Source organism: Sycon ciliatum, chromosome 7, assembly GCF_964019385.1.
Source record: "Sycon ciliatum chromosome 7, ocSycCili1.1, whole genome shotgun sequence".
NCBI classification, from domain to species: Eukaryota; Metazoa; Porifera; class Calcarea; order Leucosolenida; family Sycettidae; genus Sycon; species Sycon ciliatum.
Genome location: NC_088649.1, coordinates 15417858 through 15489519, shown reverse-complemented (window position 1 = coordinate 15489519; position 71662 = coordinate 15417858). Strand labels below are relative to the sequence as shown.

Sequence of the window (71662 nt, the reverse complement as noted above, 5' to 3'; positions counted from 1 at the left end):
TACCTTCTGTGCACTTAGGTCCATCTAGTCTGGGTTTACATTCACATTCTTTGTTCTTTTTCACCCAGGGATTCGTGCACACAACTGCATCGCATATCACACACCGAGGGGAAAGAAAACAGGAGAGTAAATCAGCGAGACACAAAAATGGACAGACAAAAAGACTGAGAGACAAATAGATGTTTTACTCAGTAGGCAGCCATTGTCCTATAAACAGTCAGAAGTCCAGTAGGGAGTCGAACTCATCATAAAAATAAAAATAAATGGGGTTCTACTTTCTTCACACATAGTTGAAACACAGACAAAGGCTGCATACTCAGGGTCACTCGACACAGCTCCAAAAAATCGCGGCGCAAAAGTGCTTTTTATTGGGGAATTTTCTGGAAACAATTGTTGATGTTGGGTCTTTATAAGGCACAGTAATGGCGTAAAATTCAAGACTTTGGCCAGAGCATTGCATATGTGCCATTTTAATAATTGTCAAAACGGCCGCACATGCTCGTGTCGGAGCTCTAGAGACACTGTCCAAAGTGAATCATGGCGAAGACCTAATGTTTTCATTACAACATTAGCCTGCCAAGGCGGTGGAATGCAAAATTCCATAGTACGTTAGTATTCCATAGTACGTTTCCATGGTAACCATGGGCTATTTCCATGGAATTTCATAGTATACCTTCTGCGATCACGTCTAAAATCTGTGGACTCATTCATTAGCCCCATAGCAACAGTTTAGGGTCAGGTTTTAGGTCAGTGTCATAACAAAGACTGTGCAGCATGTTTCTGTATGATGGTCCTACCGGTAGGTCCTACGGGTAGGACCGAGGTCTATGCAAGCTATCAATTAAATTACACAAATGTTGGCTCAGCTTGTCTTTTCAATTGTTTTATTATATAATTATCCGTTGGTTTGTTGAAACGGAAACGGCTCACACAGTCACTGGATGCCACGTCAACATGGAGGTATGCTTTGGGAATCCCATAAGAGCTGTAAAAAATATTCATTCATACTTACCCGATTGGCACTTGTTACCGGTAAATTCTTTCGGGCAGATGCATTTACCCGTGTCGTCACAATGACCTTGATTCAAACAGTCGCATGCTGCATCAGCCATCGCATACGCACAAACAAGACGTGAGAAAGAGGAAATGATGGTATGTTATAGGCTATTCATACTACGTTACAATACGCGTGACGTTTTGGAGCACGACGTACAGGCATACGTCGTTTTCATGCAGGTGCATTCACACAGGCACTCAGACGCTGCTCATACAGCTGCGTGTTCAGCTTCTCTTGGACACAAACTGCTGGGAACGACAGAACAAAACTCGGTACAGGAGTCTGGATACGTCGTCTACGATTTCGTACCAGAGGTACGATTTTCCCGCTACGTTCCATGTTGTCATGACGAAAACGTCACGTACGCCACGTTCTGACCGTAGTGTAAATGGCCCATTAGGGGCCGGCCGTAAGTATCGATATTTACAACTCAAACCCACCCTATACCCCTCCTCTCAGAACGTGCATATACAGCACCCTGTCACGCGTGTGTCAATGCTCCTACTTCTCTGGACATGTTTCAATGTATCCTGAAAGGAAATTGGTCAACCCGTCCCAGCTCATAACAGAAATAATTTGTATTCAAAAGAATAACCCTTGATATCTACGAATGACCCCATACTCAATGAGCAGTGGAAATAGTGAAATTTGACCACCCATAATGACCGAGCAGCTGACACAGAGAAAATGCAAGCAAGCGGTCACGTGTTCATGCGTACTCGTACACGAGTCATATGGTCACCATGCATGCAGGGCCAGTGCATGCTACAGCTTTCACACCAAGGTTCAAATCAAAGGTTCAAAGGTGCAACTCGAGTGACAGGAACGCTGTCAACGGCGTAGCCTGCAGGCACGGCGACCAGGTGACTGGTGTACGCATGAGCACGTGACCGCTTACTCACCCTTGATGGATTGGGAATTTTTTTAGACTGGGAATAGACACCCTTATCAAATAACAGTAATGCTATTTTTACGGTACTCGCACCTTCATCACCCAAATAGCGCTGAAGCGGCAGCGTTAAAACGTTATGGAGGCTGATTTATCGCTGTGACAAACGGTATGCTTTTTGGCCAAATGTTGCATAGTCTGTACCCATTTCACCTTGTATCGCGTATATTGACATACATGGTTGTACTGCGCGAAATAAAAGCTATTCTCGTGGCAACAGCGTACTAAAAATAGCGTGCATCTTGCTAAAGGTCTAACCCAGATCCCGGTATTTTCCCCCTTGCGGTAATACCACTACAACATAACGTTTTTTGCTAAGGGCCTGGTCAGAAACGAAAAAATCCTGTGATTATGATCCGAATCTCCATAGTAACTTGCCGCCAGAGCGGCAATACCATGCTTTGCTGCTCCAAACAGGAGTTTGACGCTGATACGCCATTGACGCTGATATTCACTGATTTTTTCATCTCGATATCAAGGGAGCTAATTTGGCCACGGACAACAACAAAACTCATATGCATGGTTGCAAGGTGTTGGCGATCCCCAAGGTGAAGGAATTTGACGTCGATCGCGATTCCAAATTCTGGACGCTTTTCTTTTTTAGTCAGGCAACCAGTCTGACCAGGCCCTAAGGGTGTGTGTCTAATAAGGGCCGAACGCTGCACTGCAGCCTTTTCGGACCAAAACCAGTCTACTCAGCACCCAAAAGACTACAACATATGGGCCAATTGCGGTCATCCGCGCTTTTAGAATCCCCATCTAGTACGGCGCACTCACCCAGTTTTGTTGGAAGTGCGTGAATTCGATTGGGAATAAAGGAGGAAGGGAGCGTCTCAGCTTCCTCGGACCAAGACCATTCGACCCAGAGCACCCCGAAGACTACAACTGGTGAAAATTTGATTCAGGATTCAGGGTATACTTTCCTTCAAAAACGGTCATTACAGGGTGGGGGGGGGGGGCTATTATTCCAGAGAAGACTTCTGATCGTGTGAGCATAGTAGCATTCAAGTTGTGAGAATTCTCAATGAAATACACGGAGTTGTATGTGAAACTGCAGGCTACACACACGTCAGGCATTACATACTCTAGCTATAAATAGTGGTCACATTACACTTATGGTATCCCAACTCCTTAATTACCAGATTTTGTATGCTCCGATCTATTTCCTTAGCCTATCCTCGATTAACTGCTCCCTCTACATAAAGTTTTCATTTCATTCTTCTTGCAGGAGATCCCCTCGACAAGCCCAAAGCCTTTAGGAAATCCAAATATAATAAAATTCAAATACATCTGGCAGATCTCTGCTGTTTTCCCGCTATCTTGTTAGTGTTCTTCACCTTCTCTAAAATGGGTGTACTCAGATTATCAAACACGCGCACGCTTGCACACACACACACACACACACACACACGAATTTTAAGGCCTGCTGTCTTACCCTTTTCACATCGTTCGCCGTAGGATGTGGTGCGGTTACACACACAACTCATGTTTGCTGCAACAACACCTTTGTTCTCACAGAATTCTGTGCAGAAAAAGAATACGAGCAGCTCAATTGCGTTACTCTTCTGCAGTTTATGAAAGTAGAATGCCAATTATCTAAATGATTGCTTATACAAAAAAGTGTTGTTCAAGACATTTGTGTTATGTTCCCTGACGGAAAAGCATTCTCTCTCGTTGAATCCTTATACATGCTCCCAAAAACGATCAGTCAAAGGAGGTTTCTTCGTTAGGTATTCCCACCAACAACAACAATCAAAATTTGAGCATGCACAATGCATGGTATGATATGGGGGGCAGGGGAGAGGGCAAGGACTTTTGCTACAAGGACATGTTTGAAAAGGACATGTTGAAGCAAGACACAGGGATAAGGGACAGGGAATGGCTATACTGCTTGCGCATAGCCAGTCATTTATTATCGCCTCACTTACTGACACAGAGGATCCGGGCTTGCTCATCGCTTGGGGCGTTGTGAATCGTATGACTTCCGCTGCTAAACGTTACGGTTCTGTAATGGTGTTCGCCATCCGCCGAGATTGGTTCGACGTGGAAGGGCTTGGTGCCGTGATGAGGGTTATGCTCTATAGGCAATCGTTGTAGCCAGCGCTCTCTGAATACATGGCCATGTGCTTGCAGCCAGTCCACGGTTATAAAGTTTAGTCCGTACTGCTGACAAGCTTCACGCGCAAAAGGCTGGGTAACGGCACGTCTCGATGCCGGTGTTGCTGCGACGTATGCTGAGGAGAAAGCATGAATCCATTTAGCTGCAGGACAACAGACAGGTATAGAGGCATTTGGAGAAACATTAAAAAAGCACAGCAGGAAGCAAGCCTGAAGAATGGGCTTCCTGGAAATTGCTGGCACGTTCCATGAATTTCGACATATTGGATAGGTCAGGCCCCCGAAACAGTGCATACCGTATTAATTAGAAAAGCAATCCTGTCAGCTTTTCTCTTATTGTGGTCACAATGCAAGACCAAACGGCACCGATATTTGACACGTTGTCTACGTAAGTTTTTACGTAAGGTGCTCGGTACGTACCTGGACCCGGGAGCACTACTCCATGGCTTGTACCATCGCGTGGCCGGTGGCGTGCATGGCAGACATTCTTTTGCAATCCGTTTTCTCAGTTGTACGCACTACGCCATTTCCCGCCTCAGATCTGCGCCAAATATGATGTAATCACGGAATTCCGCCGTGACAGACACCCATAGTAGAAAAGGCCCCAAGCTGCACACTCTGGGGGGTTTATGTACTCTAGATATCATTCATACTCACCAAAAGATGTGTAACATTTTATTGTTATGGTGTGCCTTGTTTATCTCTCAGTACCTCCAACCATAGCCTTGCCCCTATATCCTCAGGAGCATCAGTGTTCGAATCAACAATTTATTCGTTTACAATTCTATAGTACATATCGTAAAGTCGCGGATAAAAGCCGGGCTTATAAGCGCATAAGCCGCTTTCTGCATGAGGCTTTAATGCAAACCAGGCTTGAATGCAAACCAAGCTTATATGCACCACACTTGCATAGAAGCCAGGCTTCTACGCGCGACACGCGTAGATCTACCACTGACTACAGGTATGGTGGTATGGTTGTTGTTGTTGTTGTTGTTTCTTTATTTTACTTCACCATATGAACAGGCAAGACTGCCTTCTCACCGGGGCTATTGGCCCACGGCTCTCACAATATGATGAAAATGTTTAAAATTTGTATGAAGAAGAAAGGAACGGAAAAGAAGATGAAATGAAAGGAAAGAAAACAGTAGGTATTAATTTTATGAAGGGGGGGGGTATGAAATGGGTATTATCATAGTTGATGAGAGAAGTATGATATCCAATATTATTGTTCTATAGACTATTTAGTACGGGCATTTCATGAGAGTCATGCATGGGCAAGGCAGAATTTGGACTAGGATAGAGGACAAGAACATTATTGATGAGCATTTGTTCAGGCAGAGTCTGTGAAGAAGACATAGTAGGCACAACATCGGAGAGCTAGTTGAGGAGGGAGATAAGATCATGACCAGACAGCAATGCTTGAAACGTGTGGCGTACGTCGCAAGCGCGAATATCAGCAGGGAGAGAGTTCCATGTGGTACTGCCAACGAAGGCGATTGAGCTACGGCCTGAGGGACCAGGTAGGAACGGCACTCTGAGCAGCTGGCTGACCTGACCACGCGTGACACAACTTCTGTCCACATCCGTGGCAATGAGGGAGTAGTAGGATTGGAACAGTGAGCTGGCTCTGCCATGAAGGCAGCGGAAGACGAAGAGAAGCAGACGTTGCACGTACAGCTGGTGGAGCTGAGGCATTGATAGTCTGGCAAATAGGGGAGCAGTGGGGGTCCTTCTGGGGAGTTGGAAGATGGCTCGTATGCCAGACTTAGCAATGCGTAGCAGTCGATGCAGCAGCAGTTTGGATAGAGCGGGAAAGAAACAGTTTGAGGCATAGCAGAGCACAGACTGGATCATACTCATGTACCAGGCCCGGCGGGCATTGAGTGAAAGGCACCGTCCATGGCGCCAGAGCTGCCCGATTGTAGTAGCAGTCTTGCTGGCAATAAAGTCCACTTGGGGCTTCCAGGACAGTTGGTCATCAAGCATGACACCGAGATACTTCGTGACTGGAGTAACATCAAGCACTGTGGTACCACACTTCACTTCAGATGGTCCGTCCAGACAACCACGGGGTCTCACAAACATAACTTGGGTTTTACTGGCATTTAATAGCAGACCAATGTTGTCCAAGTACTCAGCGAGTCGTGTTACAGCGTTAGAGAGAACAGAGCACACTAAATCAGGCTGATAGTCGGAGTAGTCCAGAGCCACATCATCAGCGAATTCCTGGTGGCATACACTACCTGGTAGAACTGACGACATATCACTGGTGTACAGTACAAAAAGAAGAGGGCCCAGAACGCTGCCTTGAGGCACTCCTCGGGAGCATCCAACATATTGCGAAACTGAGTGTTCCACCCGTACACACTGCTGCCGCTCCGAGAGATAACTGAGGAACCATTCCAGTGGTGTGTCACAAACGTCAAGGTCAAACAGCACATATGGTTTTACTATGCACTGTACATAGCGCATGCACTTTTGACCTACCCGATCCGCGCTTGCATAGAAGCCAGGCTTCTACACGCGACAGGCTTATATGCATTTGACCCGTTTGATTTTCAGGCTTCTATCCGCGATGTGCTTGTATGCAAACCCGGTTTTTAACCGCGACTTTACGGTACCTTTTATTCCTCCTTTGTCTCAAAAGAGACAGAAGCGGAAGGGTTAGCATTTGCTGCCTTGTTCTATTATTATTATTATTATTATTATTCCTCCTTTGCTGTGCTGCTTAAAGCGGGATTCACAGAAGCTTTTTTGCGATGCGACGCGACCTGCGACGGACGCGTGCGATGCGAACTTGCGAAATACCATTCACAGAAGAAGTCAGTGATGCGACAACATCTTGCTGATTTGGCTACGTCACCGTGATATTCGCGCGGTTTGATACAATTTGTACAAATTTATAGGCAACTCTTGAACCTTTGTACAACTTTGCTGTAGAAAAGGTCACAATTGTACGCCAAATCTCTTGTCGCATCGCATCGCATCGCAAAAGTTGAGCCAAGCTCAACTTCTGCGATGGCCCAGATGCGGCAGTTGCGTGGAGTGCGACATGGCTGCGATTTGGGGTTTCGCGCCTGTTGCATCGCGTGTCGCATCGCAAAAAAGCTTCTGTGAATCCCGCTTAAGGGTTGGTTCACATACGCAAAATCGGTGCCGCAAGAGATCGCAAGAAATCGGCGGTGAGCCAGCTCCCGACCCGTTGCGCATACGGTGCGAGTACCAAATCTACTACAAAGTAGTACAGAATGCGCCCAAATACTACGACAGATTTGCCAATTGAAGCCTGAATTCTTTGTTCTTCCGTAGTTCAATGCCGTTCGGTGATGGCCACTCGGTGCTACCTTTTACCGGAGATCATGAAACTACTTCTACACGAATGGACCTCATCTTTAGCTTCAATTTAGGAAAATTTAGGATGAGTCTTGGTTTGAAATGTTGACAAAGTCTGGCTCCCGGCACCGGCGATCACCGGCGTGAATGGTTCACAGACCACTGTTGGCCAAATTTGTATGGGGCAGATCGCAAGAGCTGGGCAATGTCCAACTTTGCCGGCGGTCCCCCGGAATCTGAATTTTGCAGGTAAATTACTGATGAGAAAGCTGCAGAAAAGCTACTTTGGGATCTGTTTGAACACATTGCTCTTGCCAGTCAAGGCGAGTGAAGGTCTCTCCAAGATTCTTCACTCCTAATCAGTTGGTGGAAAAGGAAAGTAAAAAAAGCAAAGGATAGTGCAAAAAGTACTCCTTTCTGCATATCCTTTACAAGGAGGATGAAAAACATGCAGAAAATGCCGCAGATTTTTGATGTTACTGCAGAAAGTGGCGCAGAATTACCCTCTTTTCCCCGCGGATTTTATTTGCCGCGGAATTCAGAATTCTTGTCCGAGTTTTTCCAATGGGACAGGATAGTCCATGCGATGGCATTTCACTCTGTACATAAAATGGAATGGGCATTGTTCCTTCACTGGTTACCCAGTTTTTGTCCCCGGTACGACCTACAACAGTAAGTCGCCCATTAGAGCGGGGAGCCCGGGTTGTGAGGCACACATGCTGTTGTTTATTTCTCTGCGTTCATGTCTCCTACCCTGTTAATGTCCCTACCCTGTGCTTTCACTGCTTGCCCTGCTGCCCTGAGCATTCCCCCATGTGGCTAAAAAGGCAACAGCCTACCTTCGCAAATGACGTCATTAAGGGTTGTTCCAGCCCGGTCAAATACCGCTTCATCATGGTTGTTTTTGTCCTGCTTGAAAAGGACATGCTCCCCTCTGTACACGTGCGACGTCCATACGATGATAGTGCTGCCGTAAGTGCTCGCCATCATCTTTTGGAGCAATGCTTCCATGCAGCCGCGCACGCCCTTGGTCCTGTTGGTGAAGGCGCTATAATCGATCACGTCGTATCCTCGACGCTGGCATAAACGGCGGGCTTGCCTCAGATTGGCCTTTTCCGTGAGGCTGGGCTCGTTAGCGTGCGGATGAACCGGCAAGCCAGCGAGAGCCATCCAGGAGTACATTGCCTTATCTGTGCCTGGGCAGATGGTCTTGAGAGCTGAACACAACACAGTGCATATTCAGAACACAATCAGGTACTGTGCAACTCACCAGGCACATGCTCCGATAAGACATACACTCGAGCTCAGATACAAAATTTGAGAGAACACTTTAAGGGGCCATCCGGCATTATCGATAATTTTCACAAAACGAAAAAGTATAATTATATGATAGAAAACTGCTATTCAAACTGACCACGATTACCCAACCATCAGTCCCCTGCAGCGTTTCAGGAAATGTTCCATAATATATGGACTATCCAAGGGCTCCCCACACCGGAGCTCGCGCTATTCCGCCGACTTTACTTGACACTTGACTGACTCACGACTGCCATCCAGAGCACACGAGAAGTCCATCGAACCTTCGACTCGGCAAACCTGCAAGAAAGCACCACTCCCTGCTCAATACACAGTGTTTCGGGGAATTCACCCCTCATCAGTTGAGCTTGAGTAGGCTGAGGAAGATTGTGCCTGAAGAGCACCACTTATATAGTGCTCTCCAGGCACAAACATCACCAGGGATACAAACTTACAGAGACGCTCCGCGGAATAGCGCGAGCTCCGGTGTGGGGAGCAAACCATTCTTACAAATCATCGCCGAAGTCGCTACCACTACTTCGTATCCAAGGGCTGTACTTAAAATAACTTTGCGTCACCAAAATGAAGAAAAGTGGACCCATGAGCCAATGCAGAATGGTTTTGCCAATATGGATGATCGCACAAACATGAAACTCGAATCGCAGCAAATGTAGGCCTTATTCCACCATTATTTGAAGCCAATAGGGAGGCATATCCAGGGTACTATTACTGGAATACTCCACGGCAAATACATAAATGCATATTCCAATGCAGTCCATTCATACACGATAGTCCCGCTGGAAAGTCAAATTTTAGGCCGGATTGAGACTATCCACAGTTTGAATCTGGGTCCGGGATCTGCTTCTCCATACATTTTGCCATGGCCTACCTGGCGCAATTTTGAACACCTTGCCTCGATCTCTTATTCTCTGTCCTTAGACGTTTTGGCATCAGATGTGGCAAGGGATCAGGCCCCGATCGCACTATGTCAGAAATAGTGCGTCAGCGTCTGAATCGTGAATTTTTTCCATGGCAACTGACGAAAACGCGGGAAATTTCAGAGTCAGACGTAGCAGCGCCTGGGGCAAGTAAATCGGCTGGGTTGCCACTGCCGCTGCAAGCACTTGCATGAAGAACACAGTCCCATGAATAATAGTGTGCCGTACTACACTCTATCATTGTAATTTGGCTCGTCACAGAGTGGTTTTGTAAAGTGCGTCAGGCCCCGAAGGCAAAAGCAAAAATGCAGTGTTCACCGGATTCAAACTTATCATAGTGCCACCAAGGCCAGGTCAGGAGTAGAGGTCAGACCTGATCAAGATATTGGGTACAAGCTGTACATTGTGACAACTTACGAACACAGGGGCTGGTAGCGTTGCCACTTTGATGTTTGCCTTTAGGGCATTCTGCGTTACATGTGTCGATTGCCAGCACCACGAGCAGCAAAGAAAAGAGCAGCTTTGCCCTTGGCGGTATTCTCCCCAGCTGTGAAACACCACACAGAGAGACAACTTATTATTGGAAAAGATTCTAGCGAAGAGTTTTCTATTCGGCGTATCATCTTAATGTCTGCAAATTCACACACACACACACACACACACACACACACACACAACACACACAACACACACAACACACACAACACACACAACACACACAACACACACAACACACACAACACACACAACACCAAGACAATGTTCAATGTCCAGTGCCACGCTGGTCTGACAGAGAGGTGTTTTTTTGATCTAGCTCGCAAGTGTCGAGTTTCTGAGAGAAAACAGCAGTAGTAGGTGTAGTTACAATGTAGGTCACCACTGGTGCGCGGTGGCCTCAGTACTTATCTTTCCTAACGTCATGCCTTACCTGGAGCGACAGTTGCAAATGGCCGGAAAGAACTCTACTCTCCTACCTCTACCACGAGCAGGCAGAAATCCAAAGCCTCTAGGCTCAGCAAAAACTAAGTTACTTGATACCGTCAGCCAGCTCCTTGTGCACCGCATTTTCCACGTACTTAGTCGGACAATTCTTGTCATAATAATAGGATAGGAAAAGCAAGCGGCCAGCTAAGCTTCGACGAATCCTCTACCCGTACTGTCACTCTGGTCACACAAGAACTTGGCGTCGTGACGCTATACAGGTAGACTCCCTCTAATTCGAACCTCAAATTGCCAGGCCCTAAATTCGAATTATCCGGAACTTCTAATTAGCCAAATGCAGTCCCATGCACTGATATGTACGTCAAAATGCTCGAAATTGTGTCCTGATTATTTTTGCACATTTTATTTGCATCAACGAAACATAGGTGATCATGAACAACGAGATCATGACAGTTCATTTCACCAAAACACTGGATCGACACGAAGTCATTGGATATTATTTTCATCTTCTACGAAGTTCTGTGAAGCAGTTTTCAATCGCTGCAGTTGTCCTGAAACGATTTCAACGCAAAAGAACAGCGCTGCCTTCTCTGCGTCATGAAAGCCCGTCGGAGAGCAGCACGTCGTTCTGAAGAACGGAAGTGGAGCATAGGCATAGGCAATTTTTACGACTTCCAGTTGTTGTTCAGTCCCAAACTTCTTTGCTACAAGCCATTGAGATCCGCGAAGGGAGCCAACCACCTGGAAGAAGTCGTCTTCAATCAAATCTTTGCACTTTGCCTTGCACGGGCTTGGATCAAATTTCGAGAGAAGGTGGGTTTCTTGAACGCTATTGTCGATCCTGGAGCGGACCAGGGATCAATTTTTGAGTTACTCTTGGCTAGAGAAGGAGAAAAAATGAACTTCGAATTACGAGTAGAGCAACTCCATCTCACTTCGAAATAAGCGCTCGAAGGACATAGTCACTGTACTGTGAACTGCTCTTCTGTACGAAGGCAGAGTTCGAATTATCCATCGGGCGCACTTTTCGTACTTCGAATTATGCGTTCGAATTTGACTTGAAGTGACTTGCAGAAGATCGGTACGACGAAAAAGTTCGAATTACACGGAATGTTCGAATTACACCGTATTCGAATTAGAGGGAGTCTACCTGTACTATAATATAGCCAGTGCCAGTGGCCGGAGTGGCCGAGAGAGTTGCACTTTTTGCAAGAACAAAAATAAACTACATTCAATGATTGACTTGTCTTTTAATGTAAAAACGGTGGAGACGATGTGCAATAAAACGATGAAAATATGAAGAAATGGTGTAGGGAAAAAATATGGATTCAAACAAGTTTTCGTACAACACTCATCAGGAATCGTCCATTTTTGTTTCAGTGTCCTTTAGTACAACGACGATTCCTGATGAGTGTTGTAAGAAAACTTGTTTGAATCCATAATAAAATATATTACTTTTCCCTACACCATTTCTTCATATTTTCATCGTTTTATTGTCTTTTAATAATAATAATTTAATAATATTATTATTGTCTTTTGATAATAATAATTATTAATCTTTACTTATAAAGAAGAGGCACCTGTGACGTGTGTTTGTCTGCGTGTCACGCTCAGGCCTTGCTGCGGAGCAGCGCTGCCCTGAGCACGCGAAGCGTGCGAACATGTACAGTGTAGCTAGCGGCCGCAGAAGCACGGAGCACGCGAAGGGTGCGAATCGTGTAGCTAGCGGAAGCAGCCACAGAAGCACTGAGCACGCGAAGCGTTAAGCGTGCGAATCGTGTAGCCACCACCACGTGCTGAGTACGTGTGCTGTTCATGTACTTGCTTCACCCGCATGCCACGTTCGGCCTGGCCGCGGGTGCTGCTAGTAGTCCATAAACACTCTTGATAATATTAATAACTATTCTAGTAGATCTAACTAATACTTGTCGTGTAGATCTACTACTACTACTAGCACTAGTCTATGGCTAGTGTTAGATGTAGATCTACATGTAACGAACTCTGCTAGCTGCGCCTCGCTTTCCTGCGCTTGTAGTAGCCTACAAGTCATCGAACGCCCAAATTGACTGCATCCTGGACTCATTTGTTTGTTTGCTTATTCTATTTTTACTTCACCAAGTAAACAGGCATTTCTGCCCTCTCACCAGGTCCGGAGACCTAGTCCCAACAAAAATGATGAAGAGCATCCAGAACAGTAAATAATAATTGGTGCTCTGCTGTGGAACGCTCTCCTCTGACTTGTGAGGTCCGCACAATCACTCGGCTACCTGAGTTTAAGCATACATGTGTGCCATACGCCTGTAGGAAGACACCAAACTACTAAAAGATGGCATTTGAAATAGCCTTTATATGGGTAGCGACTTCGGCTATACAATGTCATTGAGGACTTGTGTGTAGCTCCCTACGTGGGAGATCACATGTTTCCTACCGTCTGGTCTTGACACTCAAGGTCATGCCCTGCATTACCAGGATTCTCGCCCTCTCCTATTTTGCATGCTTCGTACTAAAAACCTTACACACACCATCTTCAATTCAAGTAGTCTCTTCGCTGCAAATTACAATAATTCTCAATCAAATTTTCGGCCAGTAGCTGTACTAATGAGGTATGTATGGCCGAAACAGCTTGCTGTCTACAGCATTGGGTATATTTTGAAGTAGATACAGTAGATATGAAATCCAATCACAACTAAAAGGTCTTTGCGAACTTGACTCCTTGCGTCCTGGTAGACAAATCTCTTCTGTGTTTACTAGCACATTGTTGCTAAATTCATGCCTAGAACATATTATTTCCTGAACTGTTTGAACGTCTCCACCTGTCTCTGGCTTTGAATACCAGGAGACGCAAAGCACTCAAAATGAGCCATCAAGGGTGCACACGATTTTAATCTCTCTTTTTCCACAAAGCCAGCATGCTAAGAAGCTGCTTATTGCCATCTCTCACTTCTACAATTCTGCTTGATATCTTAATCTAGGAGCCGTGACATCATTCATGACCCACAGGAGGAAGGCAGCGATGCCTGTACCTAAGGTAGAAAGTAAAATGAAGATAACAAACCTAACATAACCTGTCTCTCTGTCTCTCGCTCTATTACATTCTCTCATTCTCTCGTTCTCTCTCTCCCGCAGGAAATGTACACGTATAGCCCAATGTATGCCCTACACTATTCCAACTTAAACGTTATCAACAATAATGTTATTCATTCACATGCTTTTCCAAAACCTATCCCATTCATACCCGACTCAGGCACTTACCATCGGGAATACCATCCTGTTAGACGATGGGTGCATGGGCACGCATGCACTGCCGACGCGACTAGAAGACGTCCTCCGCAATAGGTCTCTGCTGGCCACGAGCAGAATAGAGGACGATGAGATCTACTGTTTCTTCGTGTGTCCACTGCTTGAAACCTGCTCCGAGCCTTCCCAAGAAGAGAAGTGGGTGTGAAGAAGTGGATGCTGTCTCCTGTCAACTTGCCAATACCGGTGCTTCCACTACTTATCGCTTGGAGCTTATCACTCCTCAGTGACTCATTCGATCACGATGTCAACTACTCCCCCCCCCCCCCACCTGTACGCGTACCGTATATCCCGCCAGATGCAGAGCACCCTACCTCAGCTCAGCCACGCCTCGAGGCTTGGGTCCAGGTGGGGAGAGGCGGATGGCCTGGGCGAGTACTATGAGTCGTACCAAGAGTTTATGCACTCTTGGTCGTACTTTCGTATTTTTTTTCATGATGAGAAACCTGACAGTGTGAGGTAAGAACACGAAACGCAAGAAAAAGGCCCAACCCTGCCCTGCCAGTCATTCGGTAGGTACTACCAAGAGTACATAAATAGGTACTCTTGGTACTACATTGTACATGTACATGAACTCGGCTCTCTGTACATGAAGAACATGAAAAAAAAAAAACCCACCGTACGAACACTGTGGGTGCGTCTCGTACATCGATCAATGCAACGGTCAATAGCTGATATACCAAGTAACGTGCAACCAAGATCAAGAGTACATTATAGCAATAAAAACTGCTTTATGGCAGTTTTCTAAAAAAAGTTATTGTGTTCTAGTCCATGGACCCCGTCTAAAAAGTAAGAAATTAACGAAATGTGATAGCCGAAAATTAAAATTTCACACAAAACCTCACAATAATCACAACAGTTGAAATGCTGCTTTCAACACTAAACTTGTACAGCACCAACAATTGGCAACATGCATGTCATGTATGCATAGGAAAGAGGATCACGAGGGGAAAAGGTCTTCTACATGTAGCTTTTCATTCTGTGTGTGATTATTGTGAGGTTTTGTGTGAAATTTTAATTTTCGGCTATCACATTTCGTTAATTTCTTACTTTTTAGACGGGGTCCATGGACTAGAACACAATAACTTTTTTTAGAAAACTGCCATAAAGCAGTTTTTATTGCTATAATTTCTTTTGTTTTTTCTGTCACCAATCAATGGAATGCCCTATATTATTATTATTATTATTTATTCATATTTTCAATATGTAAATGATGGCCTTCACATCATATCAATACTATGTTATACGCATTGATGTGCAAGCCTTTTCTTGCAGAAAATGGCACTAGCATAATGCATGTTCTTCTGCGGGGAAACATGTGAGCAGTGGCGGTGATACTTTTTTTATACGGAGGTCATTCTGTGCATGTTGCTGTTGCAGAATTTCATGACTCTGTCATAAAATTGTTTTGCCTTTCAGATATTTCAGATTTCTCCACCCTCAATCAGATTTATTTGAGAAATGTAGCCATGCGCCAGGTGCGTGTCGCAGATGTTTTTGTTGATTCTGTGTTTATAATGGTTTATAGTCATGGGTTATCGTGATAAGGTCATCCAGCATCATATTGAAACTGAAATCGTAACCATGTTGATGTCGATACAACTTTTGGAAGTAGTTCAATGACTTCAAACTGTTAATCCACGATTGTCTAAAACAACACAGCAAAGGAGGAACAATAAACATGTATTAAAATGTAAACGAATACATTGCTGAGTCCAAAACCTCGTTCCAACAACTACACTGATCCTGAGGAGAAAAGGGGGCAAGGCTATGGTTGGAGGTACTGAGAGATAAACAAGGCACTCCACAATAATAAAATCTTACACATCTTTTGGTGAGTATGAATGATATCCAGTCGAACCTCTTTAGGACGAACACCAAGGGACCGATGGTATTTATTCTGTGAGCTTAACCTATTTTATAACCAGAGAATACAATTATATCTCCAATAGACATACGAATAGATTTCTTCTACAGCGAAAGATTCTAAGCCACACCGACTCATTGACTCGTCTCGTATGAAACAATTGAGTCACTAGAGAGATTCTGCCAAACGAAAATGCGTACAAACTTTCGCTCTACATCATGAAATGCGAAACTTGCAGGGAACGCAAAATGAACTGTCGTAGGAAATTTCGTGAGATCGGGTCATGGCGTAAGTGCACTTGGCCCGCGCAAACTACGAAAATGTGCAGAACGCAAAGTTCGTGCTAAAATTCGCACACACTTTCGCAAGGACTGTCGCGAAACTTCGGTCGAATTTTCGTTTTGCAGAACCTCTCTACTGATAGTCCGCAGTCCAGGGTGCAGAATTGTGACTTTTCGTTCGCCACGAAAGGGCACCAAGGTTTGACATGACCAAATGAAAGAGCAAGAGCAGGGCTTTCCAGGCATGTGTCTCTTGATTAGCTGTGTTGGGGCTTAGTTGACCAAATCGCGACAATTGTTTTTCTATGCGTTGCCATGGCAACCGGATTATGAATTTGAATTTTGAGGCTATTGCAAGCATCATAGCGATGTTTGTGAACTTTATTCGAGCCACGGAGGCTGAGGAGAGCCAGCATGCGAAATTTTACTGAATTTGGATGAAGTATAGGCATGTGGAGAGGAGAAATAGTACTGCACAGTATGACGCAACATGCGACACAGTTGTCATGTCATGTACTACCTTGCAGTGTGCACCTACAACCACACTATCGCATAACGGATGCGTTCAAGGCAATAATACTAATAATTATATGTTCTAGAATTACATGTGGCAACAAAATACACAAAGGAAACCTGATGAGACGAGTTAATTAATTACATGTATAGAGACTGATATGAGAAAACCCGTGCCAAGCACACTGGAGTCGGCCTTAGAAGGAGTGCATTTACTTCAAGTGCAAGTCAACGTAATGGTTTACAACAATGCAGTGGCTGAAAATGCAGTGTGTGTGTGTGTCAGCACCTAAACATTAGGAAATGCGGCATCAAATTTGTTTCGAACTAGGGAAATAGTTCCGCAAAATATTAGACAATGCTGATAGTTAACCTCTGTGTATATTGCGACCCAAAGACCAGGTATGGTCAAACAAAGGGAATGAACTATTTTTAACTGTACTTACGCAGCGGACACGACAACACCAGGGGCATACGAAGGGGTGTTTGGGGGCACCCCCCCCCCCCCCCCAAAACCGAATTCGATCTTGGTTTGCAGCTCGTTCAAGAAAGACCATAACGCGCGGACCATAACTCTACACATCGCACACTGTAGCCATCCCCGTTCGGACTTACGTGGTTTTTTTTAAAATCTGAAACCAATCTACGCGTTCTTACTTGCACTTGACTATTTCGTCGGATGATTGGCCATTTTGGAATGGTTAGTACGGTCCACAGTGCGGCACGTCATCCTTATAATGTACATCATCCGCTTTGAATGTCTTGTTTTATGCCGTTATGTTCTCCACATGTTTCTCCGTAGAGCCGTTGTGTTTATGGTAACAAAATATACCATGTGACGTTCATCCACTGTCCGTAGACGGATCAATTATTATTTGCCGAAGGCAAAGAGCGGAATACACAGACTGAAGAACGAGCAGTTGCGGTTTCGTAACTCTCAGTTTTACGAACTAAATCGATCAGCAGACGAAGATTGATACTGACCCTGCCCTGAGAGTACTGATATTATACCATGAATGTGGCAAGCGCAGCGGACTTAGTATTAGTAGCACTCTCAGGCCAAGGTCAGTATCAATGTTCGTCTGATCGGATTGATTCAGTTCATGAAACTCAGAGTTACGAAGCAGCAACTGCACGTTCCTCTGTCTGTGTAATAACAAAATATATAAATATCGGCCGACATGAAAGGACCACAATGAAGGCATGCTCTTTTGTGAGGGAACGTTGAGGAAACCACCTTGATCACTATCCTGGCTACGCCCCTGAACACAGTCATCAAGTAGTTCACTGCCTACAGCAGAGAAGAAATCATCCTCCGAGGAATTCGATGAGACAGTGAGGTCTGCAATATGCGTCTTTTGTCTGCTTGCTACAATCCTAGCGAGAGTATCTGCATAAGTGCACGAATGATAGCCAGACTTATGGTAGTGTGCCTCTCTAGCGATCAGATTTGCTGAACTGATTGCTGCCATAATCCTTTGATCTTGTCGTGTGGCAGCAGCGTTCCGCAATTATTTCTTTTCTGCTTCCACTGTCACGAGTTGAGATGTCGCCTGCTTGGTTGTACAGCTCGCTTATTTGTTTCAGCGTGCCACAAAACAGGCATATTTTTTCTTCTGGCTCAACAACAGGGGCTCGTAGCGATTGATGAGTCCTGTCCATCGAACTGCGGACTCCTCGGATGCCGTGCAGGCTGTCAGAATATTTGGCACTTGGCATTGCGTGAATACACTTCAGAGTTCTATTCGTTTCGGGTTCCGGTACAGAGGAGATAGCACCATGTACCAGGCCGGCCAGCACTCGGCAGGAGCTCATCACTGCAGTTGGTATTGCCAAAATACGTGAAACCATGGCATAGGCGAGGCACACCCGATCGACCTAGAACCTAAATACTACAGAGTACCGTGCAGGAATACGTTTTTACATCTGAAGCGCACCACGTGGCACTCCAAGTGTGCGAGATTTCAAATTTGAACTTTTGAGTGGGTTTGATGCATGCTCAAACTTACGCTCCGCGAAGCTTGTGCATGGATTTGCCCCGAAGAAATTCGCCTCTATCGAGAGAGCGCCCCAGATCTAGAAGCAGTTCTCGACTGTTTTGGGTACCTCAAGGGGTCTTCTTTCAGGCCCCCACATCAAACCTTGGTGCCCCGTCGTGGCGAACGGAATTTTTTTAGGGCTATATTTTGAGCACTTGGACTGCGGACTATGAACCTTTCTTTAGCAACATGACGGCAACTGAAACAGCAACAGAGAAAGTACGATACATGTACTCCACATTCTTACAGGTACTACAAACAGATTGCAGATCGTAATTCTTGCTTTGGCGGCACGAAACTTTATTTGAGGCAGTGCAATCTCGGCGGTACTCACAAATCAAACAGCCCAGACTTGAGCAAACAAATCCAATCATAAAAGTACGAGATTTTCACGAGACGAGACTGCACCCATTGGCTTGTTTCGTATGAAACAAACAAGTTACTGAACGTCTCCACAATAGAGATTTCCCCTGATATGCGAATATATTTTGCAAACTCGGTCAATTGGTACTTGAACCTTTCCCTCCAGATTGGGAACTGCCAACGATAGTATGCCACTGACCAGTGCCTTACTTGTAACGTACCAATGTACAATGAATATGAGTATTTCGACAACACATCTAACATAAGCCTTACCGTCAAGATGTTGAACTCGCGTTTTTCGCACACTGTAGACAAGGGCAAAGAGATAAAAATGGATCTAAATCCGAATAAAATCAGCACACGTTTCCGTAAATGAAAGGTGAACATAAGCAAATGAATCGAAGGAAACCGGTCAACTTAGAGATCACCTGTCATCGAGTATTCCGTAAAAGGAGGCCTCGCAGCTCGGCAGCAGAAAAGCAAAATTTAGAAAAGAGATCCTGTCAACTTTTCCATTATTTATTGCATTCCGCCCCAAAATCAGCACACTTTCCCTAAATGAAAGAGTCAACACAAGCAAATGAATCAAAGGCAACTGGTCAACTCACCTGTCATTGAGTAATATTCCGCGAAAGGAGGTCTCAGCAGCGCCGAAACGAAATAAGCCAGGCCATGAGACGAAATATCCGAAACAGCTCATAGTCCACAAGCCAAGGTGCCAAAAAGTGACTTTTTGCTCCCGTTCAAGGGGGACAAAGGTTTGCCATGTGCAAATGATAGAGAATGCGTAGAGCTTTCAGGATCTGTCTCACTTGACCCAGAAACATGGGGCTTTGTTGACCAAATCGACGAAATACTTCTTGAAGAGTGTTACCATAGCAACCAAAGTGATAATTCCCAATTTAGGTATCTTGCAGATTAAATACTAACAGTGTTGCTTTGGAATGAAGTAGCCAAGGCCCAGACCTAGCTGTGTACAAGTTTTCATGATGATCGGAGGTGTCTTACTACCTCAATAGCATTACTTGGAATAGAACACAATAGCGTCAATACACGGAATGCAATATAAGTCACATTTGAGAAAATATTTACAAACAAGGAGCCTGCACAAAAAGGAAATGTTCACAAGTAGTCAAGTACTCTAGATTGATAATTTATGATTTCCTAGCATGAAGGCTCTGATTATAATAGTACTGGCATCATGGATCGGATGGAGACTAAGTAAGTAAATTATCGTATCCGTTCCCGAAGGGAACTCACGACGGCCGCTAACACCCGATTTACTTTTTACTAAACTACAAGTTACGCTATAATGGCCATTAACACCACCAGTTACTAAACAATCAGCTCATGCGATAACATTGCACGACGGGCCTTCCCTATCAAAATAATAAATTCTACTACTACTACTACTACTACTACACTGACCAACGGTACTGAATTTCTACAACTAGCTGGCTAACAACTCTAGCACATCTTGGATGCGCACACCAACAGCCTTCCAACTTACTATTTTATTATTATCATTTTATTATTTTGCTAGGGTGTTTCCCACAGCCCTATGGTCTTCTTACGGGAGCCCCTAGAAAGGTTAAGCATGATCGAATAAATGTGCGATAATCTGTACAAGAACGAACAGTGGAAGGCAGCATGTTCCACTGATCAGAACCTACATGTATGTAGCCAAGACGAGAAAAGCAGCTTTAGTGCAGGCAGAAGGCAAGGCCAGAGTAAAAGAGATTTGGGACCTAGTGACGGCAGTAGTGTGTCCACTAGAGGAGCGGGTATGGCAAATTTCTTTTAGGAGAGAGCTGCATGTGCCGCTATGGACAGAGCGAAGTACAAGAATAAAAAGCTTTAAATTGACTCGGACGGAAATGTGGGAGAGGTTGTAAAGGCTAAGAATAGGTGAGGCACTGGTGAAGTTATCGAAACCAGAAACTATACTTAGGCACCTGTTAAATAGCCGGACATACTTATTGAAATAGTAAGAACTATGGGTGTGGACGTAAGCACTGCTTGCATACTCCAATGACGACTGAATGACACTAAGATAAAAGCTACGCCGTGCGTGAAATGGCAAGAGATATCTTGACATGCGGTAGGCACCGAGTTTCCTGTTGACAGACCCAATCAAGCTGTCAATTTGTGACCCAAAAGTCAGGTGCTCGTCAATAACAATGCCAGGATAGCGTGCGGACTGCGCTCGAAGAACATGGATGCCGTCAATGACGACACTGGCGGAACCAGGCACTGCTGCTGTCTGTCTGTGAGGGAGGAGGAACTTCGTTTTTGCTGGGTTCAGCGTCATGCGCTTCCCTTTCAGGTAGGCAGACAGCTTGAGCAGATCTCCGTTACGTTCCTATGACTTCCTCAGCAGAGTCACCAGCTGCGTACATATTCACATCATCCGCAAACTGCAGAACTGTGGAATTGTTCACACAGGAGGGGAGACCGCGGACATAGAGGCTGGCCCCAAAACAGACCCCTAGGCCCTGCGGAACACCCTGCGTGCATGGCACGCGTGGCAGGCCCTCTGGTGCAATGAGCTGCTGCGTTCGATCACTCAGGTAGCTTTTAAACCATGCCAGAGCCGAGTCACCAATCCCACAATCAAATAACTTATTCAACAGCAACTGGTGATTGACGCTATCAAACACTTCCCTGACATCAGCAAGCACTACGCCAACAACCTTCCCATTATCCAAATCTTTCATCCAGCTATCAATTATAACACAATTGCAACAGTCAGGGCCTCCTTACACGAATGATATCGTCTGTATGCAAATTGCTGGGGTGGAATGTCAGGATTCTCTTGGAAGGCTGTTGGAGTGCGCATCCAAGATGCGCTAGAGCTTTTAGCCAGTTAGTTGTAGAACGTCAGTAGTCTCAGTACAGTCGGTCAGTGTCGTGCAATGTTATCGTATGAGCTGATTGTTTAGTAACTGGTGGTGTTAATGGCCATTATAGCGTAACTTGTAGTTTAGTGGTCCTTTTTTTTCTTTACTATAAATTTATCCTTGGCTCTCCATCTGAGTCCATTCTTGCACACCTGATGAGCCGTCCTTATCTATACGGCGAAACGATCGTCGTGTGAAACTGCTGCTTGTTACCCGCTGCTTATTGTCCATTATTATTATTATTATTAAATATTTGATAGGGCGATCCCCACAGGCCTAAGGCCTTCTTACAGGGTACCCTAAATGTGCCAATACAAGGTTACGGAAGCGAGAAACAGATGTGCAAAGGCGAATCTAAATTGTCATAGTCGAAGTACAGTACGATTTTACTGAGGCATTCGGTTTTTCATGATTCTTGTTCGCATACATGTAGCTTCCCATTTTATTGATCTTCGCATCTTTGAGCCACACAAGTTGTGTGGAATGTTGCTTTGCGTCCTTGAATCGTGGTTTGACCGTATTGTCCAGTGGTCTTGCCAGTATCGTCATCGACATGCAGGAACATCCGCCAACGACGTCCTTCACAGCTGAGACTTTCCGCCTTCATGCTAGGAATCATAAAGTATCCTTCTAGTGCGCTTGACTACTTGTCAACATTTCCTATTTTGTGCAGGCTCCTTGTTTGTAAAATATGTTCTCAAATGTGACTTATAATTACATGTATTGCATTCCGTGTATTGACGCTATTGTGTTCTATTCCAAGCAATGCTATTGAGGTAGTAAGACACCTCCGATCATCATGAAAATTTGTACACAGCTAGGTCTGGGCCTTGGCTACTTCATTCCAAAGCAACACTGTTAGTATTTAATCTGCAAGATACCTAAATTGGGAATTAGCACTTTGGTTGCTATGGTAACACTCTTCAAGAAGTATTTCGTCGATTTGGTCAACAAAGCCCCATGTTTCTGGGTCAAGTGACACAGATCCTGAAAGCTCTACGCATTCTCTATCATTTGCACATGGCAAACCTTTGTCCCCCTTGAACGGGAGCGAAAAGAGCGAATAGTCACTTTTTTGCACCTTGGCCTGTGGACTATCATGCAAGAAGCAGTTCCAAAGAAGGAAGTTCCTCGCGCATGCACATCCAAACACGGATCCGCGGACTGCATGCACTGAACACAATGTCTGCCGTGCACCTGCACAGCACACGGCTACCACGCGTTGGTAGATCTAAAACCGAGCACCATACGTAGAGACTTACGTAGCCTAAGTGAAATACCGAGCACCTTACGTAGAAACTTACGTAGCATAGCGATGTCGTTTTTTCTGCCATGTGAACCAGGGAGTCGTAAATAGTATTTTACGACTCCCTGATGTGAACACAATAATAGAACAGCTGACAGGATCGCTTTTCTAAATAACCCCGGGGGTTATAATCTTGGTGCAACTACACACTGGGAGACTTGGGAGTGCATTGCATGCAGAGAAGTTGCATACAAAGTTCAAAGTTGCACGGTTACCTGAGTCGTACAGACCCATCCAAACCCAGGGTTTGTGCGATCCCTGGACAAGAGGGTGTCAACTGCTTATATAATATTTATTTCTGTACCTCGTAGCATGGCAAGACAGTCAATTGAATTGAGGACTTGAAACGAAGCGAAGGCATTACAGATCGTTTTCTACAGTACTGTTGCACCCTCTAAATGACGACAAATTGACTATATCCCCTCCTTTTTGATAATGTATTTCACCAATAAAATAAGGCTTGGAATTTTATAAGCATGAATCATTGACGGGCTTGCCCCTTCTGTTCGTGCAGTGCCCTGCTCTAAATAGTGCATGAATCCGCCCAGTCCACATTCCTTCTCCGTTTTCTTTTCTTTCAGCTGCTCTGTTTTACTTTCTCTTTTCGTTCGTCCCTCTTGATATTTGTACTTTGTACTGTTCAGGCAACGAATTGAAATTCTAAAACATAGTGATAAATTTCACCCCGCTGATGAATTCTTTTATTCCGATTATCATATTCTTTCTTTCCTTCTTTCTTTCTTTTTCTTCTCTTGCCATGGCTGGCTAGCCGGCTAACGCCCCCTCCTTTGCATTGGCTTCTGCCATTGGACGGTGAAATAAAATAAATAAAAATAAATAAATAAAAACCAAACCAACCTAGCCATGAGAGAGTGAAACCAACCACGGAAGAAGAGAAAGAAAAAGAAAGAAATATAAAAGCAAGTACACGAAAGAGGGGTAGGGATTAGCAAGGTACGAAGCAATGGGATGCCCAGCGAGCTATGCAGCGGAAGTGGTGACTGTGATTTTGTTTGGAAGTGCTATCTGACGAGGGTACGGTTGCGTACATTTCCAACCGGGTCGCGGCCGGTCGAGAACGCGCGTATGCGGTGCGGAATGCTTTACCTGACCTTACGCACTCCGCCGTGCCGCCGCATGCAGCCGACTTGCGCAAGCAAATCTGGCGGAGCTCCGCACTGCTTTATGGCAGTTTTCTAAAAAAAGTTATTGTGTAAGTCCATGGACCCTGTCTAGAAAGTAAGAAATTAACGAAAAGCCACGTGTTGATCATGAGTGTACGCATTTCCCTTTTCGAATACGCACAGCGCATACTATATTCGTGGCACTCAAGATCGCGGCCCCTTTGGCGCTTCATTTTGCTTGACATCTGCAAAATATCTCCGAATTCTTCGAGACCCGTTCTTGAAGAATCCCAGTTTCTTCGACTTCTCTTTTCTTCTTCTCCTAGAAGCTAGAGAATTTAAGAACGCACCCTTAATATACTAGAAGGCTTAAGGAGGGAGGGAGTAGCAATAAAAACTGCTTTATGGCAGTTTTCTAAAAAAGTTATTGTGTGAGTCCATGCACCCCGTCTAGAAAGTAAGAAATTAACGAAATGTGATAGCCGAAAATTAAAATTTCACACAAAACCTCACAATAACCACACACAGGATGAAAAGCTATAAGACCTTTTCCCCTCGTGGTCCTCTTTCCTATTCGTGCATGTTGGCGCAGTACTCGTACAAGTCACAATAAAAACTACAAGTCACCCGTGAAGTGTCAGACCAAGATGGACTCTTGGGGCATGTTCGATTAGTAAGGATCGGGATCGGGATCCAGATCTCAGATCCCTCGGATCCTTCAGATTCAACTGAACACTAAAGTCTTTATCTTGAGGTATATTATGGCACCGCAGGCCGCGCACCTGAGGGCCTTTCTGGAAGCCTTACTCGATCGGATAGAGCGAAACTGAGCACCCTGGGATGCGAGCAGTTTTTAGTACTCCCGGGTCCAAAATCTCACCACCAGGCCGGGCTGATCAAAACGTCTGCCGGGTCTGCAGCCTACAAACGTGGATCTGCCGACACTGTGCTGTCGACGACATGTCCCGCAAGGCATCTTGCGTGAAAGCAAGGAACGCTTTTTTTTTAGAAAGGAAGCTTCTTCCCCAAAATTTATAAAATTTGAAAATTATTCCTTCTGAAAATATCATCGCGCTCTTGACCTCGAAGCTGACGGCTGAATGCGATTAGGAAAGAAGATTCCTGAAGATGCACCAGACTGATTCTGGCAAGCCGTCTGTCGTCTGGATATGCACTGTTGTTCATTATGGTCAGCAATCTTCTTCGTTCGTCCTTTCGTTTTCCTGACCACGATGATGACAAGCAGCTCTCATGCTCAGGTTAGTGCTACTTGTATGTCTGGGCACACAACACATCTGAGATGCACCCACTGACGTTATCGAACTGAAGAATGCAGCAAGGGTTCCTTGGATTCTCTTGATTTCGGAACAAATTTCCTTCACTTTCACCCTCTCAGTCTCTTCCCCATGCCCTCCATGCATACACAATGGAGCTTGCATTTCAAATGTTGTTTTTATACTTTGGCAGTGCCTCTGCTACACTTTCATATAGAGTGAGGTCCTGTAAATAGGATCCAACATTGTTGGTGGTGGTGTGTGTGTGGGGGGGGGGGGAAGGTATGTTTGCAGCCAGGATGTAGGAATGACACTTCTGCGCAGCAGGTGGCAATAGTCAGAACTGGTCACTCTACAAATCCCATACCTGCCGACCTTTGCAAACCTGAAATGGAATGACATACCTAGGCATGAAAATGTATACAAATATACCTCGCGGTGAGGCATGGAACTAATGCTCTTTTGGGTGCCTATTACCGCCCTCGATGTCGGGATGGTTGTCAGGTATGAAATCCCAACCGAGAAAACCATTTAATTAGAAGATAAACTCGGCTGGAACGCCGCTTTTCTGGGAATAGAAATTTGTTGTGCCACTTTCGGCTAGTCCTTTTTGCAGAAGTGATTCAGTGCCTCCGCAATGCTGTATGAGGGCCAGGACATAGCAACTTTCTGTATGCCGGGGGGGGGGGGGGGTCATCGTCCGCAACATTGGTAGAGTTACGGTTACATTGTATATGTAGATACGTGATTTTTGGACTCGCCTCCAGGGATTTGTCGTAAGCTGGGGCACGCGTACGTGAAGCAAGTGGCAAGAAAGGCCCAGTTCGTACAAGGGAGTAGTAAAATACCGGTATTTTTCTGTTCCTATGTTCCCACGACGAGTCCTCTGTGCACTGAGTGCAGGTCTCTTGCCGCTCCCTGGTCCCCGGTTCACGTGATCGTGACGTTTATCGAATAAGGTCTATATGCGGGCATGCATAAATCAACCCCTCCACAAGAACGGCTCAAACAGGCAGCCAAGGAGTGAAAATTTCGCTCCTGGGGCTAGGGGTGAAACGAAGGCCTCAATTTGCCAAATGAACCTTCTCCATCGAAACGACCGAAGGTGTCGAATAATTCTTTTACCAGTTCACAGTTCCTGTTCACACGCACTCCCGGGGGGGGGGGGCTACTATGCGCTTGTAGTGACACTTACCGTAAGCCAAGTTGCACCTATGGAAGCCAAGTGGAACACGACTAGTTGACTGAACAGACTACAGTACAGTATACATGCACATGTATACAGTGAAGATCAGTGCATGGATGCCTGCCGTAATCGTATGTTGACCTTCGTTCGAATTGAAAAGAGAGGGTCGTTTCGAAAAAGAAAAAAAGCTCAATGGAAGTATGATGCTGCTGACAATTCAAGACTCACTGAAGTCGCCTTTCTGGAATGGATCATGCGCTCTAGGTTCATCCAATTGGAAATGGACTCAATCATTGTTACACCATTCTTGTTTGGTTAGTTATTCTACATCCCATAGCATGTACAATCCAACTTGTGAATAATGTACCTCGGATTTACAAAACAACTCGCAAATAACAATCTTCAGATCTAGTGACCATTTGATTGCATACTTCCAACCTCACGAGTAACAACAATACACCAATAGCGACACTTTTTTCATTCACAATCGAGGGTCAGTATTCCCCAGGTTGACTGCAATTGCCAATCAAACAGGAGGGGCGAAAGTCGACCACGGCTGAAAAGGCGTAAAGAAAATGTATGTCATGAGCTAGATGGCAGAAGGAGGAAGTAGGTTTTCTGAGAAAGCAAGAAACAGAGGTGAATGAAGCACCAGGTCTGTCCATGCAGTGGATAGAATTATTGGATTGAAAGACAGGCTCTTTACGTCAGCTTGCTACTATTATACCTACATTTATTATTATTATTATTATTATGACGGATAACCCAAAGGCAATGGTTTGCTTTCTGCCTTTTCATGCAGGATTCTGAAAGCTGGAGCAGCTCTGCTTACCTCGACCACTGAACTTACAACTAACTTCCAACCAAGTTCAAGGCAGTATTATGATGAATCAAGCACGCTTGCCATCATTTCATCATTGCAAAGTACATCGACAATATAGATTTGGTGCTGACTATGTATGATGCAGAGTGTGCTCTATGTATCTATACTACTGATTGGCCTACATTGTACTTATGTGGGCTGAGAGTAATCGATTGTGCTGTATGGCAGTTTACTTGCATGTCATAGATGTTCACATTGCACACAGCTACTGAATTGCTTTCTGTTGCACTGGCCTACTGCGGCCCACTGCAAATAGATTGTAGTGGCATGGGCCATGCCATCATTATAGTGGTATACCGGTACTACACCAACAGTTTCACTGGTACACTGTACTTACTGGTGGATCTACATCATGCACAGCCTTGTCACTGCTTTTCTCACTTTTTATTAATTTACTGTACTGTACACATTTTGGCACAGCTCTTCCACAAAGAGTTACTATTATTTTCTTCTGCATACCTACTGTATACAGTGACCTGACAGGTAACATCTATGGCTGTGAAATCACAAATTTATGGGTTGACAGCCTCAAACCTATACGATTTGTTTCTAAGAACGTGCTATAAGAAGTATTCTATTATTAAAAGTATTCTACTGGAGCTCGCAGGACATGGAGTGAGTTTGGAGCACCACTCACTCTTCTGTGATTTGGATGTCAAATTATGAAATTCAGTTTGTGAGGTAAACCCATGCATGGCATTCACTGCTATAGTATGACTCGGGGTAAAGTGTTCCAGCGCATACTCATTATAGTGAATAGTTGTGTGTCAGTTAATCGGTGCCCAACGTTGTTGCTGCTGGATAAATAAATATTCTGAGATAACTGAAGCTACACAGCCATCTAATGTTCAAACATGCATGCATCGAAGGGGCCGTAACGAGATCTGCAAGGCATGATTCTATACCTATATTCGATGCTCTCTAGCAGGACATTCATCTGCCTCATTTTCTCTGTGCTGCATTGATGAGCGAAACAGCATGCTGTCCGCAGATTGAGTATTGTGTATAGACAGACGTGTATGTAGTGGTAAAGCTCAAATACATGTACAACATGACAATCAATAACAATCCCCGTGTTTTACAACAGCACAAACCCAGCACCACAATTCTTAAATTTGGGCTGTGGTGTTCTTAGTATTCCAGGCTGGATGTTCTAGGCTTCCACGCTCTTGGGCGCACGACTTTACTGTGCCGAAGAATATTTTCAGCCAATGAACCCAGAGCTTGGTGGCATGGTGCCATGGAACAGCCTTTTGCATGTGGCTTTCACTACATGCACATGTACAACGTTCAATTGATGCGGAAAAATCAGACAAGGACTTTTGCAGTTATGAGCAAGGTCCCCACGAATGGTCATGTCACTTCACAGAATACATGAACTGATAGATTAGACCTCGGTCCCCTCAGAGAACGCTTGGGTGAAGTCGGTTTCAACTGAGGACATGTCCAAAACCATGCTAAGTACTTGAGCTGCTCATGAACCCCACCATTATCAGGCCCACCGGAACCGGTCTGGTTGGTCGGGTTATCACCGGACCAACTTGTTGGCCACCAACAAATGTTTCCTGCTGTGGAGGACGTGTGTACCCGCCATATCACACACAAAGTATAAAAGGCCATGAAACTACCAGACCGATCAAAAACTGCTTCCGGCGGTACTGATTATACAGTACAGGTTTAAAAAGCAGCTCCATTTTTGTCATACATCAAACCAACTCTGTCATTGCTATGCTACTCAAAAAGAGTAGTGATGTTTATTCACAAAAGAATCACAATGCTAGCAGAGAAATTCGATATTCTCCAATTTTAGGGACACTAAAGTACTATGCAAAAATTAATGCTGCATGGTCATTGGTATGAAGCAGTCACCTCAGTACAGCAATTAAACAGGCTGATTATGTGAACGAGATTCACGGCAAATCTTCTTCCATCAGTGCTGTTCAGTCTTGAGTGGTCCACTGAGGCAGGAAAACAACCTGTTCGGTCCTTCCATACGAGAAACAGAAATTGAACATGTTCCAGGGTGGAGGTGGCGAGCATCGGCAATGTAATGCACCTTTAGGCCAACACAACCATCATTCCGACATGGATTCTCAAACACCTTCGCTCGTGAGAGTGCCTCAGAGTGGTATTCATCAACAGATGGCAATCCTGTAAAACACATGAAAAGACATAGCAGCAACACAAAGAAACCTAATGTTATAGAAACGAATTCGAAAAACAAAGTCTACTGAACCAAGGTACAACCACACTCCAGGAGGCAAGCAAAAGTGCATATAATCCGAAGGTTGCGATGCCTGTATGTATTGTATTCATTGATTCATGGATTCTCCACAGGCCTTAGCCTAAATCGAGGGAGTCTCTGTCATGCCACACAGGATACAACATGCTACCAGAATCACTTTCCCCAGTATTGATGATCTTTTCTTAGGGTGTTATATAAAACACATCTGTAGCCACTTCATCTTGCTCACGAAATCATACACCACCACACAAACGGGCCCTTCGGCTATTATAATTTGGGTGGTGATGTATGATATTGATAATCTATTGATACTAGGGCTGAAACGATTATATCGGTTATCCGTCTAATCGATCATTACAAGGAAACGATTTCGATTACGCTGTCTGTTTCGATTACGCGATTCTAAATAAAAAACGTCTGCAAGAATCAAAAGATGTCATGTACAGCACTACTAGATACTGTACTTTGTTCTTTTCCTCGTTTCTTTTTGTTGTCCATATGTTTTCCAGTAGGGCTGTGAAAAAATTAAAAAATTAAAAACTGACTGTCTGCACCTGCACGTGATGTGCCACTGCATTGCGTAGAGTACGCGGTCTATCTGCACGCGTGTATGTACATGTATATGTGCATATTTCAACACGGCATGCTTTGTGCTGGTCTGGCGCGACAATTTCTAGGACGCAGTAATCAATAATCATAATCGATAATCGAATCGATACAAGGGTAGGTTAACCGATAGTTGAAAAGTGTAATCGTTTCACCCCTAATTGATACCATATCCAAGTCTGACTCTCACCGTGAGATCCTGGCAACAATATTACCTGGTACATGACATATTCAGACACTGACGTAAACATCTTTTTGGAACAACACATGTGCCTATCTGCTAGTGTAATGTGACACACATGCAGAATCAGTCATAGCTAATTTTACCCCCTCACTGTTGTATGCGCAGACTCCACTTTGCGGTGTCAAGTACTCTTCTTTCGGTGGACTACTTCACTAAGGCGCTTGTCTAAAAGGACTCATGTTCATCCTGCAAACCTACACGACTTGCATAGTTTTCACTGTCGGCCGAAGTCCATGCATTGCACACATTGAGATTCACTCCCTCCGTACAGGCCAGTACAGAGCTGCCCACCAATTGAGTCTGTTTTGCGTACTCAGACTTCTGATTTTCCGTATCTTGCAGTGTTTTGCGTACTGCCGTGTACATTGCATGCATACTTGCACTATAAAGTTTTTTGACACGCACATGCATGTCGTTGGCTGCATTTGGTAGTGTAAAACATGTGTGACTTGCGCTCACGACATTATTTTTTGTGCTACAAGTACATGTTGTCGTGGTACGGCATGCACTCACTTTGGTACAAGACTATTCATCGCTCAGCTTACACTTGCAATGCTTCTACACAGCTGATTGATCCTCTTCGATTTTCTGTACCATTTGCCCAAATTCTGTAGTGCGAACAAGGAGTGATTTTCGGCACAAATACAGAAAAATATTTTTATTTTTTTCAGTCATTTTCACCACATATTTTCTTTATCATGATCCCCGGGTGTACGTGTGGCGTTCTTACGAACGCGGAAACGCAGTCTTTCTAACCGAGTCTCACGTGCACTGTGAATTTGTTCTTCTTTTATTCACAATGCCATGTATCGATTCATCGCTTCTTCGCAACTGAGATCCTGTGCAACAGCGATTTAAAGATTAGCTTTATCAAATAGTGATCAGAGAGAGAGAGAGAGGATCAGTTGTGGGTGCTGTGACAGCATAGAGTGTAGATTGGTGCAAACATCATTGCCCAGCAGAACCGTATTCATAATCATAGGGACCTGCGTTTAGCATTACATTTTGGAAGCTATTTTTTAGAATTTTTACAGGCCCAATAAGCCTGAAGAGAAGAACACTTAACTTAGACTGTCCTAACGTTATCGAACGCACTGCCAAAGTAAAAAAAAACATTTGAAATGCAAGCTCCATTGTGCATGCATGGAGGGCACATGGGGAAGAGACTGAGAGGGTGAAAGTGAAGGAAATTTGTTCCGAAATCAAGAGAATCCGAGGAACCCTTGCTGCATTCTTCAGTTCGATAACGTCAGTGGGTGCATCTCAGATGTGTTGTGTGCCCAGACATACAAGTAGCACTAACCTGAGCATGAGAGCTGCTTGTCATCATCGTGGTCAGGAAAACGAAAGGACGAACGAAGAAGATTGCTGACCATAACGAACAACAGTGCATATCCAGACGACAGACGGCTTGCATCTTCAGGAATCTTCTCTCCTAATCGCATTCAGCAGTCAGCTTCGAGGTCAAGAGCGCGATGATATTTTCAGAAGGAATAATTTTCAAATTTTTTTAAATTTTGGAGAAGAAGCTTCCTTTCTAAAAAAAAGCGTTCCTTGCTTTCACGCAAGATGCCTTGCGGGACATGTCGTCGACAGCACAGTGTTGGCAGATCCACGTTTGTAGGCTGCAGACCCGGCAGACGTTTTGATCAGCCCGGCCTGGTGGTGAGATTTTGGACCCGGGAGTACTAAAAACTGCTCGCATCCCAGGGTGCTCAGTTTCGCTCTATCCGATCGAGTAAGGCTTCCAGAAAGGCCCTCAGGTGCGCGGCCTGCGGTGCCATAATATACCTCTTATCTTGGACCTAGTCCTTGACTGTTGCCATGTTGAAAATGGCGCTCACAAGGCACCCAAAAGGGTGAACGTCGTACAAAAAGTCAACAAGCTCTATCTCCGGAGCTCCATCCACGTGTGCGTACCACAATGTGTACAAAAATGATTTTACCCGCCATATACGCACAAAGGTCACATTTGGATCCGTTGGATCCGGTCAACCCTGCTCCCCGAGGTGGGTTGACCCAAGATTTTTTTTTTTTCTGGCGCGTGAACTCCAGTTCCGTACGAAAGTTCATTTCAAACTAGAGGGAAAGTACACTCACTTCTGAGCATGTCATGAAAATAAATCCGAGAAGAAAGAAAATGGTATCTTCTCGACGGCAGAGCGCAGCGACAGAGGCGAGAAGTATTTTCTCGTCACAGCGGTTTTTTCTCGTGTTTTTTCTCACAAGTGAGCAGTCATCTGATCAATTTCTTTTTACTCGTACATCTTCACATGTTCTTTAAACCGCTGCGCATGAGCACGACTGGCCAGTCGTCTTGAGGTACCCACCCTCCCTCCCTGTTTTTTGTACTTGTCAGATTAGCCACTTGGGGTTTTACACCCGGTTTTTTCCCTCAAAAAAATAATGCGTCCGTCGGCGCGAGGGTTTTTTCCCGGCTGGATCGGCCCAGACGAATTAATCTGACGGTCCCAAGTGGTGCTTCTGGTTTTCGGTCATTGCTCTCTCAGTTGCTGCCATTGCGTTGCTTTCATAGAATATCCATGTGCTCTGTCCCTTCTTCCGCTATTCTACAATTCCGCATCCTTCCATGTAAAAGAACGTGGTGTCACACTTCTGGCCCTCCTAACCGCAATACAAATGTGCTGTTGTTTGGTGTGTAGCGAATGTGGCTTATCGCTGTGCGAGAAAGGCCCAACCCTGCCCTGCCAGTTATTCCAGGGGCGTAGGCAGGATTGTGGCTGAGGGGGGTGCTCACTGGAAGTGTGGGCCTGCGCCCGAAGGGTGCGAAAAATGGGGGGGGGGGTGGGGGGGCCTCCCCCGGAAAATTTTTCGATATTGAGTGCCAAATCCTTCATTTTTGCATCTATTTCATTATTTTCCATTCCACCAATGATTCAATAAAAAGTCAGATAATCGTATGAAACGCACAGTACTTTGCTACAGAAGTTGGATGGTAAGAGATTGACAGGGTGTGGTTAGACCCAGAATATAATACAGACAATTGTTGAAGTTCGTTCAATCCACGATTGAATACATGTAATCACCAGGACACTGCTGCACATTATACCAGCCAGGATAGGAAAATTTTATAATACAGGGGAAATCTTATTATACAGGTATTGGAGGTTACGTATGTCTGCCGACGAGTGCTCATGTTCAATCTGCCTCATGAGATTTGTATTTACAGTCCAGATGTGCCAGAGTGAGATGTACCACAGTACGCTGCATCATTCACTGTGCAATACATTCACCAGCTGCATTCGTCGTGGATGGCGGCGAGCAAACTCATCGATGACCGCACCCACGTCAACTGGAATGTCATGATGAACCTGCAGCAAGGTGAGGCCAGACAGCCGGGAGTTCTTCATCACTGATCTCTGCCGGTCCTTGACCAGTTTCAGGGCGCTGAAGGACCGTTCGGACGAGCAAGACGTCACTGGCAAGGTTGCAAGAAGTTGCAGAAGGCAGCGGATGTTCGGGAACATCTGGGAAGCGTGGGGTAGCGCTGCTGATACCGAGGTCGGCAAGCTAGCTTCACCGTGCTCTGCCTTTGCCTTCACCCACTTCACGCGCCAGCAGTGGAGCTCAGCCTCCATACTACGGCCAGACACAAAGTCGTCGTCATACAGCTTCACCAGCTCCTGTACTTGGGACTTCGCAGCGTCCATGGACATCTTTAGCAGCAGTGCTGGGATGGCACAGAAGCCCTGGAGTGCGGTCGAGTGGTGCGGCGTGAACCTGGCCTCTATCTCCGACACCATGTGGTCCAGAATGGGCACTGTCAGGGCACGTCGGTAGTACTGGACGGGCGTATCGGCCTGAACGTTGTTCCGTTGGGTCTGGCGACCACACAGCCTAGGAAGTGATGGCGTAACGTGCACTGCCTCACATACGGACTTCACCACTTCAAACCACTCACCATGGTAATTGTCCACATTTCTTCGGACTTCTGCCAGTGTGGTTGTGACGGAACTCACATCGTGCATTGCTGCAATCAAGTCCTTGGCTTCTGCTTGGAGACTGGAGGTGATGCCACGCACGTAATGAAGGCACTTGTTGACAATAACTAAGGCTGCGATAAAGTCGGTGTTGGTGATAGCCGTCAGCAAACCATTCGCATCCGTAATGGAATCTCTTGACCACGCCTGGGGACCTTCATCCAGGATTGCATTGAAGCAGACCACAAGCATGGGGTGAAGGGCCAGGAAGGATTCCAGTGCATCAAGTCGCTGCACCCACCGTGTCCTGCAGAGATCCTTTACCTTGGATGTATCAGGTTCCTCGTCTGCATCATTCAAAGCGGGGCTCGAGCGCTTTCTGGCGTTTCGGATGGGAGTCGAAGAAAACTGCTACTCGGGTGACGACGCCCATCATATTCTGCACCAAACGATCTTGCAGAGACGAGACGACCACCAAGTTCAGGCAGTGCGAGGCACAGTGCAGGTACAAAGCTCGGGGGTACTTCTCTGTGATACGGGCAGCGGCACCTTTCCTGGCTCCTGCCATGTTGCCTGCTCCGTCATAGCTCTGTCCACGGAGCTTGCCAAGGTCAAGGCCAAGACGGGTGATGGTATCCGTGATCAGCTTAGCGAGGGCCTCTCCGGTAACTCCTGCTGCACACTCAACGAACACGACAAAATCCTCTCGAACCACCTTTGTCGATAGGTCCACGTACCGTAACACCAAGCTGAGTTGCTCCTTGTTTGCCACATCTGTCACCTCATCAGCGATGACCGTGAACCATCCAGCATCCTTGACCCGATCAACAATCCTCTGGGCAATCTGGTCACCAATGATGTCGATCAGTTGGTTCTGGATATCTCCTGACGTGTACGTTGCATTGGCTGGGGCAGAAGCAATATGACCAGCTAGGATCTTGTCACCAGCCTCCACTCTGAAGTCCATCAAAGCCCAGAAATTTCCACAGTTTGCGGAATCCGCGGCCTCCTTGTTTGTGCTGGCGTCTCTGTGACCTCGCAGAGGAATATTTTGTCTGCCGCACAAGATCAGGATTTTGATTATCGCCTCCAACTTGGCGCGATTCGCAGCTACCCTAGCCGCGAGTCCATCATTGGTCAGCTGTGCTATGTCCTTCGTTCCCCTCCATCACACTGAGGAAGCCGTCAGCTCTTACCACAGCGTCCCGGTGGTAGGCTTTCCCCATATGCTCATCCAGGAGCGCCAGTGCTTTCCGAAAGTTCGTCAAGGGACGTCTTGCCAAAACACCGAGCGACGATCCTCGGAATGCATTTGCAAATAGACAGCATGGAACGCAGACTCCGCCGGAAAGCGAAGGGCTAAACACCAGCCATGGCTTGTATACATCGAGCCAGCGGGGCTGAAAAGACCGGCCACCATTCTTCGGGAAAACAAACGAACTATCCGGTTTGACATGGTCCTTTAGCAGGGCAAACATCACGTCGTCGTCGAGCGGTGCACCCTTCGCAATGTCCTCCATGAAGGTACCGATGTCATTTCGGACGACTGCTACTGGTACAGCCAAGGGCGACAACTGCGGCTCTTCCGAGTCTTCGACTTCGACAATTTCGCAATTAGATTCGTCAGATTCGGAAATGGCACTGGCACTGCTGCTACTGGTATCTGGTCTCTTCGACTTCCCTCGACTGAAATACTTCAAGATCGACATTTTCATAAGAATCCATTCGACTTGCGGATCACAAAACGACGTTGACACTTCTCTTTCACTTCTACCAAGTCTAGCTACACAAAGTGCGAGTCTATACCGGTAGTTGTACAATGCGCAGTGCATCCGAAAACGACCAAACTCACATTCAAAGGCAAAGATCTACACACAACTATACTACCACGGTAGTACGGGTAGTACTACATTGTACTAAAAATTAATAATTAACATTATCGCACCCCACGTGAGTGTCTCCATGGTTTGAGCCAATCAGCGGCCTTACTGAGCGTGCAATATTCCCCAGTACACCGCCAGCCAATGTGGATGCACTGCAGTGCGATATTGCACCCCGGCGAGTGAGCGTGCAAATAACCTATTTGCACGCTCACTTCGAAGTGAGCGTGCAAATATAGGTTATTTGCACGCTCACTTCGAAGCGAGCGTGCAAATTATAGGTTATTTGCACGCTCGCTTCGAAGTGAGCGTGCAGATATACATGTAGGTTATTTGCACGCTCACTCGCCGGGGTGCAATATCGCACTGCAGTGCATCCACATAGTCATCTGGTCATTGGCTGGCGGTGTACTGGGGAATATTGCGAGTCGCTCCGCCAAGCAGTCGCTGCTGACTTGCTGCAGCACACCAAAATAATAATTGGTCGAGGACGCTGTCGCGGAAGCGAATGTGGACCCGGCTTGCGTCCGCCAAGTCAACTTCACAAGCTCCGTGAGAGTCGAGAAAGCAGACGCCCAAGAGAAGACTGTCGACAGCCGATTTGAAAAACTGTCGACGCCGCCATCGACAGCCTCGTTTCTGAGCAGAAAAACAAAAACACAGAGCAGGCAACTGACAAATGGCTCCGCTTATTCGACGAGTATTGTAAAGACACGGGACGTCGCTGTGACCTGAGTACGGTTACGGCAAGCGACCTAGCTTACATTCTGCGACATGCATACGTCGAATTCCGTCCGAAGAAAGCTGGAGTGAAGTTCTACTCTGCATCAAGCTTGCTCGGTTTCCGTTCCGCAATACATCGCAAGCTAGTCGAGTTGAAGCGGCCCATGAACGTCCACAGTGACCCAGCGTTCAAGGACGCAAACATTGCATTGAAGGCCTTCCTCATGATTCATGAAGCCAAAGAAAGCGGGAGAAGTCAAAGCGGTGGAGCACAAACACCCCATCAACGACGACGACATGAGCAAGCTGTCCCGCTACTTCCAGGATCTCCCGTGTATACAGCAGCTGCTCGAAAGAAGTGTTCCTCTAAAATTTAAAAAAATGAACGCGACTGGTTGTGCTGTGTTGTATGACTGTGAAATGATAACAGGGTTGCATGCAGCATGCTAGGGTTGCACCAGACTGTGTCAAGTGTGTGGTGACAGACTGTGTGGTGGCAGGGGTGCGATAAATGTATTACTGCACTCGGACGCGTGCAATACCGGCGTCGATATCTGCACTTATCGCACCCCACGTGAGTGTCTCCATGGTTTGAGCCAATCAGCGGCCTTACTGAGCGTGCAATATTCCCCAGTACACCGCCAGCCAATGTGGATGCACTGCAGTGCGATATTGCACCCCGGCGAGTGAGCGTGCAAATCTTTACTTATAAAAGAGAGGCACCTGTGACGTGTGTCTGTGTGTGTGTGTGTGTGTGTGTGTGTGTCACGCTCCTTATAAAGAAGAGGCACCTGTGACGTGTGTTTTTGTGTCACGCTGAAGCGCTGCGGCCGGAGCAGCGCTGCCCTGAGCACGCGAAGGGTGCGAACAGTGTAGCACAGTGTAGCTAGCGGCCGCAGAAGCACTGAGCACGCTTCGCGTGCGAATCGTGTAGCTAGCGGAAGCAGCCACAGAAGCACTGAGCACGCGAAGCGTTCGAATCGTGTAGCCACCACAACGTGCTGAGCACGCGAAGCGTGCGAACAGTGTAGGTACGGTGGTAGCGCTTATACTTATAGCAGACACGATCAGTACGAGTAGCAGTAGCAGCCGCGCGCAGAAGCACTGAGCACGCGACGCGTGCGAATCATGTAGCCTAGCCACCTAGCCTAGGCCATAGGTAGCACTAGCAGCCGCACAAGCGCTGCGGACCACGTGAACCGTTCTCTGCAAATAGAAACATCTGCAACAAAAGGATACAAAAGATCTGCACTGACTGCATGCACTCGTACTCTGCATCTGATCTGCAGTGAAGAGCGCATCGCACTTTTGTTCGTAAGTAAGTTTATGAATTTTTTGAGCCGCTTCATCCGCCACCAGGTGATGGACAACCCTGACCAGCCTCCCGAAGGTGTAACAGACGTCCCTCCTTCTCCTTCCAACGATGAAGAACCTCCCTCACCAGGACTTCAGCGGTCTGGCCACCACCACGCGCTGAGCACGTGTGCTGTTCATGTACTTGCTTCACCCGCACGCCACATTCGGCCAGGCAACGCTGGCGGGGGTGCTGCTAGTAACCTATATTTGCACGCTCACTTCGAACCTATTAGTACAGGATCCGAAGCTCAAAAATAAAATTGGGTCTGCCACTTCACTCCGAGTATTTGCCGCTTTCAGAGCTGATAGGTGATGGTTATAGAAGGTCAATTTTGTTTGTTGGCCCTTCTGAATCGGGGAAGGAGACGAGCGGCGAGAGGGTTTTCGTCGACGATTTCGCAAGCCTTCTCAAGCGTTCTCAAGGAGGTCGCAAATTTATTTTCGCCGTGCGTCCGTACGCGCATGGCTTGAGCATGCACACATTGCGCACCCACGACAAACATTTGAAAAATTTAGGAAATGACGACGCCGTAGAAAATGACGACGCTGGCCGGGGAACTTATTTGAGGAAGCACGAGGTCTTTCAATTTCAATCCCACGCGAGTAAGCATGGAGGAAGACGAGAATTGTGCCTCCTGTGCACAAAGTCCAGGTAGTGTTCGGCATTTAGTGGCTTCAGCCAGTACTCAGGTTTCGGAAATTTCGTGGGGCTCATGTTTGTGCCACTGTGTGAAGATCGAAGGAAGCGAAAAGGAGGAGAAAGTAAATTTCACAAACACCAGCTGGTCTCGAGTGGTATCTGCTGCCAAAATTCGCCAGGACGGCACATGGGCCTTTCTCTGCCAGGAGCAGTGTAGCACGGATGAGAGCACCCCGCGTGGCTGGTACCATAGGCGCTGCTATGCAGCCTACACCCACAAGAAGACTCTGAGTCGTTTTGAGGGAGAGGAGAGTGGTGGCCTTGCCAGCAATGTTGACGCAGAGGAGGTGGGTGACGCAGATGCCTGTGAGGATGAACCTCCCAAGAAACGTGTTATGACACGAAGCAAAGTGACAACCATCGACATCACTCTGTGTATAATATGTCAACAAAAAACAAAACAAAAAAGAACCGGAAAGCTGAACCGCTTACCCTCTGTTCAGAATTCCGTGCTGGCGAAAGCCTGATCCGTGCGGCAAATGCACGTGGAGATGAAGCAGGCCAGCGGATTTTACTTACCGTCCAGGAGGGCAGTCCCGATTGTGTAGCATCGGACATATGCTACCATTTCTGCTGCTACCGTAACTACACTCATTCTAGCACGGTGGCAGCACTGGAGGCAAAGAAGACGACGGCAGTTGCAGACGACAATGTGTACGATAGAGCTTTTGAGTGGCTAGCTGTATGCATGGAGAAGGAGCTCTTCAGTGAGACAGAAATACGAGCGATGCGTATGGACAGCCTGACGTCCAAGTACAGCGCCAAGCTGGCAGAGCTCGGAGCTGCAAGTCAATACCGACGTTGGCTGCTGAAGAAGCGCCTGTTGGAGCATTTTGGAAAACGCATCAACTTCGTCCGTCCTGGTCCATTGTCACCCGAGAGCGTTGTAAGCAGCTCCTTGACAGAATCACAACTGCTACAAGTAGTTGGTGCAGCAGTAGCCAAGGCTGAGGCAGCCCAGCAGTGCGCCGACGAATATGCTGGAGATGATATGGCGGATGAAGATGCACCTCCAGCTATTGATAGCAGCTGCAAGGTACATGCCTTCCACACAGCCATGGCTCTGAACAACGCCATCCGTGATCAGCAGCCCACAATACCCACCATGCCACATGCCAGTGATATCGTAAATGAGAATGCGCCAGTGCCAGACATCCTCTACAATGTGCTTGCCATGACCATTGTCGGCCCTGAGAAGTGTGACATTGGTGACCTGACGGACTCCCGTGTCCATGTCCCTGCCGACATCCATTGCAAGATTTTGGCAATTGCTGAGGATATTGTGTATGCTGCAACTCGTGGATCTATTCTGACACCAAAGCACGTAGCTTTGGCGCTTACTGTCCACCACCACACGAGGAGCAAGCACATGGTGGATCTTCTCAACCAGTTCGGCCATGGCATATCGTATTCAAAGCTGCGAGAAGTAGAAACCGGGTATTCTCTCGAAGTAGCAGGAAGTTCCGCAGCCAGCAGTGTTGTAGTACCCCGTGGCATTTCCCAGCATGGAGGTGATGTTCATTTCTGCTGGGACAATAACGACCTCAACGAGGAAACTCTGAGTGGCCAAGGGACGACACACTGCACCAACGGCATTGTGCTCCAGCACTCGCTGCCCTTCCAGGACGATCCGTGTCCACCAGAAAGTACGAGCCGTGCCGAGCCAGGTAACCAACGCCGACCGCGAAGTGTTGCCCCACCTGCAGTTCCGAGCCTAGAATACAACTGCGGTGCGAGACCAAGACCTCCTCCAATGGCCCATCCAGTTCCTGATGCACAAGGCTCGATTGACCCATTTCTCACTGTGGCATCGATTGACCTGATTTGGTTCTTGTTGCGCGCAGACCAGACGGTATCACCGAAGTTTGGTAGACCTGATGACGAGTCACAACTGGTACCCGCATGGTCCGGCTTCAATGCTGAACTGAACCAGTCAACCGCGCCAGGGACACCAACAACAGTCGGTTACCTGCCGATCATCCCAGCATCGCCTACAGCCATGAGCACAGTTTATGAGCTTGTTGTCCGGTCCCTCCGCACATCGAAGAAGCTGAATCAGCCACATTGTATCATCACCGCCGACCAAGCAGTTTATGCCAAAGCTGTGGAAGTTTGCTGGAAAAATGCTGAGCTGAAGGATGTAGTCCTCCGCATGGGTGCATTCCATACGTCGTGTGCCTTCCTTGCTGTTCTTGGGAAGAGGTTTGGCAGTGCTGGCTTGGAAGACCTCCTCGTCGAGTCAGGCCTAGTTGGCAGCAATGCGTGCAAGCAGGTGATGGCCGGCAAGCATTACAACCGCGGTGTTCGCCTCCATAAGCTTGCCTTTGAGTGTCTGCTGGGAGTGAACTGGAAGCTGTACGAGGACAGCATTGAAGGTGAGGGGACAGAAACATAGGAGTTGTGCTGCAAACTTTCTTTATTGCATTCCATCTGTGCACACTAGACGAAGTGAAGTAGTTTGAGAAATGGTGCCTGTTGTTCTCACTCCAGTGGTCTGCATGTAGCACTTTGTGTTCTAATTTTCTGACCTATGTACATGTGCGTGTGTGTTCATGTATTGAAGGTGGAGGAGACACGGTGTCAAGCGATCTTGAAGGAACTTTGTCAGCATTGCGCACATCTGGTATATTTGATGGTGCTGAGTCAGTAACCAGTTCATCCAGCTACCAGAAACTTGAGCAAGGGTACCGAAAGCATGTTCAGCTGCAACGCACCAGCCCAGCATCACCCATGGCCCAGTTTTGGCTAACATACCTCGACATGGTTGGCCTGCTGCTTCAATTCATCCGAGCTACGCGAACAGGGAACTGGTCGCTACATCTGGCATGCATAGAGAACATGTTGCCATGGTTCTTTGCATACGATCGACAGAACTACTCCAGGTGAGATGCTTGGGCCCTTCATTAAGTTATCAGCTGTGTGACCGACGCAATTAAAACATTTCGCTTCAAATACGAATCATTCAGTTCTCCTAAATTGAGTTCTCATTACATTGTGCTTCACAGGTACCTGTCGCTGTATTGGCAATAAATGCGTCAACTGCCTGCTACCAACCCTCCTGCCCACAAAGCCCTATCAGGAGGTTGCTTCTCTGTTGCAAGGTCTACGAACAGCTTCTCGAAGGTGGCTGTTGATCAGTGCATTGAACAGACCATCAACCGGCAAAGCAAGTCACATGGAGGACTCATTGGCTTCAGCCGCAACCCAGGTAAGGGCAAAAATTCGTAACAACTGACCAAACTTCAAATTATCCAATAGAACATACATGTACACTGATGGGGAGATACTTCCTGATGATCCCACATGCAAGATCAAACAGTAAGCAACCAATGTACACTATGCAAACACAGTGCTGCCCACCTGCATCACGAATAGGAAATGATTCGACTCTAATGTGATCCTGAACAGTTGTGGATTACGTGTACATGATGATGTATTTCTCCTTCCCTTTTCTGTATAATTGTCCTATAAAGGAACTGTTCACCGCTGGGTGCTCACAGCTCACGAGCGAGCGGCTGTTGCAAGTGCATGTAACGACCTCGTCACAGCGGAGGACTATGATGGCACAGCACGTCCACACAAGGACAACACAGACAGCAGAATGAAACGGGATCAAAGCGACTATGGGAAGCTCGAAAAGCGGTTGGCAGAGTTCAGCCATCCGTTCCTTGGTGAAGATTTGATCAGCCTCTCCAGTGGGAAAGTCTGTTCTGCTCAAGCAACCTCCGATCTCCTATCCAGTCACACGCAGGGAAAGAGTGCAATGAGCAAGTTCGTGGCAGACCGCTTGGAGAGTCAGGTAAGACGGTTATGATTTTGCAGCACACCATGTTAAAAGTCTTGACGTGTGGATATATGATAGGATGCATGTTTTGGTGACATACTTTGTTACCAAACACATTGAAATCAAAAGTGACGCTGTAGGGGATGTTATAATTCCGTTCTGTACTCCGTAATCCATGCACTACGTTCTAAGTTGTCAACCCATTTGTGTGTGTGTGCATGCGTGACTTGTTTCTTCCTACAGGCAGTTGATTTCTTCACACCGATATCACGGCTGAACCTGAAGACGTTCTCGGAAACCAAATCTGCAGCAAAGAAGTCTTCCAAGACAACAGCGATCGTGGCAGATAGGAGCTTATTCGGCCGGCTACTAGTTATGGCTCAATCAAGGTCATTCGACTTGAAGGAACTCTTCCAGCATGAGCTTGGACCAGTCCCATGGGCCCTGGCCAACGCAGACGGATCCCTTGTGAAGACTCCAAAGAGTAAGCTGCTGCTTGCTCTTGAGAAGAAAGTTGACCCACTGGAGTCAGTTCCGCGTGGTCCCGCCGTTATGGTCGACGCGATGGCATTACTGCAGAGCTACACATCTGCGCCACCGACATTCGGACAGCTCAGCGAACAAGTCTTCAAGCAGCTAGTCTCCTACCTTCCAGCTACTCCTCCAGCACGAGTTGACTTCGTAGCAGATCAATACCACACTGCGTCGATTAAGTCGTGCGAGCGCTCAAAGCGAACGGCCTCAACTGAGCCCCTGCGAGTGGCAGTACAACGTCCAGACCAGGCTATTCCTACTCAGTGGAAGCGGTTCATGGCAAGCGGAGCGAATAAGGCCGGCCTAATCCAGTTCTTCGCTGACCATTGGAGTTCTACACCGGAGCTCAAGGCAACATTGGGTGTCAGTCGCAGTGTATTCATAACCGTGGGACAGCAGTGCTACGTGTTGCAAGAAGAAGAAGGGAAATCGACACTTTCATGGCACCAGGTGTCCAGGTTAGTATTATAAAAGACAAACAGTACAATGTCATGTTTATTGCGACTTTGACTATTGTCAAGCAAGTGGTATAAAACATTTGCTGCATATTGGTCCCACAAGTACAAGTAGGATATTGCTGATGGATTGAATTCAGTGATGAAAATCACATAATCTGGCAGAGCCATGTTATCGTTCTCTGAATGCCCGGGAAATCATTTTGCTCTTTTTACAATTTTGATCATGTTCACAGGTTGACCAGCAATCATGAGGAAGCAGACACCCGGCTGATCCTTCATGCCGCTGATGCTGTGCAGCAAGGATTCCCAGATATTGTCATTCGGTCGCCAGACACGGATGTAGCCGTGATTGCCATTGGCTCCGCTAGCAGCATTCCCGGTCGGCTCATATTCCAGACTGGCACGCAGCAACGGAGGCGGTTCATCGACCTTACCCAGCTGTCACAGAAGCTGGGCCCCCTGGTTTCGTCTGCAATTGTTGGACTGCATGCTCTTACTGGGTGTGACAGTGTCAGTTCCTTTTCTGGGAAGGGAAAGACTGCTCCGCTGAAGCTGCTCCTGTCAAGCACGCGAATGGCAGAGGCACTGGCGACACTGGGTGTCAATGCTACATCGGATGACCAGCTGCTTTCTGAATGTGAGTGGTTTGCGTGTGCCTTGTATGGCAATCCTGGCCAGCAAGACATCAACAGCCTGCGCTACCAAAAGTTCTGTGCGGCCACATCCTGTGCTCCGCACAAACTACCGCCCTCACGCGACGCTCTCCATCAACATGTGGCCAGGGCTAACTACCAGGCCCACATTTGGCGGAGCGCCACCACTGCGATGCCAGAAGTACCGAGTCCAGTGGGCCATGGCTGGCAGTCGGAGACTGACGGCACGCTTTCCATCTCCTGGATGCTGCAGCGCGTCGCTCCTGCTGACATACTAAAACTGGTGAGCTGTGGGTGCAAGACAAGGCACTGCGTAAGTCAGCACTGTTCGTGCAAGAAGGCGTCCTTGGCTTGCACGGACATCTGCTCGTGCTGCTCATGCGCCAATCCGTTTGGGGCCGTACTCGAACAGAACGACAGCTCCGGTGCCGCAGATGTGGGAACAACTGCATGTGAAGGCGACCAAAACAGTGAGAGCGAGGAAAGTACTGGTGCTGACGACTTTGAAGAGTCTGACTCCAGCTCAGATTCTGATGAGGATCCAGATCAGGAGTTTGACGACTCGCTGTAGACACTGGCAACTGCACCGTCCTCCCCTGGTCCAAGCCACCCATTGTGTTTGTGAATTATGGCTATGGCTGTCAACACACCTAACCTGTTCACACATTGTATATAAACTGCTTGTACATAGCTTGGCTTCTAAAGCGATGACGCTATCATCCTACATTTTATTCCAATTTACATATTAAACTGGGCATATTGTCCATGAATTGCACAGCACTGGACATGTCTTCCTTACTACAGTTGTAGTATTTATTTATTTCATTTTCGATTGAGTAGTGACTACAATGCGTTTATATCACTAGTCTTCTCTAACTCTAATTTAATCGAGTGCTATTGAAGGTGTGTGTGCCTGAGAGAGAAGCAGGGAAAGGGTCCAAGCTTACCTTTGCAGAATGATAGGTAAGGTGTCCCTCGTATCGATCGTATCAACGAAATTCCAATCAAGAAAACATTTCAGATCACTCGCGAAGCGGCGTCAAACTACACGACACGACGGGTAGTTTGTTGGCTGCCATTGCGAGTGGGTAGTGGAAGGACCAAACGATATCTAGGCTAGGCTTACGAAGTCCCTGTGCTTTACTTCTACAAGAGCGAGAGTAAACTTCTTGACCAAGAATATGATCAACAACAAAGTGAAGTCGCCGACCAGATCAGACACTCGCTTTGAGTTTTCAAATTTGACTGCATTTGGTTGTCATGTGCGTACTCTACGCAACTCAGAATCGGCCCGAGACGAAAGGTGAGCAGTTCAAGTGACCGACGAAGCTGAACTAAAATTGCCTCTCGCGGAGCTCCTTCCCCGATCTAGACGGGCCAACAACTACCATTCGACTCCACAACAGGTACTCTCTCCACCTGTACAGTTCGATTTTACTCGGATTCTAGTGGCAGACCACTTTCAGATTTAGACACTTTTTTTTGTCCTGGATCCCCGACTATATATTTGCACGCTCACTTCGAAGTGAGCGTGCAAATATAGGTTATTTGCACGCTCGCTAGCGCTTCGAAGTGAGCGTGCAGATATAGGTTATTTGCACGCTCACTCGCCGGGGTGCAATATCGCACTGCAGTGCATCCACATACTCATCTGGTCATTGGCTGGCGGTGTACTGGGGAATATTGCGAGTCGCTCCGCCAAGCAGTCGCTGCTGACTTGCTGCAGCACACCAAATAATAATTGGTCGAGGACGCTGTCGCGGAAGCGAATGTGGACCCGGCTTGCGTCCGCCAAGCCAACTTCACAAGCTCCGTGAGAGTCGAGACAGCAGACGCCCAAGTATTGGAGAAGACTGTCGACAGCCGATTTGAGAAACTGTCCGACGCCGCCATCGACAGCCTCGTTTCTGAGCAGAAAAACAAAAACACAGAGCCGGCAACTGACAAATGGCTCCGCTTATTCGACGAGTATTGTAAAGACACAGGACGTCGCTGTGACCTGAGTACGGTTACGGCAAGCGACCTAGCTTTAATACATTCTGCGACATGCATACGTCGAATTCCGTCCGAAGAAAGCTGGAGTGAAGTTCTACTCTGCATCAAGCTTGCTCGGTTTCCGTTCCGCAATACATCGCAAGCTAGTCGAGTTGAAGCGGCCCATGAACGTCCACAGTGACCCAGCGTTCAAGGGCGCAAACATTGCATTGAAGGCTTTCCTTATGATGCCAAAGAAAGCGGGAGAAGTCAAAGCGGTGGAGCACAAACACCCCATCAACGACGACGACATGAGCAAGCTGTCCCGCTACTTCCAGGATCTCCCGTGTATAGACAGCAGCTGCTGGAAAGAAGTGTTCCTCTAAAAATGAACGCGACTGGTTGTGCTGTGTTGTATGACTGTGAAATGATAACAGGGTTGCATGCAGCATGCTAGGGTTGCACCAGACTGTGTCAAGTGTATGTGGTGACAGACTGTGTGGTGGCAGGGGTGCGATAAATGTATTACTGCACTCGGACGCGTGCAATACCGGCGTCGATATCTGCACTTACGGCTTCGCCGTTCGTGCAGATATCGGCCGGTATTGCACTGGTCCTTGTGCAGTAATACATACATACTGCGCCTGTCACCGGCGAGAACATGACTGCATGTGCAGCCGTGCATGCAGTCTCAAGTGCAACCTGCATGCGCTACTAGTATTTTAGTACTAGTAATACAGTTGGCCGGGCCCCGTCGTGCAGCGCAGCGGTCGTGTGGTGTCGATCTTGTCGACGTCGAGTCTCGATCGCGGGCGGGCGTAGATCCACAGCAGTACGAAAATGGTACCTGAAATTTTTGACTTACGGGGATCGCCATGGCAAATAATAGACATAAAACTGTACACGTTCGGGCTCTCCGCCTTCTCCGTGAAATTATAATACCGTAAAAGAAAACTAGAGGGGAAAAAAGAAGCAACAATGAGGAATAGGAACTGATTTAGGAACCACTTGCAGTCAGTTACACAGTGCAGCGGGCCTCGGCAACGGCCAAGGTAGCAGATGCATCCGCCACATCGCTGACGCGCAGGGGGCGTCGCCGAGCACCACGCAAACAAACCATGCTGGAGCGAACCAGAGCAAAGCCAAGTCGGCAGCGAATCCACGCCATTACACGGTTGTACGGCTCCTTCGTCTTGTCGGACAGGAGCCCGGCAATCCGCTTATAGCAGGCTGTTGCCGACTTGCCCATGCCGCCTGTTGAGGAGAGAACGAGAGGTGAAAAAGTTGCATGTTCGATCTCTCGAACACGCTCCTCATAGCAGCGGCGTTTCTCCCGTTCGTGGCGCTGGTAGCAGGAGGGTACTGAGGTGGAGCGATTTGAAGCCGCGAAAGGGTTAAAAACCCGTACGTCGAAGACAGTGCGGTCAAAACGCCCACCCCAGACACCACTCGCTGCTATATCCAGCCTAGCCCGGGACGGTCCGTTATGGCAGAGCGGTAGCGGAATGCTTCCCCAGTTACCGGCTGCAGGTGTGGTTCAGTGGTGACGTTGTTGGCGACCCGTTTGAGGAGACCAGCCGTAACATCTCGCACCTCGTTGTGCCTCAGTGAGGGAAACCCACCCAGAGAGCACGACAAGGCGTGGGCGACGGTGAACGATGCACCACACGGGCAGATCGATGGAAGGTGGGTTGGCGGCCAGCCATAGCGGAGCGCAAGGCCATCCCGGAACTCACCCTTCGAGAGGGCAAAGCCATGGGCCTTCAGGGGTCTACAGGTCAGCCAAGCCGACGCACCCTTCTCCGCCGCCAGACCGACACAGAGCTGGATATCAGTGTTCTGCGTCAGGATGAACTCTTTGGCTGCTTGGGCCATTGAAGTGCGGGTACGACTTGCCACCTCCCTCTTAGTGGACCGTACCAGGTCCAGCACATGGCCAATCTGGGTGTCCTGGTCCAGAATCTTGCGGACGAGCGCCGAGGTTATCGCTGCCGATGCCCGGAACTGGTCGCCCAAGGTGGTGGGGTCGACTAAGCCGAGGCCTCCTTCACGGCATGGGAAAGCAAGGACCCTTCGCTCACGTGAGTTTACTGGCTTACCGCACAGGGCAGGAATGAGGACATTGGTGATGGTGTCTTCCAGAGGGCCAAGATTTTCAGCAGCACACTCCATGACTCTGCACAGGAAGGACCAGCGATGCTTCAGGCCTTGCGTGAATGCTGCATAGGCAGCCTGTGGCTGGGTTTCGGCAATCTTGGCCAAGGACACGATCTCGTCTTTCCACCCGTTTGCCTTCTGGGAAACATAGCTCTGGACGAACTCCGTCGATCCGAGTGCAGCACCTAGTATTATGGTTGACCCAAGAGTTGGGGGATTATGTACTCTTCAATCTCCACACATCTTGCCATAGTATACTTGTCCTAATTTTGTAAAACCTGGCTGAATTTCCTTTTCCTGTTCTTGGCCTTTTCTGCAGCTGGCTTCAAATGTGGCAAAGGAGGCACGGGTCAGACAATGCAAGATGTACTGTTGTTTTCACGATATCTACAACTACAGTATGTGCGGAAGACACCAAAAAGTGAGGGTGCCAGTTTCCAATGAATAATTATAGGTTACTGGTTATAGGCGATTCACACGACAGGCAAATCCACGTTTGTCAGGTGCCCGCAGGAAGTGAAACGCGAGGCTGCAGTTCACACGGCCGCGGGTGGCGGCCAGAGCTCCCGCGAGTATCCGGTGAGTATACGGCGTTACTTTGGTGATTTGGAATGAGTACCCAAAGACAAAGGCCAAACAACCAGGGTTCAAGACTACCGTACGATAGTACGACCTCACAGCCTCATAACTGTAAAAGTGCCCGCAGATGAGTGCATCCGCGGGCAAAAAGGCCATGGACACTTTTGATTCCCGCGGGCAAATTTTGTTCACTCGCAGGAATATCTCCATGGTGACTTTCCTGTAAACGTGGATTTGCCTGTCGTGCCCGACAGGTTAGCCTGAGGGCCGTAGGCCCGAGGGCTACCCTGAAGGGCACAAACAAGCCATAAGACCCTCCCTGCCATGCACTAACTATTTTAGAACGAGGTTACATGCATTATCTCACTTCCATTATTCTTGGGTAACATTATATTGGGTAGTTTTGTGGTTTGTGTGCAGAGAGACTTGGTGTGGTATGAAAGAATATTTTCTTCTGGTAAGTTATGGTAACTCAGCACCACTTAGGACTACTAAAAGTAGAATAGAAGCAAATGAAATGTTGGTCTCTAGTTGCGAGCTTCATTCTTATTCAAAGCTTGTGGAGCTATTTAGGGGCTTTGAGAGCCCCTTGTCGATACCTCTCAGGACTTTGATCTTCGGTTTTTATAGATTTCCGCAAGCTGTTGACAAAGGCAATTCGTTTAGATGGGTCCGTTTTTTTGAAATGTTGACGTAGGTACGCGTTTCTCGAGCTCCGTAGTTTTGAGTGGATTTTCCGACTTCAACGTGCCTCTCCCGCAAACCAGCCGATGCAGGGTGCCACTTGTTGCCGGTGCAACGGCAACGGCACCTGCGTTCGGTGCGAATGCATGAAGGAGGGCCGAGAGTGTCGGAATTGTCTCCCTTCGAAGAAGAACAAGTGCCGAAACAGCTCCCCGACTTCCCAACCGTCTTCTCAACCAACGGCCACAGCTACCGTACCCGCTGTTGGTGATACGGTGCCAGACCATACTATCAGCAGGACGTCGACGAGCTCCGACAACAGAGCAACCACAGCTACGACACTAGACTCCGTACCCGTACCAAATGTCTCGAATGTGGAGGTATATTATGGCACCGCAGGCCGCGCACCTGAGGGCCTTTCTGGAAGCCTTACTCGATCGGATAGAGGGAATCTGAGCACCCTGGGAATAGGCTGGGATGCGAGCAGTTTTTAGTACTCCCGGGTCCAAAATCTCACCACCAGGCCGGGCTGATCAAAACGTCTGCCGGGTCTGCAGCCTACAAACGTGGATCTGCCAACACTGTGCTGTCGACGACATGTCCCGCAAGGCACCTTGCGTGAAAGCAAGGAACGCTTTTTTGTAGAAAGGAAGCTTCTTCTCCAAAATTTAAAAAAAATTGAAAATTATTCCTTCTGAAAATATCATCGCGCTCTTGACCTCGAAGCTGACTGCTGAATGCGATTAGGAAAGAAGATTCCTGAAGATGCACCAGACTGATTCTGGCAAGCCGTCTGTCGTCTGGATATGCACTGTTGTACGTTATGGTCAGCAATCTTCTTCGTTCGTCCTTTCGTTTTCCTGACCACGATGATGACAAGCAGCTCTCATGCTCAGGTTAGTGCTACTTGTATGTCTGGGCACACAACACATCTGAGATGCACCCACTGACGTTATCGAACTGAAGAATGCAGCAAGGGTTCCTCGGATTCTCTTGATTTCGGAACAAATTTCCTTCACTTTCACCCTCTCAGTCTCTTCCCCATGTGCCCTCCATGCATGCACAATGGAGCTTGCATTTCAAATGTTTTTTTTACTTTGGCAGTGCGTTCGATAACGTTAGGACAGTCTAAGTTAGGTGTTCTTCTCTTCAGGCTTATTGGGCCTGTAAAATTTCTAAAAAATAGCTTCCAAAATGTAATCATTGCGGCTAAACGCAGGTCCCTATTATTATGAATACTGTTCTACTGGGCAATGATGTTTGCACCAATCTACACTCTATGCTGTCACAGCACCCACAACTGATCCTCTCTCTCTCTCTCTCTGATCACTATTGATAAAGCTAATCTTTAAATCGCTGTTGCACAGGATCTCAGGTGCGAAGAAGCGATGAATCGATACATGGCATTGTGAATAAAAGAAGAACAAATTCACAGTGCACGTGAGACTCGGTTAGAAAGACTGCGTTTCCGCGTTCGTAAGAACGCCACACGTACACCCCGGGGATCATGATAAAGAAAATATGTCGTGAAAATGACTGAAAAAAATGAAAATATTTTTCTGTATTTGTGCGGAAAATCACTCCTTGTTCGCACTACAGAATTTGGGCAAATGGTACAGAAAATCGAAGAGGATCAATCAGCTGTGTAGAAGCATTGCAAGTGTAAGCTGAGCGATGAATAGTCTTGTACAGTGGTCCCTCTATAATCCGGCACCATTTGTGCCACGAAAATCTGCTGGATTAGGGAGGGTGCTGGATTAACAAATCTGATTTACTGCTGCAATGTGCATGAAGAGGACATTTTGGCTACTGAAAATTGTGCTGGTTTATCGAGGGTGCTGGATTATAAAGTGCCGGATTAGAGAGGGACGACTGTACCAAAGTGAGTGCATGCCGTACCACGACAACATGTACATGTAGCACAAAAAATAATGTCGTGAGTGCAAGTCACACATGTTTTACACTACCAAATGCAGCCTACGACATGCATGTGCGTGTCAAAAAACTTTATAGTGCAAGTATGCATGCAATGTACACGGCAGTACGCAAAACACTGCAAGATACGGAAAATCAGAAGTCTGAGTACGCAAAACAGACTCAATTGGTGGGCAGCTCTGTACTGGCCTGTACGGAGGGAGTGAATCTCAATGTGTGCAATGCATGGACTTCGGCCGACAGTGAAAACTATGCAAGTCGTGTAGGTTTGTAGGATGAACGTCAGTCCTTTTAGACAAGCGCCTTAGTGAAGTAGCCCACCGAAAGAAGAGTACTTGACACCGCAAAGTGGAGTCTGCGCATACAACAGTGAGGGGGTAAAATTAGCTATGACTGATTCTGCATGTGTGTCACATTACACTAGCAGATAGGCACACGTGTTGTTCCAAAAAGATGCTTACGTCAGTGTCTGAATATGTCATGTACCAGGTAATATTGTTGCGAGGATCTCACGGTGAGAGTCAGACTTGGATATGGTATCAATTAGGGGTGAAACGATTACACTTTTCAACTATCGGTTAACCTACCCTTGTATCGATTCGATTATCGATTATGATTATTGATTACTGCGTCCTAGAAATTGTCTCGCCAGACCAGCACAAAGCATGCCGTGTTGAAATATACACATATACATGTACATACACACGTGCAGATAAACCGCGTACTCTACGCAATGCAGTGGCACATCACGTGCAGGTGCAGACAGTCAGTTTTTTTTTCACAGCCCTACCGGAAAACATATGGACAACAAAAAGAAACGAGGAAAAGGACAAAGTACAGTATCTAGTAGTGCTGTACATGACATCTTTTGATTCTTGCAGACGTTTCTTTTTTTTAGAATCGCGTAATCGAAACAGACAGCTTAATCGAAATCGTTTCCTTGTAATGATCGATTAGACGGATAACCGATATAATCGTTTCAGCCCTAGTATCAATAGATTATCAATATCATACATCACCACCCAAATTATAATAGCCAAAGGGCCCGTTTGTGTGGTGGTGTATGATTTCGTGAGCAAGATGAAGTGGCTACAGGTGTGTTTTATATAACACCCTAAGAAAAGATCATCAATACTGGGGAAAGTGATTCTGGTAGCATGTTGTATCCAGTGTGGCATGACAGAGACTCCCTCGATTTAGGCTAAGGCCTGTGGAGAATCCATGAATCAATGAATACAATACATACAGGCATCGCAACCTTCGGATTATATGCACTTTTGCTTGCCTCCTGGAGTGTGGTTGTACCTTGGTTCAGTAGACTTTGTTTTTCGAATTTGTTTCTATAACATTAGGTTTCTTTGTGTTGCTGCTATGTCTTTTCATGTGTTTTACAGGATTGCCATCTGTTGATGAATACCACTCTGAGGCACTCTCACGAGCGAAGGTGTTTGAGAATCCATGTCGGAATGATGGTCGTGTTGGCCTAAAGGTGCATTACATTGCGGATGCTCGCCACCTCCACCCTGGAACATGTTCAATTTCTGTTTCTCGTATGGAAGGACCGAACAGGTTGTTTTCCTGCCTCAGTGGACCACTCAAGACTGAACAGCACTGATGGAAGAAGATTTGCCGTGAATCTCGTTCACATAATCAGCCTGTTTAATTGCTGTACTGAGGTGACTGCTTCATAACAATGACCATGCAGCATTAATTTTTGCATAGTACTTTAGTGCCCCTAAAATTGGAGAATATCGAATTTCTCTGCTAGCATTGTGATTCTTTTGTGAATAAACATCACTACTCTTTTTGAGTAGCATAGCAATGACAGAGTTGGTTTGATGTATGACAAAAATGGAGCTGCTTTTTAAACCTGTACTATAATCAGTACCGCCGGAAGCAGTTTTTGATCGGTCGATCTGATCTGGTAGTTTCATGGCCTTTTATACTTTGTGTGTGATATGGCGGGTACACACGTCCTCCAGAGCAGGAAACATTTGTTGGTGGCGAACAAGTTGGTCCGGTGATAACCCGACCAACCAGACCGGTTCCGGTGGGCCTGATAATTGTGGGGTTCATGCGCAGCTCAAGTACTTAGCATGGTTTTGGACATGTCCTCAGTTGAAACCGACTTCACCCAAGCGTTCTCTGAGGGGACCGAGGTCTACTCTATCAGTTCATGTATTCTGTGAAGTGACATGACCATTCGTGGGGACCTTGCTCATAACTGCAAAAGTCCTTGTCTGATTTTTCCGCATCAATTGAACGTTGTACATGTGCATGTAGTGAAAGCCACATGCAAAAGGCTGTTCCATGGCACCATGCCACCAAGCTCTGGGTTCATTGGCTGAAAATATTCTTCGGCATAGTAAAGTCGTGCGCCCAAGAGCGTGGAAGCCTAGAATATCCAGCCTGGAATACTAAGAACACCACAGCCCAAATTTAAGAATTGTGGTGCTGGGTTTGTGCTGTTGTAAAACACGGGGATTGTTATTGATTGTCATGTTGTACATGTATTTGAGCTTTACCACTACATACACGTCTGTCTATACACAATACTCGATCTGCGGACAGCATGCTGTTTCGCTCATCAATGCAGCACAGAGAAAATGAGGCAGATGAATGTCCTGCTAGAGAGCATCGAATATAGGTATAGAATCATGCCTTGCAGATCTCGTTACGGCCCCTTCGATGCATGCATGTTTGAACATTAGATGGCTGTGTAGCTTCAGTTATCTCAGAATATTTATTTATCCAGCAGCAACAACGTTGGGCACCGATTAACTGACACACAACTATTCACTATAATGAGTATGCGTTGGAACACTTTACCCCGAGTCATACTATAGCAGTGAATGCCATGCATGGGTTTACCTCACAAACTGAATTTCATAATTTGACATCCAAATCACAGAAGAGTGAGTGGTGTTCCAAACTCACTCCATGTCCTGCGAGCTCCAGTAGAATACTTTAATAGAATACTTCTTATAGCACGTTCTTAGAAACAAATCGTATAGGTTTGAGGCTGTCAACCCAGAAATTTGTGATTTCACAGCCATAGATGTTACCAGTCAGGTCACTGTATACAGTAGGTATGCAGAAGAAAATAATAGTAACTCTTTGTGGAAGAGCTGTGCCAAAACGTGTACAGTACAGTAAATTAATAAAAAGTGAGAAAAGCAGTGACAAGGCTGTGCATGATGTAGATCCACCAGTTAGTACAGTGTACTAGTGAAACTGTTGGTGTAGTACCGGTATACCACTATAATGATGGCATGGCCCATGCCACTACAATCTATTTGCAGTGGGCCGCAGTAGGGCAGTGCAATAGAAAGCAATTCAGTAGCTGTGTGCAATGTGAACATCTATGACATGCAAGTAAACTGCCATACAGCACAATCGATTACTCTCAGCCCACATAAGTATAATGTAGGCCAATCAGTAGTATAGATACATAGAGCACACTCTGCATCATACATAGTCAGCACCAAATCTATACTGTCGATGTACTTTGCAATGATGAAATGATGGCAAGCGTGCTTGATTCATCATAACACTGCCTTGAACTTGGTTGGAAGTTAGTTGTAAGTTCAGTGGTAGGGGTAAGCAGAGCTGCTCCAGCTTTCAGAATCCTGCATGAAAAAGGCAGAAAGCAAACCATTGCCTTTGGGTTATCCGTCATAATAAAATAAAAATAATAAATGTAGGTATAATAGTAGTAAGGGGCCGTCCGTAAATATCGATGTTTTTTTAGAGACGATATTGGTGCTTCTCTCCCTTGACCCCCCTCCCTCCCCCCAGAAGACGCACATGTACATCTAGATCATGGAATCAATATTTTTGGATGCTCATGAAGTGCCCAGGAATGCAGCAGGATGTTGAGGGTCCGGTGTAGGCGTGAAAATCCCGCCGCACTCACGCAATAGCTGCATCGCCTGGGGGGAGCGAACCGGGTTGGCGCTCCAGTGCTCACAGCCATCGTGTACTGGTGTAGACAAAGCGGCTACGCTCGGGCTTGAATTTTTTCAAATCCTTGTTCAGACAGTGAAGACTGGAAACTCTTGTGGAGTTCGTCCGTGTTTGTTCGCACTGCCTCTACGTCTTGAAAAAGGTCTCCTGCAGGCATCGTTCGGCCGATTTCCACAATCAATAGCTCATTCTTTTGCTCTTGAAATTCGCCATGGGCGTACAGCTTCCAATTTTTGATTTTGTTCTTGTGTCGCGAGTTTTAGCTCCGCGAACGGAAGCTGGTTTCACATTTCTTGTATAGCCATTTAGACGTCCGCGTGCAGGGATCGGCGAAACTAACGTGTTACTTCAGATATTTACATCGATATTTTTCTGATGCTCGAAAAGACGCACATGGCTCAAACCCCCTCCCCCCCAGACGCACCAATATCGTCTCTAAAAAAACATCGATATTTACGGACGGCCCCTAAGCTGACGTAAAGAGCCTGTCTTTCAATCCAATAATTCTATCCACTGCATGGACAGACCTGGTGCTTCATTCACCTCTGTTTCTTGCTTTCTCAGAAAACCTACTTCTTCCTTCTGCCATCTAGCCCATGACATACATTTTCTTTACGCCTTTTGAGCCGTGGTCGACTTTCGCCCCTCCTGTTTGATTGGCAATTGCAGTCAACCTGGGGAATACTGACCCTCGAATGTGAATGAAAAAAGTGTCGCTATTGGTGTATTGTTGTTACTCGTGAGGTTGGAAGTATGCAATCAAATGGTCACTAGATCTGAAGATTGTTACTTGCGAGTTGTTTTGTAAACCCGAGGTACATTATTCACAAGTTGGATTGTACATGCTATGGGATGTAGAATAACTAACCAAACAAGAATGGTGTAACACTGATTGAGTCCATTTCCAATTGGATGAACCTAGAGCGCATGATCCATTCCAGAAAGGCGACTTCAGTGAGTCTTGAATTGTCAGCAGCATCATACTTCCATTGAGCTTTTTTCTTTCTTTTTCGAAACGACCCTCTCTTTTCAATTCGAACGAAGGTCAACATACGATTACGGCAGGCATCCATGCACTGATCTTCACTGTATACATGTGCATGTATACTGTACTGTAGTCTGTACAGTCAACTAGTCGTGGTCCACTTGGCTTACGGTAAGTGTCACTACAAGTGCATAGTAGCCCCCCCCCCCCCGGGAGTGCGTGTGAACAGGAACTGTGAACTGGTAAAAGAATTATTCGACACCTTCGTTCGTTTCGATGGAGGTTCATTTGGCAAATTGAGGCCTTCGTTTCACCCCTAGCCCCAGGAGCAAAATTTTCACTCCTTGGCTGCCTGTTTGAGCCGTCCTTGTGGAAGGGTTGATTTATGCATGCCCGCATATACATGTAGACCTTATTCGATAAACGTCACGATCACGTGAACCGGGGACCAGGGAGCGGCAAGAGACCTGCACTCAGTGCACCGAGGACTCGTCGTGGGAACATAGGAACAGAAAAATACCAGTATTTCACTACTCCCTTGTACGAACTGGGCCTTTCTTGCCACTTGTTTCACGTACGCGTGCCCCAGCTTACGACAAATCCCTGGAGGCGAGTCCAAAAATCACGTATGTATCTACATATACAATGTAACCGTAACTCTACCAATGTTGCGGACGATGACCCCCCCCCCCCCCGGCATACAGAAAGTTGCTATGTCCTGGCCCTCATACAGCATTGCGGAGGCACTGAATCACTTCTGCGAAAAGGACTAGCCGAAAGTGGCACAACAAATTTCTATTCCCAGAAAAGCGGTGTTCCAGCCGAGTTTATCTTCTAATTAAATGGTTTTCTCGGTTGGGATTTCATACCTGACAACAAGAGTAGATAAACAAGAGTGTGCAACTCCGGATCTCTCCTGCACAATCTGCAGATACAAAACCGCCCACGGCGGAATTTTTTGTTTACGTCACCTTTTTTCAGAGAAACGCGGATTCTGCCGCAGAGCAGTGTGAGAGCACGTGCTGGGCACCGACCTTGCAGCTTGTACGTACGTGTAAAGCCCAGCCAAGTGCACAAGGGAAAACTCTCCAAAAGGCTCGCAGCGCGTGCGTCGTCGAAAAGATTACGTCAACAAAAAATTCCGCCGTGGGCCAACCCATCCGCGAGTTGCACATTCTTGTTTATCTACTCTTGCTAACAACCATCCCGACATTGAGGGCGGTAATAGGCACCCAAAAGAGCATTAGTTCCATGCATCACCGCGAGGTATATTTGTATACATTTTCATGCCTAGGTATTTCATTCGATCTCAGGTTTGCAAAGGTTGGCAGGTATGGGATTTGTAGAGTGACCAGTTCTGACTATTGCCACCTGCTGCGCAGAAGTGTCATTCCTACATCCTGGCTGCAAACATACCTCCCCCCCCCCCCCACACACACACCACCACCAACAATGTTGGATCCTATTTACAGGACCTCACTCTGTATGAAAGTGTAGCAGAGGCACTGCCAAAGTATAAAAACAACATTTGAAATGCAAGCTCCACTGTGCATGCATGGAGGGCATGGGGAAGAGACTGAGAGGGTGAAAGTGAAGGAAATTTGTTCCAAAATCAAGAGAATCCGAGGAACCCTTGCTGCATTCTTCAGTTCGATAACGTCAGTGGGTGCATCTCAGACATACAAGTAGCACTAACCTGAGCATGAGAGCTGCTTGTCATCATCGTGGTCAGGAAAACGAAAGGACGAACGAAGAAGATTGCTGACCATAACGAACAACAGTGCATATCCAGACGACAGACGGCTTGCCAGAATCAGTCTGGTGCATCTTCAGGAATCTTCTTTCCTAATCGCATTCAGCAGTCAGCTTCGAGGTCAAGAGCGCGATGATATTTTCAGAAGGAATAATTTTCAATTTTTTTAAATTTTGGGGAAGAAGCTTCCTTTCTAAAAAAAGCGTTCCTTGCTTTCACGCAAGATGCCTTGCGGGACATGTCGTCGACAGCACAGTGTCGGCAGATCCACGTTTGTAGGCTGCAGACCCGGCAGACGTTTTGATCAGCCCGGCCTGGTGGTGAGATTTTGGACCCGGGAGTACTAAAAACTGCTCGCATCCCAGGGTGCTCAGTTTCGCTCTATCCGATCGAGTAAGGCTTCCAGAAAGGCCCTCAGGTGCGCGGCCTGCGGTGCCATAATATACCTCGAATGTGCACAAGCCAGCACTGGCAGCAGTCACCGAGAGTGCAGCCGCAGTACTCACCACCACCCTACTTGCAGAGTGCAGAGACGGTCACGGACCACCTCGCACAGCCCGGTCGAGCTCGTCTCCCGGTACCCGCACTGGCAGTAGAGAGGTTAAGTTACACGTTTTTTGCCCTTTTTCAAAACGCGGTGCAAATCTCACGTTACGTGTAATTTTTAGAGGTTAAGTTACACGTGCGACCTGACGTGAAATTGTGCCTGGCAGGATTCGGGTTTAGTTCGCACAAATATCAAATCTTCCAACAATCTTGATAAATCTCGATAAAATTCCGGAAACTCACACAAATTCGGTCTGGATAACCAAGCGAAACTTCCAAAAACTCACGTCATGAACTTACGTGCGGGACAGTCAACTCACGTAAAACACGTCAAATTTTACGTGAGTTTTTTCACTTTTTGACGTAAAAGTTCACGGACGTAAGACTTTTACGTGAAACTTAACCTCTCTATTAGCTCCGTAGTACCCGTACATGTGCAGGTGCCGAACTCGCCTGACACCATGTACCAATGGGGCTGTTAAGTGATGACGTCACAGTTCCTTCGATACGCATAACAACGATCCCACTGGGGACAAACAAAAGTAGCGTCGTCTCCACCGACCCAGTTGTCAGTGGCAACATAAAGGAATCGTGTACATTTCTTCGTTTCTTCTTTGCTGTTTTCAGTGAGTGTTTTGTTTTCTCTTTGTCCTTGATCTCGACGATGTTGTCGTGCTCATTACCTTACTGAGACGTCTCTTGTGACTGTAGCCAGTGTCACGGAGGTTTTTATTGGCGTGACAAGGTAGATCGCCGAGATCGAGCGTGAAAAACGCCCTGCATTAGTAGCTCCTGTGGAATGTTTTCTGAGTTGGCGTATCCATGGTCAACAAAACAAAGGTGCAAGACAGCATGAGAGATCGTGTAAACGATGTGAACTCCAAAAGGTAAGCTCCTGAACAAGTGGAAAGATATGGGTATTTACAAACTCTCAGTCTCTCTTCATCCATCGATTGCCGCTATGCATTGCATTTTGTCTTCACAGATAATCTGGCCAAATTTATTGTAACTCAGAGAGAGTGCAATCGTGCTTGGGGCCCATCCCAATGTCATCACATGGCTGTGGTGACTAGTGTATATCTGGGAGAATTTTTCCTCGACTGATACGGAGTGCAGGTGGATCGATTATGAGAAATGCGAACATGTGAAGTAAGTAATTCGTTGTGTCGAAGAAATGTGCAATAAAATAAAATTTACTTTACACTCAAACATACACTGTAGATGTACATGTAACATCATGATAATGATTCCATCTTCATTATCCCGCAACTGGTACACCATACGCACCGAATACATGGTGTGTGCGCGCGCGCGATGCACACACTCTCATGCGTGGCCGAGTCGGCCAGATGAACAAACCATGCATTTACACGAGGTGTCCGTAATGTCATTGGAACGCTGTACTTTATGACTTTATTCCAAAAGAGTATGTCTTGCCCCTGACGAATGGAGTTGTGTCTGTGCTCAGTGGGTATCGGGCTATGACGCAACACTGCAATCAGCGCTGCAATTAAAAGAGCACTGCATAGATTATTTTGACTAACTTCCTTTGCGTTTACTTGGTTGAGCCCGTGGTTTCATTTCTGTGTTCTGTCATGATTGGCCTCTGGAAATAATCAGAGTGGATGTCATTTTGCCATATATGTGTGCCTTGTGCGACAGGTTCAAGGCTAGATGCACTTCACATTCGGCGTGCGATCTCAGCGTCTGGGACCTGATGAAGTCTTGGTTGGATGATTATTCAAGCCTGATACTACTCGACACACCAATGTTCATGTCAATGTAATTTTTCAGACCTGCACTATTTACTTGTTGATGCTTACTTTGGTGTTAGCGTGTTTCCCCCGGATTGTTTCTATCATCATGATCGTGTGCTCTTGGGCTGAGCGAGCACATGCACAAGTGTGCAGCTATAACCCTGTGTATCTTTGATTACACTTTGTTCTGCAATCCATGTACCTTGTAACATTATGTGCTTGCACTGCTTTGTCTGGCCTGCGTATTTCAGGACTATTCAGTGCATTAGACCCAGGTTTGTTTGGTTGCCGGATGATCTCTTGTTGCGTCGCTCTGTATTTGTATTCATCAATTTTTGGGCTTGAGAATTGAGCTGTTGTGTGGTTCCCAATATGAAAACATCATGCTGGTGCTCTGTGTTTCGATTATCGACTGTCGGAGCAGTCATGCATTTATTAGCAGAACGGTCAATACTGTAGTCTTTTCACGTGTTCGTCTTTTTTTGTGTTTTCGCCGGAGGTATTAGCGGTAACGTTGCACACAGAACAGCAGTGTTGCATCACTGGACGACCCTGCCTCTGCATCTGACTTAATTTCCCCAGGATCTGGTGCAGTTACACCAGACAGCCACTTTCTGTAAACATGCAAACAGCAAAAGAAGAGATCCCGCAAATCAGGAAAAACCATTATGGAAAATATAGAATAGATCATACAACATTCAATAATCTGGAGTAATTACAGTGAGACAAACACTTCAAACAGTGCTCTCTCTCTCTGTCTCCATCCTTCCCAAAATACCCTATGACAATTCCCTAGAATTATTTTATTTTATATTCTTAGGACATCATTCTGAACATAATAAATTCTTCCATGGGTCTTCAATCACCACGGAGGGCGAAAATATATCTAAGTCATGCAGTTTACGGGAGGTGCGAGCTGTCATGGATATAGAGGCTGATATTGTGCCAGCGTGAGGGCAGAGACAGAAAGAAGACACTGATTTCTTGAACAACTCACCTATATATAATCGAATCCACAAGGAGCGCTCATACTTTGATCCATCAGGACGCGAAACATCTTCAAAGCACTCTCAAACACGGAGTTTTACTGTGGGTAGCCAAGTTCACAGCCATCATGAAGGCACTCGACGACTACAGGAGTTTTGTAGAGGAAAGAACAAGGAGTAAAGAGCGACAACAATCGCTTGAAGAAAAAGCAAAGAAAAACTGCTGTCTCTTCAGTCATTTAGATGCTGTTGCCCTTGACATCTGGTTCCATCCAGAGGACGCGACTTTTGTTTGTCCCCAGTGCTCTCCGTTGCTATGCGTATCGAAGGAGCCGTGACGTCACACTTAACAGCCCCATGACAGTGCTGATGTCGATGTCGAACCTGCCAGCCAAGTGCGTGAGCCAGCGGACGTGGAGTGTGCCGATGGTGCCATGATGAATGCCTGCGGGATTGCTGTGGCGGAGCGCAGGGCAGCAAGCAGTGCGGCGGCGCCGAATCCGGACGTTACAGATCAGGAGTTGCACTCGGCTAGTAATACACCGGTCCAAATCGCTGACCCTGACACCATCACCGACAGCCAGGCAACGCACCTATTGGCCACACTGGATGCCGGTGAAAGCCAACCCTCTAGCACTCCCAACTTCGACACAGACGCAACAGCCACTGGGGGCCCAGCTGGATCTGCAGACGGTGCAGAGGTCCCCGACCTACCAGTCTTCCCATCACTGGACCGCACCGCATTCCGACTTGGAGAACTGACCGGGGAAGACTCTGTGACAGCCATCGTTGAGGCGTATGCGGTTGTCGTCCACTTCCGCCCCAACCTGTTCCCAGTTCCCCAGGGCACCGTCGGTCGCTCGTTCATCTCCCAGCTGAGTGCCTTCTTCCACAGCTTTGGCAGTGCCTCGGCCTCAGAAGATGTCGCACTCAAGGCGGCGACAGCTGATGTTACAGAATCCGCAGGGCAACCATACCAAGCCGTCTCCACAGGAACACCTAAGGAGACGTCTAGAACTTTGGCGAACAGCAAGCCTGCCGGAACTGCTCCGCGAGTCAACCACCATCCAGAATCAGGTCCAGGACAGGCACCAGCCAGCCGCCCGATCGACCCCCCCCCCCCTGACCTGGCAAGGGCGTTCGCCGCTAATGTGTCCTCCGGCAAACTACCATCCGCCCTCCGTCAGCTATCAAGTGGTGGCTGCAAAGGAGTTCTCAGCCTGGACACCACTGTCGGCACTGATACCACCCGTGACCTTCTTATCAGCAAACATCCGGCAGGGGAGCCGGCTGATGCAGAGTCTCTGCTCACGGGTGAGCCACCTATTCAGCTCCACAGAGTGATGTTCTCAAGCCTGACCCGTGACGTCATCTGCCGGGCCGCCCTGCACACCCACGGCGCGGCTGGGCCATCGGGCATGGACGCTGATGGATGGCGGCGCATGTGCACGGCGTTCTCCGAAGCGTCGGATGAGCTGTGTGACTCGCTTGCAACATGCGCTCGTCGCATTGCTACCACATGCGTCAACCCAGAGACACTGGAGGCGCTCGTCGCATGCAGATTAATAGCCCTTGACAAATCGCCGGGTGTTCGACCCATTGGTATCGGCGAAGTGGCCAGGCGCATTGTCGGCAAAGCCATCCTCACTGTCACCGGGAGAGATATCCAAGATGCAGCGGGCACCCTTCAACTGTGTGCCGGTCAGGAGTGCGGCATTGAAGCTGCCATCCATGCGATGCAAGATGTCTACCGTGAGGAGGATGCGGATGCCATATTGCTCGCCGACGCTTCGAACGCCTTCAACCGGCTTAACCGTGAAGCCTGCCTACGGAACATCCGTCACCTCTGTCCCTCTATAGCGCAAGCTGTAATCAACACCTACCGCCAACCATCCCGCCTATTCGTTGATGGAGAGTGCTTGCTATCGTGCGAGGGTACCACTCAGGGTGACCCTCTGGCCATGTCCGTATATGCACTTGGAGTCCTCCCGCTCATCAAGAAAGTTGCAGTGCCTGGTGCGAAACAGGGCTGGTATGCGGACGATGCTGCAGCCGGTGGCAAGCTAACGCCTGTTCGCCAATGGTGGGACAATCTCGTCAGCCAAGGTCCTGGGTATGGCTACCACTGCAATGCCCAGAAGTCACTCCTCCTGGTCAAGCCCTCCAGGTACGCAGCTGCTATCGAGATGTTCGAGGGGACCGGTGTGCAGGTCACGTGTGATGGTTGCCGCCACCTTGGTGCACCTTCGGGCACGGATGAGTTTATAGAACAATTTGTCCAGTCCAAGGTCGCCACCTGGTGTGAGGAAGTTGCGCAGCTCACGACCATCGCTGCATCGCAGCCACAGGCCGCCTACTCCGCCTTCACACAGGGCCTGCAAAACAAGTGGTCCTTCCTCTGCCGGACCTCCTCCATCCCGCCATCCTTGCTTGAACCGCTGGAACACGCAATCAGCGGTCGGCTCATCCCGGCCATCACGGGTCAGGCTCCACCTGGGACAACTGTTCGCTCCCTACTCTCTCTGCCTTGCCGGCTTGGGGGACTGGGTATGGCAGACCCTTGTTCAGTGGCTGAACAGTACACCTCATCCCGAAGGATCACGGCTAGCCTCGTGTCTCGCCTGCTGGAGCAGGAGTCGTCTCTTGGCGACTCTCTGACTCAGCTCCGGACGGTCAAGGCGACGGTTCGGGCCGAGAAGCGGAGCGCGTTCAAGTCTATGGCTGACGCTCTTCGCTCGGATCACCGGGAGCTGGCCCCTGTTCTCGACCTGGCCTCAGAAAAGGGTGCATCCAGCTGGCTGACCTGCCGCCCCCTCAGCCGCCATGGTTTCACACTCAGCAAGGGAGATTTCCGGGATGGCCTGTGCCTCCGGTACGGCTGGAAACCTCCTCGGCTCCCAAGCCTCTGCGTGTGCAGTAAGCCGCTGAATGTGAGTCACGCCCTGTCGTGCCCGTTTGGTGGCTTCCCGACGCTGCGACACAACGAGGTGAGGGACATCACCGCCAGAGCTCTGAGGCAGGCCGCTCACAACGTGACAGTGGAACCCCACCTCCAGCCCGTCACCGGAGAGGCCTTCCGCCATCGCACAGCTGTCACGGAGGAGCAAGCTCGGCTGGACGTTGCGGCTAGTGGTGTGTGGGGTGGCCGATTCGAGCGCATCTTTATTGATGTACGGGTGTTCAACCTTTTGCGTCTTCGAATCGTGCCACCTCCCTCGCTGCTAGCTACAGACGCCATGAACAGGAAAAGCGCCGGAAGTACGAGGAGCGAGTACGTGAAGTTGAGCATGCCTCCTTCGTGCCCGTTGTGCTCTCTGCCTCTGGTGGCTATGGCAAGCATGCCAATGCTCTTTTCACGCGGATCGCCTCTCTCCTGGCTGAGAAGAGTAAGGAGCCATACGGGCAGGTTATCTCCTTGCTGCGCTGCCGCCTTGGGTTTGCCCTGGTGCGTTGTGGTGCTATGTGCCTGCGTGGCTCAAGGAGCATGTTTGCTCCTGCCATGCCTGAGTCCCCTGCTGTGCTAGTGGCGGCGGAGGCACGCATCCAGTGAACCTGCACAGTGCAGTGATCCTACTGAGTGACAGACTCTGTAAATACTATTATGATGATTCGTTTTTATATATGTGTTGATTCTTCACAAAATGTGTTATTTTGCCCGTACAAGAGGCTCAGTTTTCCGTGTGACAAAAAAATTCGTTTAGATGAAAGAATACGGGAGGCAAAAACCGTACACACTTCTGAAATGCGTAGCTTTTAGTAGTACACCGTACATTTTATGCAGAGTTCATTTTCTGCACAGTACTATAATTCATACAGGGAATTGTACGCACCAGTTTAGAGTATATTCAGCGGGCTTTAAACTAATCCAAGGCCCTCGACAGGGAGGGTCTTATGGCTTGTTTGTGCCCTTCAGGGTAGCCCTCGGGCCTACGGCCCTCAGGCTAACCTGTCGGGCACTAACAAGCCTTAGAACGAGGTCTGTCTCGTTGTCCAGGAAACGACCAATCAGCGACATTCCCGCCAAGGGCCTTATCAGAGTTTAAAGCCCGCTCAATCGTTATTTTACTACTCTTGATGACGCGTCGAGGGCCTTGGAATAGTTTAAAGCCCGCTGAAGCTACTCTAAACTGGTGCGTACAACTCCCTGTATGCATAATACGGTGCAGATAATGAACTCTGCATAACGTGTACTGTGTACTACTAAAAGCTACGCAATTCAGAAGTGTGTACGGTTTTTGCCTCCCGTATTCTTTCATCTGTACGAATTTTCTTTGTCAACAGCTTGCGGAAACCTATAAAAAGCGAGGATCAAAGTCATTAGAGTTATCGACAAGGGGCTCTCAAAGCCCCTAATTAGCTCCACAAGCTACATACATTATGAAAAAGAATGAAGCTCGCAATAAGAGCCCAGCATTTCATTTGCTTCCATTCTACTTTGGTAACTCAGCACCACTTTAACTTACCAGAAGAAAATATTCTTTCATACCACACCAAGTCGCTCTGCACACAAACCACAAAACTACCCAATATAGTGGTACACAAGCATAATGGAAGTGAGATAATGCATGTAACCTCGTTCTAAAATAGTTAGTGCATGGCAGGGAGGGTCTTATGGCTTGTTTGTGCCCTTCAGGTTAGCCCTCGGGCCTACGGCCCTCAGGCTAACCTGTCGGGCATTAAGAAGCCATAAGGCCCTCCCTAGCCCCTGCCATGCACTAACCAAATAATAAGGCCCTCCCTGCCATGCACTAACCTATAAGCAAGAGTACATAACCCCCCAGAGTGTGCAACGCCGATCCAGCTCTGCATAGGGTCTTGGTCGAGCGGAATCGGATCTTCTGATGTCATGCGTATACTCCACACCAGCGCAAGGCCGGTCTCGAGGCAGGGTACCATTGTTTTTGATCCAAGAGCACCCGCGACTCCCCGGATTCCCCTCAGATGTGTACGGTATTATGACGCAAAGATCCGATTCCGCTCGACCAAGACCCTATGCAGAGCTGGATCAGGCGTTGCACACTCTGGGGGGTTATGTACTCTTGCGTATAAGCAAGAGTACATAACCCCCATGTTATCGTTTTCTCGGATTCCGGTTTTCCACTCTGTTATGCTCGAATCCATAGGCTGTGTTTACATGAGAAATTTCAACCCGGGTCGAGTTCAGCCCGGGTTGAAAGTCTGTACGACAAACAAAAGAGGTGAACGTTTACATGAAGACAGTTGACCCGGGTCAAATACTGATATGCCGCCAAAAGTCCACTTCTACAGTTTTTTTTTTTTTTTTTAAACTCGATAAAATTCCGGAAACTCACACAAATTCGGTCGGGATAACCAAGCGAAACTTCCAAAAACTCACGTCATGAACTTACGTGCGGGACAGTCAACTCACGTAAAACACGTCAAATTTTGCGTGAGTTTTTTTTTTTTTTTTTAATATATTTTTTTTTTTTTTTTCTGAGTAAAATCAGTGAGCATGTCATGAAAATAAATCCGAGAAGAAAGAAAAAGGCCCAACCCTGCCCTGCCAGTTATTTGGACTTATGGGGGTCGCCATGGCAAATAATAAACATAAAACTGCACACGTTCGGGCTCTCCGCCTTCTCCGTGAAATTATAATACCGTAAAAGAAAACTAGAGGGGAAAAAAGAAGCAACAATGAGGAATAGGAACTGATTTAGGAACCACTTGCAGTCAGTTACACAGGGCAGCGGGCCTCGGCAACGGCCAAGGTAGCAGATGCATCCGCCACATCGCTGACGCGCATGGGGCGTCGCCGAGCACCACGCAAACAAACCATGCTGGAGCGAACCAGAGCAAAGCCAAGTCGGCAGCGAATCCACGCCATTACACGGTTGTACGGCTCCTTCGTCTTGTCGGACAGGAGCCCGGCAATCCGCTTATAGCAGGCTGTTGCCGACTTGCCCATGCCGCCTGTTGAGGAGAGAACGAGAGGTGAAAAAGTTGCATGTTCGATCTCTCGAACACGCTCCTCATAGCAGCGGCGTTTCTCCCGTTCGTGGCGCTGGTAGCAGGAGGGTCCTGAGGTGGAGCGATTTGAAGCCGCGAAAGGGTTAAAAACCCGTACGTCGAAGAAAGTGCGGTCAAAACGCCCACCCCAGACACCACTCGCTGCTATATCCAGCCTAGCCTGGGGGTCCGTTATGGCAGAGCGGTAGCGGAATGTTTCCCCAGTTACCGGCTGCAGGTGTGGTTCAGTGGTGACGTTGTTGGCGACCCGTTTGAGGAGACCAGCCGTAACATCTCGTACCTCGTTGTGCCTCAGTGAGGGAAACCCACCCAGAGAGCACGACAAGGCGTGGGCGACGGTGAACGATGCACCACACGGGCAGATCGATGGAAGGTGGGCTGGCGGCCAGCCATAGCGGAGCGCAAGGCCATCCCGGAACTCACCCTTCGAGAGGGCAAAGCCATGGGCCTTCAGGGGTCTACAGGTCAGCCAAGCCGACGCACCCTTCTCCGCCGCCAGACCGACACAGAGCTGGATATCAGTGTTCTGCGTCAGGATGAACTCTTTGGCTGCTTGGGCCGTTGAAGTGCGGGTACGACTTGCCACCTCCCTCTTAGTGGACCGTACCAGGTCCAGCACATGGCCAATCTGGGTGTCCTGGTCCAGAATCTTGCGGACGAGCGCCGAGGTTATCGCTGCCGATGCCCGGAACTGGTCGCCCAAGGTGGTGGGGTCGACTAAGCCGAGGCCTCCTTCACGGCATGGGAAAGCAAGGACCCTTCGCTCACGTGAGTTTACTGGCTTACCGCACAGGGCAGGAATGAGGACATTGGTGATGGTGTCTTCCAGAGGGCCAAGATTTTCAGCAGCACACTCCATGACTCTGCACAGGAAGGACCAGCGATGCTTCAGGCCTTGCGTGAATGCTGCATAGGCAGCCTGTGGCTGGGTTTCGGCAATCTTGGCCAAGGACACGATCTCGTCTTTCCACCCGTTTGCCTTCTGGGAAACATAGCTCTGGACGAACTCCGTCGATCCGAGTGCAGCACCTAGAAACCGGTGGCCGTCGGTGGTAATGTGCACACCGGTCCCTGCACAGTCCTGTATGGTCACGTGAATCCGTTCGCGCGAAATTTGCATCTGCAGTGCTGTTCAAACCTGGCGCGAGATACGCACAGAAGTACGTTTGTACGATTTTCTTGACCCGGGTTGATTTCAACCCTCCCCTTGGGGGGAGGGTTGAAATCAACCCGGGGCGAAATTTCAACCCGGGTCAAGCGCAATGCGTCATGTAAACGCGCCATTCACTTTGTGCACATGGCGGGTTGAAATCTGACCCGGGTCGAACTCAACCCGGGTTGAAACGCTTCATGTAAACACAGCCATAGTCTGTTTAGTCTGTACACGATTTGTACGCAACTTCTCATTGTTTTTTTTGTTTTTGTTTTTTTACCAGGCGTGGGCCATCCCCTGATCAAAAAACAAAACAAAAAAAACATAACCCCCAGAGTAAGTAGTACCGCAGAGTGTGCAAAGCCTGATCTTCTGATGTCATGCGTAGAGTACGCTCCACACCGGCTCAAACAGCAAGGCCGGTCTCGTAGCAGGGTAGGGTTGTTTTTTATCCGCGAGCCCCGAAGGCTCCCTGGGCCCCCTTCAGATGTGTACGGTCTTATGACACAAAGATCCGATTACGCTCGACCAAGACCCTATGCAGAGCTGGATTAGGCGTTGAACACTCTGGGGGGCTATGTACTTTTGCTAAGCCTTGTTAAAAACAGCAATCTGTGTCGTATTTAGCGGGTGCGACACCTTCGAGTACTAATTTGTTGACCCCGCCAATCAAAGTGAATGGCATGCAGGCTGGTACCAAGAGTACATTATACTTTATAGCAATAAAAACTGCTTTATGGCAGTTTTCTAAAAACGTTATTGTGTTCTTGTCCATGGACCCCGTCTAAAAAGTAAGAAATTAACGAAATGTGATAGCCGAAAATTAAAATTTCACACAAAACCTAACAATATTCACGACACTTGAAGATCTAATAGTACGGCTTTCCGGCAACACTTGTTTATTCCGACACTTGTACTTGTACAAGTACATGTACATGCATATGAAAGAGGACCACGAGGGGAAAAGGTCGTCTCGCATTCTGTGTGTGATTATTGTGAGGTTTTGTGTGAAATTTAAATTTTCGGCTATCACATTTCGTTAATTTCTTACTTTTTAGACGGGGTCCATGGACAAGAACACAATAACGTTTTTAGAAAACTGCCATAAAGCAGTTTTTATTGCTATAATTTCTTTTGTTTTTTTGGCTAAAGGATATAATTGTGTTACCAATGGAATGCCCAAATAAATGATGGCCTACATGTAGCGCCTCTACATGTTATTATTATTATTGTATTTTACTATAGTCTGTTTCAAAAAGATTTACAATCAGGTTTGGGTCTTAAAAAGTATGAAGATAAGGGAAATTTGGACAACAAAGTACATAGAATGGCTTGTTAGGACACGGTAAATTGTTCTGTGAAGGTTTCGGAACAATTGGATCAGCCGTTAAGGAGTTAGAATTTCGGCCAGGTTTCCGGCCTTTTCCCATGGTTTACAATTTGCCCAGGAAGCCAGTATCGATTTTTTATCAAAACCCACGATTTATCCCTTCCTTTTTGGCGTTGTGGTTATGAATGCTGTCTGCTGACCATGAAGTTGTGAGTTCAAATCCCAACCTATCCTCAAATCAAACTTTTTTTCTTCATTGTTTTGGTGATCAAGCTGGTACAAGACAATTTCGTCACAAAGAAGATGGCTGCACCAAACGACTTGTTGTTGTTGTTGGAGCTCGCGCTTCCTGCCGAACCGACTGACACTTGACTGGCTCACTCCATGTGAACACACCCACAACACTGCAATGGTGTGAGTGAATATGGAAGTCATCGCGCTGTAGCTTTTTGAGATTTATTCTAGTATTTCAAGATCGCCAATTTTTATTTGAATTTAGCAGTCAACGCCATCTTCTATCAGCGTTCACAAGCGTCTGCTTTTCTCACGATGTCGTCGAAGTCACACCAAGAGTACTCTTGGTCACACGGATAGCTTTGCCAAGTCATGGCCTTGGGAATGAGTCCGTGTCGATGTCGTTTTCGTCACACGGTGAGTAAATTGCATCGCAGCTCAAAGAAACTATTTTGGTCACAAAACGAATTGGGACCCATGCCGCTCGTCAACATTTACAACACTTTCGTTTCGACATGTCCTCTCTGACTCCATTATCGATACGAGGAAGAACTCGTTTGTTGTAAACCAGACGTAGACGACAGACGTACATGACTGTATCAACGTGAGTGAGTTGTCATTTTTCCTGCTTTCGCGCGGAATATTTCTTCGAGTTCACAGTGAGTTTTTCCAGGCAGCGCTCGAGTGCTCATACGGTAAGACGCCAAACTCCGCGGGCGATCGCCAGGATTGCAAATCTTTTTGAAACGGACTGTAGGGTGTTTCCCACACTATGGTCTTCTTACGGGAGCCCCTATGTACGTGTATCATATCAAATTCAATACCGTAGTATACGCATTGATGTG

At 47.3% G+C, this 71662-nt stretch overlaps 5 protein-coding genes and 1 long non-coding RNA gene across 6 annotated transcripts in view; 3 read left to right on the top strand and 3 right to left on the bottom strand.

Moving 5' to 3' along the window:
• LOC135821642 (uncharacterized) overlaps window positions 1–14138 on the bottom strand; it is a 15708-nt gene extending 1570 nt beyond the window's left edge. The window contains exons 1-7 of the mRNA XM_065334640.1: window positions 13886–14138; window positions 10109–10238; window positions 8297–8674; window positions 3935–4267; window positions 3442–3528; window positions 1013–1099; window positions 4–84 (exon numbers count right to left, since the gene is read on the bottom strand). Coding sequence (XP_065190712.1) covers window positions 4–84; window positions 1013–1099; window positions 3442–3528; window positions 3935–4267; window positions 8297–8674; window positions 10109–10238; window positions 13886–13921 — 1132 coding nt within the window. The 5' untranslated portion in view covers window positions 13922–14138. The remainder of the gene's footprint in view (window positions 1–3; window positions 85–1012; window positions 1100–3441; window positions 3529–3934; window positions 4268–8296; window positions 8675–10108; window positions 10239–13885) is intronic.
• A 19853-nt stretch (window positions 14139–33991) lies between these two features.
• LOC135821641 (52 kDa repressor of the inhibitor of the protein kinase-like) lies at window positions 33992–34954 on the bottom strand. The gene has a single exon (XM_065334639.1). It carries the CDS (start codon window positions 34952–34954, stop codon window positions 33992–33994), a length of 963 nt encoding a protein of 320 aa, XP_065190711.1.
• A 100-nt stretch (window positions 34955–35054) lies between these two features.
• On the bottom strand, window positions 35055–35669 carry LOC135821640 (52 kDa repressor of the inhibitor of the protein kinase-like). Its single transcript, XM_065334638.1, has one exon. The coding sequence runs from the start codon at window positions 35667–35669 to the stop codon at window positions 35055–35057; it is 615 nt and encodes a 204-aa protein (XP_065190710.1).
• Window positions 35670–39728: 4059 nt separating this feature from the next.
• LOC135821094 (uncharacterized) lies at window positions 39729–42281 on the top strand. Its single transcript, XM_065334159.1, has 2 exons — window positions 39729–41736; window positions 41925–42281. Exons 1-2 carry the CDS (start codon window positions 39744–39746, stop codon window positions 42245–42247), a joined length of 2316 nt encoding a protein of 771 aa, XP_065190231.1. The 5' UTR covers window positions 39729–39743; the 3' UTR covers window positions 42248–42281.
• A 631-nt stretch (window positions 42282–42912) lies between these two features.
• LOC135821093 (uncharacterized) lies at window positions 42913–45652 on the top strand. Its single transcript, XM_065334157.1, has 2 exons — window positions 42913–43160; window positions 43389–45652. Exons 1-2 carry the CDS (start codon window positions 42963–42965, stop codon window positions 44148–44150), a joined length of 960 nt encoding a protein of 319 aa, XP_065190229.1. The 5' UTR covers window positions 42913–42962; the 3' UTR covers window positions 44151–45652.
• A 14324-nt stretch (window positions 45653–59976) lies between these two features.
• LOC135821940 (uncharacterized) lies at window positions 59977–61158 on the top strand. Its single transcript, XR_010554431.1, has 3 exons — window positions 59977–60256; window positions 60355–60518; window positions 61032–61158. It is a non-coding gene; the product is annotated as an uncharacterized LOC135821940 (long non-coding RNA).
• The last annotated feature ends 10504 nt before the right edge of the window (window positions 61159–71662 follow it).

Excerpts from the sequence above, each read along its gene's own strand:
- LOC135821641 (XM_065334639.1), bottom strand. The coding sequence starts at position 34,954 with ATGCTTGTGGTCTGCTTCAATGCAATCCTGGATGAAGGTCCCCAGGCG.
- LOC135821640 (XM_065334638.1), bottom strand. The coding sequence starts at position 35,669 with ATGGACTTCAGAGTGGAGGCTGGTGACAAGATCCTAGCTGGTCATATT.
- LOC135821094 (XM_065334159.1), top strand. The coding sequence starts at position 39,744 with ATGTCAACAAAAAACAAAACAAAAAAGAACCGGAAAGCTGAACCGCTT. Across the intron at positions 41,737-41,924 it reads GTACGAGGACAGCATTGAAG|GTGGAGGAGACACGGTGTCA; the intron begins GTGAGGGGACAG and ends CATGTATTGAAG.
- LOC135821093 (XM_065334157.1), top strand. The coding sequence starts at position 42,963 with ATGAAACGGGATCAAAGCGACTATGGGAAGCTCGAAAAGCGGTTGGCA. Across the intron at positions 43,161-43,388 it reads CAGACCGCTTGGAGAGTCAG|GCAGTTGATTTCTTCACACC; the intron begins GTAAGACGGTTA and ends TTCTTCCTACAG.